Raw genomic sequence first — 72,089 nt, 5'->3', positions numbered from 1 at the left:
ATGTCCATGAATTTCACTCAACTTACCAGGTTTTGACGGTTGTTTTAGATGTTTCCAATATCAGGAGCACGGTCGTAATGTTAGTTAACGCTAACAAAGTTAAAGTAAAAATGTTTACGGCGAGGCTACTTTACGGCCTGCCAACATTTAAAAAACGCCAATGTCACTGTAAATATAGTTTTACACTACAGGTCTGACAGCTTGTTAGCTAGGTCTTGACAGAGATGGCTCAGACTAATTACATCAACAGCCTCAGCAGCTCAGACTGCACCGATTACCTTAACAAACTGGTCCTCAGCACTGGTCAGAAATTACCAGACCCATATAGTATTCCGAGTGAGGAATGGATTGCAGATATGTCCAAATGGCCAGCTATAACATGGCCCGATATATACAGTTATCTGATTGAGAAGCCTAGTGTGTACACTAAGGACAGTTTGCGTGCATACAAATCTTTGGACGCATATAATTATGTTCTTTGTGGTCATGTGCAAAACTTAAAATGTTTTGACACAAGTTCAGGGTTTTGCGCTTTGAGGGCAGGTGTCCTGCCCAGTCAGAGACAGGGACTAAAGGCAAAACCTTATGATGCCTGGGTGTACGTGCACAGGGATCTAGGGTACATCCTGACAGCTAACTGCACATGCATGGCAGGGTAACTGTACGTCCACACCAGGAGCGACCATAGCGTCAAAGACGCTTTGGTCGCTCACAAAGTTTCGCTGCGAATTTTTCTGTTCGCTTTGGTCGCTCAAGTCGCTCATGACGTACAATTCAATTATGCAGACGCATTTAAAGGAGCCGTATGCGTTTAGTAGGCCCTACAGACAGCCATATCAAATAGTGAACTCTCCCATACACCTTGGCCATATTGCCGAGACGGTTTTGCTTGTTCGATAAAGTGCTTCGACAACAAGTAGGACAGTGATTCCCCCCAATATACAAAAAATCCTAAAATGTAGGCTAATTACAACCGAGAACAATAAACCCTGCGTGCTGTAGAAGTTAAAATATGTTTCACTGATCTGGATCTGCAAATCATGATCTGCACTCATTCGTCGAATTCAAAACAAATAGACATTAGCGCACATGGCTAATTTGCATACGCGCACAGGACTGGTTGGCTCCGCAACGCAAGGCAAATAATGGAACATATCTGTCTATCTAGGCCTTTCTGTCTATCTATCTATCAACGCGTGTCTAGTTTTAATGTGATGTATTGTGTGTATGTCCAGTCAGACTTGTTCTGTGTGGTCTTGTAGGCTATGTCCTGTGTGGGACGAACCACCTAAATGGATTCCCGACGATTTGTGTCGTTTGGTATTAATAAAGACTTGACTATCTATCTAGACTGTTTAATTAAAAATTATTTACCTCAGGCTCCGTGAATAGTGGGGAATAGAGGGATAAATGACAAGGGATATATCTCTTGTCTTTTATCCCTCTATTCCCCACTATTCACGGAGCCTGAGGTGTGAGCCTCGTCTTGTCGATTAGTTTGTTTATGTGACGATTTCAAAAACTTTTTTGGTTTTGTTTAAAGCATGCTACACGCGATTGGTTGCTTAGATTGGTGGCATGGAGAGCAAATTATAATGATTCCCGCTTAAATACGAACGCTCTAGATGTAGCCTATAAATACTCCCGCTTATCATCACTTGATATCCAAACTACTATGGCGTTTCGATCTCTGAACTGAAAAAGGGTTGGGTCGTACAACACCGGGTGCCCAGTTACAGCCGCGATTAATACTTCAGCCGACATTTTGTACAGTGAGTGAATAAAGGTAGGTAGGAACCAAAGTGCCTGCCGCTGTTCCCTGGGATCCACGCAAGCGAAGAGCGTCTACATTCCGATTGGCTGTCAGTGTTTGGTCGCTGAAGCGAATAATAGTCATTTGCATAAAGTTAAAAAGTTTTCAACTTCTTTTTGACGCTCTGGTCGCTCAAATTTGGCCGCTGGTAGCGTTGGTCGCTTTGGTCGCTCTTGCCCATAGAAAGTGAATGAATTCCGGCGATTTGGTCGCTCAATTCGCTTCTGGTGTGGACGGACAGTAAGTCTCACACAGAAGATATTGTGAGCTTCTGAATTCACTTACTTTTACTAATAGATCTATCCATCGCACCAGTCTTGCTTCTTGTTGCAGCCATGCTGCAGCCATCATGTGCCAGGTTGAGTTAACAGGGCGCAGACGCACCGAGGAGGAGGTCGCCTGCACTTCCCAACCAAACAAGTGGGAGGACATGTCCCGTAAAAGGGTTGAGCCACAAAAGTTGAAAAACATCAACTTCAGCCGACCAAAGCGACACCTGTGGGGTGTTCCACAAAGCCGGTTTTATCACATAACCGGGTAAGTTAACCCAGGGTTTTCGGTAACCCTAGGTTTTCCGTTCCAAAAGAATCACGGTATGTTAGTTGCTATAGCAACATATGCTCTGAATCAAACCTGGTCGGACCAGGTTTTGCGCAGGTTAAGTTTGAAACATAACCCGGTTTTGGGTATTTCAACCGGCGTTCACCGCAGATTTCATGTGTTCACAATGGCATGCCCTTTTGATGAGATAACTGCTGATATCAGAGCGCAAATTATACGTGCAATCCACCGGGAGCGATTGATAAGACCACGGCTCGACATCTTGGCATATTGGATTACTTTTTGCTGGAGTGGAGAGATATAGATTCTCGCGCAAATCTTTAATATATTTAAATAGCCTTACATAGCCAACACTACCAATCGAGGACCTGGCCTCAGTTCACTCCAGACTATTTGCGTAGCCCTCCGTTTTTTTCAAATGGTAGTTTTATCTAGGCTATAATGCTGGAGATGCTGAGCACATCACAGTCGTTTCAGATGACCCATCCAAGATTTGTATCGGCCTCCTATCATACAAAGAGCAATATTGTCTGAGTAGCCTACTATGCCGAGAGGCATTTACAACATAAAGAATAAAATAGTCCTAACGGACTTGCATCCACTGGAGAATGTTCGATCGTAGCCGGCAGCTTCATTACAAGCACTGATCCATCTTGATCTGTGAAGTTGATGAATTGTCACTTTTAGGTTTTCTACCCAGTTACCAAAAAAAGAAACATTTGGAATAGTATGCGCTGTGGCAAGCACACGGTTTGCATGTGTTACTTCGAAGGCAAAACAATTCTAAAATAGGCCACAAGAAAACACAAAAACCTACATTCAACCAGTGTGGGGTATGGCCCATGACTCTCTGAGGTGGTAGGTACCTCCAGGTAGGCCTACCCCCTCCATGCCAGGGCGCCCTGAATTTATGTTTATTAACAGCTCCTCCACCGGGGTCAAGACAATTTGAGGGCCAGATCCAGTCTGCCGACGGTCGGCCTTTTCACGATTGGCTTAAAAAAATGGCTTATTTAAATTTATACCAATACGATGGTGGGAAAAGCTTACCAGTTTGTATGTTTTTTATACTTCATTTTTATACTTGATCTTCTGACCGCTTGGAAGCAATCGGAGTACATATTGTTTTAGAAGAAAGGGGTTATGTGGTAGGATCTTTAAGAATGCTTAACTGGGATATTTATATATTCATGGCTCAAATATTAAGGATCATGCTTTTGACGTGTAACTAACGCATTTACGCGGTCAGCGATCCGCTGCCAGGCTTTGGTTCTCCGGGTTCCAGAGGTTTTAGCGTTCCCTTTTCTTGTGATAATGTCCTTCTCCTCGTCATAGCTCTCCAGGAGAACCTGGAGTTCCATTTCATTGAAATAAGCGGCCCGTTTCGCCATATCGATCAGGGTTTCCATGATCCATACATCACGTCTTTTTAAGTTTGGCGTGGACGCGCACAACCCTGTGTTAACCAACCCCGAGTTGATTGAACTAATGCATAACCGCTGCTGTGGAACCGCAAACTCTGGGTTGGTCGGCACAGGCTCAATCAACCTAGAGTTCAGCGTTAACTCAGTGTTTGTTAAACCTCCGTTCGTGGAACACCCCTCTGACTGAGCTGCCTGAAGTCCATCATACACCAACACCCCAAAACATACCAGGTAGCCTATGAGAGTGAACGCGCTGATACATGTGAACTATTACGCACAACCGTCCGCAGTGGATTGAATAAAAGGCAATCGCCTTTTTAAAATAAAAGGCGATTGCAGAGGATAAGACAAAAGCCGACATACGTAATGTGTGTGGGCAACAAAGTCACTGTTACCAAAATCAACATCTGTCTTCAAAATAAAGTTCGTGACGTGTGTGATTGGAGCAGCTGCTGACAGTGACAGTTTCACTAAACCCGAGCCACCATCCAATCCTCCCTCGTTCACGTCCTGACGTCTCTTGGACATATAAATGCATAAACCTCTGTATATTCTGTGTTTTTCCTCTCTTCAACTAATTGTTTCAGTTTTTGCCGGTGTCGGTCTGCAACGTGAAATCTGGTGCGCACCTGTGTCTCTCTCGCATACTCGCTCGCTCTCGATCCGCATATAAAAAATAAAAACTAGTGAGGAAGAAATAGGCCTACAAACCCCCCGAATATTGACGAGTATTTCGCACACTGAATTTATGTAATAATGCACAAATAATTTCACATTTTTTTCTGCAGGGATAAATTAAACGCAATATTTACAGATCAAGCATTTTAATAAAATCATAGCCTAAATGTTATTTTATATGTTATTTTTTAAATTGCTCCCTCTTATGTGACAATCCTTACAAATACATTTCCTCCTTCACTCAGCAATTACAACGGAATCTTCAGGCCCTCAAAAACATTTGTCCAGAAGCTGCTATATTCACATCCATCAACACAGCTGCAGACTCGGACACAGACACAGCATCAGAATCAGGATGTGAACTACCTGAGCCCCTGACAGCCATGTTTGACCCATCTGCTAGGGACCTGTCGACAGCTGACCTCCAGGATAAGTGTAAAAAGATCTATGAGAAAATGAGAGGGCAATGCACAACTGACAGACTAGAGCACCTACAGGATGTTACGAAAGAGCAGGCAAAGTGCACAACCTGGGGACTCCATGGAGTGGGCCGCGTAACTGGCAGCAATTTTCACAGAATTATTAAATGCAAAGACAGCTCAGCTGACAGTGTAATGAAACTGATCATGCAATATGATGCCACAGATCTTACTGTACCCGCTGTCATGTGGGGAAAGCAAATGGAGGACACAGCACGTAAAAATTATGAAACAGAAATGAAGAAAATACACATGAACTTTAATGTAAAAGCAGTGGGTCTAACAGTGAGAGCAGATGAGCCGTACCTGGCTGCTTCTCCTGATGGGGTACTCTCCTGTGACTGCTGTGGAACAGGCCTGCTAGAGATAAAGTGTCCATACAAGTACAGGGAGGGACTAGAGGGGTCAGAGACTGATGCATCCTTTTGCCTTGATGGAAACTATGACCTGCGACCCACCCACCCATATTACTCACAGATCCAGTTACAAATGTATGTTTCTCAAATGGACATGTGTGACTTCATGGTGTGGACGAAGACAAGCAGCATCATTTGCCGGCTACGGAGAGATGAGCCCTTTCTACAAGAAACTCTTCCCAAGGCTGAATCTTTCTTCATGGACCACCTCCTCCCAGAACTTGTCTGCCGCTGCAAAGACCCTGACCTGGCAGAAGAGATCAAATGTCTGTACTGCAAAAAACCAAGCTTTGGCAAAATGATCAAGTGCACAGACTGCTGCCAACACTTTCACTATCCATGTGTGAACATTACCAGATACTCCAAAAAATGGAAATGTGGATGCAAATAGATACATCCAACAATGGTAAATACTGGATGCTGGACAACAGCATTTAAGAAAAAACTGATGTAATGAGCAAAGATGGATAGGTACACCTTACAAAATCGAACTGACTTCATTACTGTCAACACAACAACAAACAAACAACACATCTGACTCTTTAAGTGTTCATTTATTTTTTTCTGAATGTACATTTACGTAAAATCACAAACAGCACTGATATATATTGTTCATCGCCAGAAAGAAGTGCAGTTTAAGTTCGGCAGACAATGATAATACTCAAAACTTTGTTGAAAGCTAGAAAAAAAAAAAATCCAGGTATAAATGTTAAATGAGTTCATATAGTATTAATTATGTACACTCATTCATTGTTGAGATGTACATTTAATTTTAATTGCATTGCCTTCAATATATTGCATTTACAACATTCAGTTCATGTTCAATATTTGCCATGTCAGCTTTAAACGCAGTTTCTCCATTATCATAAATAAATGAAATAGTTCTGCGTGCCTGGTTCTCAACCTTTTTGTACTCTGAATGATCCTGTCTGATCAAATTTAGTTATTCATAACTGTTATTAATTTTATAGTCAGAGAGAAAGAGAGTGATGAGTAAGTGAGAGAGACAGTGAGAGCAAGTAGTAAGTGAGCACCATTGCCCTCATTAGCCCTTAAAAGCCTGACACAATCATGGAAAATAATGTACACCTCCTTGACTCTGAACACAGTTATCGCCGGGCCACCACAGCCCCCCTAAGGTTCGTAAGACCAGCACATATGGTCAAAATGTCATCTAGCATATCGACTTGGCTGATGGGTATGACAGTGTTCAGTATCTTGAAGGTTTTAAGCTGACCAATAACTCGTTCCACATGTATGCGGACTCTTGACAACTGACGTGAAGTGTCAACACAAGAACCTGGCAACTGAGATTTCCCCTTCGTGAAACTTGGTATTCTTAATGTTGCTCCTACAATGGCCAAATCCTCTCTAACAAGGAAACCTCTATCTGCAAGGATCTCGTCACCATGCTCAAGTTTACCCAAAAAGCCAGAATCTAAAGTTATTACCTTGTCAGAGGCACGACCTCCCCACCCACTAGACAAAAAAGATATAGCTCCTGCTGGTGTGATTCCTATTAGATATTTCATTGTGTTTTGGTGCTTATAATTTGACCAGGTTTCAGCCCTTGCTTTAAGATTGTGTGTTCTTTCTATAAAGATTTCAGTACAGTCTATAATACATCGACAATTCCTAAATTTGGGTTTAAAACACTTTGGCATGTTTGCTCTCACTGCATCCTTACTAGGCCACATTATGAAAGGTTTCACTATTGAGGACAACATGGGTATCCAGTCTCTTAGTATTTTTGATACAGTTGAGAATGGAAGCCCAAATCTGTAGGCAAGGTCTCTGTTGGTGAGTCCAAGTCTTACTTTCATTAGAACCAAAAGGAGGTGGTTCTCCCAACTTAACCCACCCTTAAGCACAAGTGTGCTTCTTTTTACAATATCCAGCAGCCACATAACCATTTGTAATGATTGTAAACCAGTAAAAAAAAATATTTTAGCGTTTGTGTCTTTTATGGAATCAAACCCAAACTTGGACTGCTTCAGTTGCTCCTTCAGATGTTTATTTTCTTCCTGTGTGGCATACAGTTCTCTTTTCAGAGCTTCATAGTCATCACGGAGCTGGTTGTACTGCAGGTTGAGTTGGTGCATCTCTTTTCTGGACACAAACTTACATTCATCTACAACACAAAAAGGAGATAAATGAACTCATGTGCAACACATCAGCTTTCATACACAGACACACAGACACAGACACAGACACAGACACAGACACAGACACACACACACACACACACACACACACACACACACACACACACACACACACACACACACAGACTATCTGTCTGGTTCTCTGTCACTCTACTCACCTGACCACCAACCAACCAATCAACCAACCAACCAACACAAACACACACTTCATAGTATGACTTGTGCATACCTTCAGAAGAATCTACAGTATCTGCTTCAGGCTGGCTTGTGGGGCAGGTAGCAGGGGCCTTATCTTCATCTCTTATTCTCTTTCTTTCATATCTAGGACAAACAGAGTAGAGTTAAGTTAAAAACCCAAAATAATCAACACATTAAGAGATAATACAATAACATAATAAAGAAAGTCACACAAGAATATCTTATCTTATTTGATAATTAACAAGCTACCAAGAAATTAGAAAATTTCAAATACATGACATGACACTGACCTTGCCACCTTTCCCGAGATGTCTCTGTTGCTGCTGTGTGAAAAAACGGATGGAACAAAATCTGGACTATCACAATCCATGGACGGTGACCCTGAGAAAAAGAATGAGATTAGCTATGCTTATTGTTTATTTTCACCTTTTTTAACCTAATTGCTAATTTACGAGCTCAGTCATAATGAGCACCAATAGCACAAGCATTTAAGTTACGGGTTCAGAGTTAAAGAAAATCGTACACTGTAACATTAGCTGTGTGAACTGTGAAGACACTTTCTTGTATGACTTTCAGCCTGAACCAAGAAACCTACACCAGCCATGCAGCTAATGTTGGTACTTACAGTAACAACAAAAGCTAAACTTATAGGTTACGACCGCGAGCCAACGTTAAACTTTACAAACTCAGTAGAAGACGGACAAATTTGTTGGCCAGTTAGTCAGTAAATCACACTAATATATCCTCATTAAGTATGGTAAAATCACACGCAGTCCTACTCATTATCCAGCTCATGTATGTTGGAAAATACAAACATACCAGAAACGAAGTGGGCGCTGCACAGACTCTCGCCGCCTTTAGGACCTTCGGGACCCCAATCCGCCCTTTTAATGGCCTGGAGCCACAATCTTCTTCTTCTCTTGGCAAAAGGATGAGATCCTCTCGGGATATTAAACAGTTTCCATCCATCCTTTTTTCGATTCGTGCAGTTTACAGCACAACAGCTCCTTGTCATTTTCGTTCTCCGCTGACTCCGCTGGTAAACAAATGACAAATGTCCCGCTTTCTGCCCCCTGGCTGCGCGCGCACATCTGCGATGACGTTGCACAGAAACCCGCGGCGCTGTCACACTAATATTTGTACCGGCTGCCAAATTTGTACCGGGCGCGTCATCCATACGTAATCCATTCCAAACCTGCCTGTCAGCAGATGATCGCGTCGTCCGTTACCGGGCAGGTTTCAAAAAACATTCGCGCTCATGTTGCCAAAGACGAAATAACATAATACAGTTAACGGATCGCTAGATAATGTAATGTTTTGTTGGGTTCCTTAATAAACACACGATGTATCTTGGAACAGACATCAACATGCAGCGCGCCAATCCAACTGCGCATGCTCCGTCTGACGGTCTAATAACTGATGTTGATATCAGTAGGCCTACAGATAACACTTGTTTTTACTTTATATTTGTATTGTATTTAATTGTTTAATCAAATTTAGCAAGTAAACTGAGTGTTTAAAGCAGGTCAAGGACGAAATAGCACAATACAGATAACGGATCGCTAGATGGAGGTTCGCGAATGTTCACGTCATTCGACGCGAGCGATCATCTGTTGCCAGGCAGATTTGGAGTGGATTACGTATGGATGACGCGCCCGGTACAAATTTGGCAGCCGGTACAAATTTAGTGTGACACCGCCGAAGCTTCGGCAGTGTTGTATAGTAGCGAAGTAGAAATACTTCGTTACTGTACTTAAGTAGTTTTTTTGGATATTTGTACTTTACTTTACTACTTATATTTCTCTGTACTTTTACTTTTACTTCGCTACATTTTGCGAAGAAAACGGATACTTTTACTCCGCTACATTTCCCTTGAAACCTTCGTTACTCGTTACAAAATCAACTCATCTTTAGAAAAAAAAAAAAGAATCATGAGAGATATGAGAATAACGTCGGGGACTGTGGTAGAACACAGACTGCGAGCTTGTTTGGCGAATCAGCTGTCCCAGCGCACGTTCGCAAAGCCCCCTTGCTTAGTTACTGTTGCTACGTCGATCAAAACTCATACGACTGTCAACACACAAATGCATGGCTAGGACGAGGGCAAGGGCTATCAAAATTCTACTATTTGTATCAGGCTGGTTTGTACACGCAGTATTACAACACTATCTTATACACTTCAATACGCTGTATATGTGCGTATTGGCGCGAAGTAGAATAAACGGAATAATCACCTCAAGGCAGGGCAATAAACAGTTTGATATGCCCGGCTCGCGGAAGGAAGCCGTCCACGAGCCGGGCATATCAAACCGGGCATATCTGTTTATTGCCCGGCCTCTCTGTGATTATTCCTTACTTATTCTCAAAATTCTGACCCTTTGCTTTTTTATTAACAGCAGTTACTTGTACTTTTACTTTCAGTAGGCCTACTTAAGTACATTTAATATCAGAAAAGTACTTTTGATACTTAAGTACAGTAAAGATCAGCTACTTTAATACTTTTACTTAAGTACTATTCTAAAAGGTGACTTTTACTTTTACTTAAGTAATTTTCCAGTAAGGTATCTGTACTTTTACTTAAGTATGGCTTTTGAGTACTTTATACACCACTGCAAAATTGTACTCCCGGAGCTTAGCCGCAGGGCTGCCGCAGAGTCCCCCCGCCGGAGCTGCTCGTCCGCTGGTCCACAAAATCTTAGCTATGCTCTGATTTGGGAAGTGGGAGGTAATATTCGTATATCGTTCGGTAACTGTAGGCGGGATACTTTCAGAAATGCATATCTCACTCAAAAAATCATGCACAGTCTTTTTTCAAAAGTTTGTATGAGCACCAGAGACCCAAAGCAACACTAAATCCCAGGAAAAGTGTTCTTTTCATAATATGTCCCCTTTAATATTTAACCCCTTAACATGTGTTGTACCCTGGTTGACAGCTTAAAGGAGACATATTATGGTGTTTTACCAACAAGTAAACGTAGTATTTGTGTTACGCCACGTCCCGCTACACCGTCCAACACCCACCTCTAGTGGCTGCAGGTCGTAACTGGTCCCCCTTCCCTCAACCCACCTGTTGGCAATCTCCAATCTACGTTCCCTACTTCAGCCGGGGATCCCCAATCAGCCGGCACCAGTTCGTCGTTCACTACTAGCAAGTTCGTATCGTCAAACCAGCTCTATTGCCAAGTCCTGCTTGAATTCCCTGTCCCTCTGGGAAGCCCTTTTCCCCTCCCCATAGTTCTCCCTCTACCTGCCTGACTACCCGCTACCGGACCTCCGCTCCGCCTGCCTGACTACTCGTCCCTCGCCAAGCCCCCATCTGCACGATTGCCCTCCCGGTACTGTAGCACCCCTGTAAAAGGGTTGAAATTATCATTAAATGAATTAATAGTCAGCCGACGTGTCTCTTCTTCATAACATGAGTTGATCTTTTTATATAACAAATTCACCATGGCAATAACACATTCACAATAATCAATTTCACATTCTTCCATACATTCACAATTATTTAGCAGCATCATGTCAACAACACTACTGTAATAACCCGGTTTCCATTTTATCATCACCTATTCCAAAATAACATTCATCAGAAAATATCCGTAGCCTCAATTGAATCAACTGTACAAAGTACCATTGATTCTATAACTCTGGCATCATACTCATGAACATTAATAAAGGCACTAGCCCATTAAAGAAGGCACTTATGTATAGGTTCAACACCGCAAGTGTTACAATACCAGAACAAAATAATTAAGTGCAGCAGATGTTCTTAAATGAAATGGCATCTGTCAACATCATGTATAGTTCCATTTTAACTGTACTATTATAAATGCATTACTCATCAAACTGTTTTCATCCCTTTAATTCCCTTTTAAATGCAACAGTGCTTCCACTTGACAAATGTATTTAGCTTGTAGCCTACTCTTGACCTTCACATTGTACTTATACACAACCAAAATGGATTAAATGCATGTAAACCAGGCCTACACGCCATGCAGCGACCATGGACCGTATTGTGAAAGATGGCTCCGGCCACCATGTGGTTCTCAAACAATCATCTTTTGAGCTGAATAAACCCTCTAACATGACCATTTCAACATGCTGATGCACTTCAATACATTCCCCATTATGCCCAACACAATCGACCGGGAGCCATCTGTTATCAGTATTTACCTGTAAAAGGGTTGACATTATCATTAAATGAATTAAAGGTTGGGTAGGTGATTTGCGAAACGCCAGCAGATTTTGAAAATACACAACTCAAATGGTCCTACCCCCTCTCCTTCAACGCTGACTCTGACTCCACCCATTCCAAGTACCTCGACGCGCAATCATGCACGAGCGCGAACAGAGATGCGCGAGAGCGAGCCAGGCTAGCGTAGGTTTTCGTTTAACAACATGGCACTACATTCAGCTGTAAGTTGCACCCAGTACCGCGGGAAGTAGGAGTGCTGGGGTTGCTGCAACACCCCCTGTCCGAGGCCCTGTCTTATCACAGAAAACGATCATTTCTAAAAACTCCGGCCAAAGTGGAGATTTCTGAAAACGCCGGTTATGTGTTGTCGTGTCAACGGGGAGAAACGGGATTTTAGGTTCTGAAGCGTCACATTATGCACCAGGAAATGCTTAACGTCATGTGAGCGCCCGCTGTACCGTATTGGTCCGAATATAAACACAAACCCCATTGTAAGGCGACCTATATTTGGAAAAAAGATTTGAAGACCAGATCCGTTTTTTATGAATAAATAAATTGTATTCATTGAAATAATATACGAAAATAAAAAGGCATCGAATAAAACACTGCAATGCCACTAAACAGTAGTGCAAATAGGCCGTACTGATGTGTACACCAAAGACTATTCCTGACACTCCTCTGCCCCGCTGTGTTCGCTCTGGCTGTGGTCGCTCCGAACTGTTTCGGCCCGTGGCAAAGCGAGTCATCCTCGCTGCTGTCCAAGGCATTTTGAGACGCAGCATTTATTTAATGCTCATATGACCTAGTGCTGAAAAAAGGTTATATGAAAAAGTGTGAGGGTAGCGGTGGTGCGCTAAACTTGTTCTGTGAGCAGCTGGATGTGAACGATCGATTTTCAACTGTGCGCGCATGCACTGGTGTAATTGAGCTGCGCTGCTATACATCTTTTTTTTATCAATGTAACGAGTTGCGAGTCTAGTGCAGGCTGAGGTTTTTTTTTTCCCAGCACCCCCTGCTGAGAATACGTTCTCGCTGCTATGGTTGGACCAGATGTTATAAACATTAAACGGTCACATAAATCATTACTATTTTTAGAAAATGTATGTTTGTTTCATATAATTGTATTGGAAGTCCTGGTTTTCACTAGGGTTGCCGCGGTGTGGACATTTTCACACCGAGTAATACACTCGTCTTCACACCGGTATTACCGAGTATAAACGGTATAAACTTTGAAACTAGGTCAACCGCCACACAAGCATCGGTTTTTAGACCCTTCTCGTCCTTCAGTTGCCGCCAACGTTCGAAAGCAGCGCCTAGGATTATTCTTGATTTCAGTTTTTCTCTTTCAGCGTTTTTATTATCAATTACTCTCTGAAAAAGAGTTTTCCTTCTCTTTGCTGGTGGTGGTGGTGGTGGTGGGGATGGTGGCGTCTTGTCTGCCATGGAAATTGTCTTCTACTGCTAGGTCCAAATGTGGATTAACTAGTTCCAGTAGCTACCGCAGGATAACAACAAACAGGAGCTTGCTCTGGGTCACGAGCTCTGGGTCACGAGTACTGCACGAAGGGGTCGCGCGCGGGGCGCGGGGGAGGGGGAGTGCAGTACGACCGTTTGATTGACGTACTTACTGTCCAATGCAACTCGGTGGCAATGGAAATGATTGGCTGGAGTTTTTCGAGCCCTGCCCGTTCCACAGATGATTGACTTGTTTAATTTTCATGTCAGTACTTCTAACTCAGTGGCTGTAAGCGGGTTATGATAAGGATTTCAAGTAATTTTGCAAAAATGGCCAAAAAAGCAAATCACCTATCCAACCTTTAATAATCAGCCGACGCTGTCTCTTCTTCATAACATGAGTTGATCTGAAGAGCAAACACACTGCGCCCCCTACAGACCTGATGCAGACCAGAACATTTGGTCGCCGGCTCACCAAAATACACTGATCACAGGATGATAGATTAATCATGTACTGTTTTAGACCATAAAATCCTGTAAACTGTTAGAAAACAAAGTCACAATGATACACAAAATAGGGAAATAATGAGAATGGCTTATGACCAAAATAAACACATTAAATAAATACCTTTGACTCAAAATAATAGCTTGTAAACCGTTTTTTTGCATCAATCAATATTATTATAAAATCAAAATATATTCAGCCTACTACAGTACCTGACCCCCGCCTGCCTGACTACTCTTCCCTGTTTTCCAACTAGCTATACTTCCCAGACAGATAGCCAAATAATGTACTTTCATAATTACTAGCTTACTTTCTAGATTTCTAGGTAAATTAAGTTTTGTGCAGATGTGTAACGGAAAATTGTATGTTTATAATTTATTTGTCTGCTATTTAAAAGTGTTAACTAGTTTGTTAGATAGGAAAGCACCCAGTTTATGTCAGATAACATTGTATTGATCCACTCAGAAACCAATCAGACTAGTTTAATGAAACATTTCTTTCCCCTTCAGATGATCTAACAAGGATCCAGAGGGAGCTTTAAGCCTAGCGTCAAAAGAAAAACAAATGGCAAGAGTTATTGATTGGGGAAAAAAATGCATTTGTCAAGACAAATATGGAAAAAACAGCCAAGATAAAGGCCTAAGAAATCCTTCTGAGAGTGGGCTAAAGTGTATTAGATTGAGAGCAAATGAACGGTCGAAATACCAAGACGTGGAGTATGCTGATACTCTAGAGAGAATTTAGCAGTTTCTGGACACAGAAACTGAAAAGATAAAATGACACATAACAAGCTATGCGGTGCTTTGAAAGTGAAAAGAAGTCACTAAATCTTGCAAGCAACTGCCGGTCGTTCAAAACTAAAAGTTTGATGCCTTCAGTGTCCTGGAAAAAAAAATTCTCTCAGAAAGATAAGCCTGGGGACATCCAAGTCTTGACTACATCTAAAAGGATTCTTGATCTAGCTCAACAAGACACAGAATTGTGACTGAGGCTTGCAGGAGTCAATGACTTGATTGTCGCAGAAGGAAAGTATCATCTTATCTGCAAGTATCAGGGTACTTAATCAAGACCAGGTGATCCATATTCCATTTGCTTACACAATGTGGCAGATGAGCTTAAAGCAGGACTTGGCAGAGGTGTAATATACTTGTAGAAAGATGGTATATAATGGTCAGCATTTCAAGGCAAAGCTTGAAAAGTTACTTCAGGGAAAAGCAATATTTGTTCAATCATTAAAACCAACTGATTCCATCCTGATATTTTCTATAATGACAGCTGGAACTGCTCTTCTTAACATGAAGAAATTAATGGACGACAAACATGATGACGCTTAACGCCTCGTTTCCACATACGTATATTTTTCGTATCCGTGCTTCCGTAAATTTACGGAAGGGGTCGCTAGTGTTTTAGGTAAGGACATGAATTTATTTACGGACAGCCCAAGGGAGTAACGACAGTAACCCCTGACTGCAGCTCGCAGATCGAGGAGGGGCTTACATTTTCCCTAAATGTGGGTTTGCTTAAACGTTTAAGCAGGAAGCGGGAGAACGTAGTTGCGTCTGAGTCCATAATACTGCGCGCTTTTCTGCCTAGAGGTAAGTTGCCGCTCTCTGTTCGTGTACATTATAAACTAATGTATGGACAGACCAACAAGTTGATCATTAAAATATTCATGCAAGTAACATGCATAGGCCTCATGTTTATGTCATGAGGTCGTTTGAATAATAGCATTTAGGCAGTGTTTTTCAGCTTTTTTAACCCTTTCGTGCATGGCGTCAACATATGAAGACGATTAAATAAACTCCAATATTTTGGGCTTATGGTAATGTTCTCTAAACCACATTGGTAAAATATGTTTCGTGATGTTTCAGATTTAAATTTTGCTTTTCCCCTCCAGATTTGGCTGTTTATCTACATCCTATCACAGCTCGCACACGCACACTGCACCACGACATTGCACCACGTAACACACACATTACAAAACCAACAGTTCTTTTAAGAACTCCTGTCTGTCTGTCTGTCTGTCTGTCTGTCTGTCTGTCTGTCTGTCCGTCCGTGTCCTGATTTTCTCTGGTCAGGTAGGTTCACTGCAATGCTTAAGGTTTATAAAAACAGTAACTAATGCGCTATATTTGTGTGTGTTTCTACCCTCGAGTATGTCTGAGAGAAAAAAAAGAAGGTAATCAATGAATCATTCACTTGAATTAGAGTATGATAAGGCATAATAACAGGATATCAACATGTAATGCATGGCCTTACTCTTTGCATAGTGCATTACATTTTGATATTGGAATTCTGCGTTGACAATGATCAAAATAAATGTAAAGAAATACATTCATTTATCCATTCTTTGTGTCCGTTTGTTACCCACAGCTACTTTGATTGACCTTGTGTTGCCTTCGTACATGTGCGCGCGTGTGTGTGTGTGTGTGTGTATGTGCGTGACAGGTGTCCCACCGCGGTACCCCCCGCTACATGGAGCCCAACATCCTGGGCTGTAGGCCTCTCATGCTCTCCAAGCTCAGGCTGATATACTTCCTCTTCCTGAGGCTATCCCTGAAGACGTCAATGTGGTAAAAAAGATCAAAATGTCAGTGTCAATTTCAGATGGTAAAAGTTTTGTTTTAGCAGGGGTTTAAGTGATGCTGTGCCTTTTAATGTTTATTCTTTTCCCCTCTGATATATAGACACATTAGTATTCTTTTGGATGGTGATACACCAAACATTAATAACATCACCAACAGTGAACTGTTCCACTGTCCCTTCTGTAAATACGTGGGTGCAAAATATAAGGTTGACAACCATGTAAAAGGCCATTCGTCAGTGAAACACAAAGGTGCTTATCTAAAATATTACACAAATGAATTAATTTGTATTTTACTATAAGTATGAATCTTACTTCCTTTATTCCTCCCTTAAAGAGTTCACAATAATCAAGTGTGGATTAAGTTGTCGGACGGCTACACATTTCCATTGTTGCTATTGTGCAGCGACACTTAGAAATCGATTGCAATTGGTAAGGCACCTACAAATACACCAGGAGGAGGTGCAAGCTGCAGCCCCTTCATAGCACTTTGTGGCCTCCGCTCAGCTCCCTGTGGCCCCCACTCAGCTCCCTGTGGCCCCCACTCAGCTCCCTGTGGCCCCCTCTCAGCTCCCTGTGGCCCCCACTCAGCTCCCATTGGCTCCTGCAGAATGTTCCACGGCCACTAAAGCATCAAGTGAGCAAAATAAATTCTGTTGTCCTCATTGCAAGTTAATTTTAAACAGAAGAAACTTCAAAACACACTGCAGGAGAAAACACACCAACCTCCTTGAGACGATAACGAAGGACAGATTTTTGGCCTGTCAGTGTATCGATGGTACACATGGTGTGTTTGCAGTTGAAAAATCTTTTAGTGGTCCTTCAACACCCATACATGTAATCAAGAATATGTGGGGGCCAGCACAGAAGATCATCGGGATGTTGCCTTTCGATTGCCACCACATCCAATCATCGGTGTCACGGTCAAACCGTGACACTCTGTACATTGTATCGGGGCCAATTGTGATTTCAGAGAGGTATGCGTAAATCGTGACACATTATGCTTAGTGTACAAGGTGTTATTTTTTTGGAACATATTAACATCTTCCTGCATTTCCTTCTTCAAAGGAAAACATGCTGCAAATTAGAGATGGTGGTGTCTCGCTCTCCTGCAGAACTTCCCTTAGCCGTAAGTGCCCTGAATATCACACTTTTGAATCAAATCACAAAAAAACAGTTTTACTCACTGTCAACAGACCAACATGAATGTTTTCATAGTGAATGTATGTTGTCATTAAATCCCTAAGGTCTGAAGAAGACAGATTGCAGGACAGAAAACGGCGACGAGTGCAAGGAGGGCTACAGGTGAGAGGTCATGTAATTAAATAGTCTTGTAGTCAACTATTGCTGGACTAAATCGTAATCCCTCCACTTATTTCAATTATCTGTTTTACATCTTGCATTGTTATTGTGCCTATAACAACCGCAATCTGTTTCCTTTCTAGACGCTGGGAAATTGACAGAACTGGAAACAGGGAACAGGGTTGCTTGTTATGGGCCAGAAAAATACCCTGATACTTGCCATTGTTAAACATTTATGGAAGCTTAAGGAATTATTTGGTTAGGCTAAAAACATTTTTTTTTTTTTTTTTTGCAGATCAAACATTTTTTGCCTGGGGTGAAAATAAAAATCAATGATGCAAAGTCTTCTGCCTTTGGTTTATTTGACTCAGCTAATATAATTGAGTGTACAAAATAATGTGTCTATACTCTTATGGAAATGCTATGGTTATATATATATATATATATATATATATATATATATATATATATATATATATATATATATATATATATATATATATATATATATATATATTTAATGCTATGGTTTATATATATTTATTTATTTATTTTCATGGTAAAAAAAAGTCATTTGGCAAGTTAAAAGTAGGAATGTCTAAGTCTATGAAATGCATGAACCTTTTTCATTGTGCTGTGCTGTATTGACGTTCGAGAATGTGCTGCCGGATCTCCGCCACCAGATGGCGCCCTGTTGAATGCTGTGAGACACGCACACACATACACGCACGCACGCACACTCTAACCAACGTGAACCCCTTTCAGACTGAACAATTAGGTGTCCTCTCCTTCCCGTCCCATGTGCCGATTCCCCTACGTGAACCACACCTTCCAGACTAAACGTATAACATCCACATTTCAAAGTTACCAATTAGGTTTTAATATGGGAACCCGGCTCTACCCCGGGCTTATGTGCCCATCCCCCCACGTGAACGACACACTTTCGATACAAAATGTATGATATCTTCTCAAAGATCCCCTATATATATCTTGCTTGTGCATTGCTTTTATTTTACTCTGAACACAATGAGTCGGCGGCCGATCAGATGATTTGAGGCTCTTGATCTTTTTTTTCAAACTGACGAAGAGGAGATTGAAGTTTAACCGGAAATAGAGGAGGATGTCTCAGAAATAGAAGACAATGATCCTGATTTCGATCCAGACCATCATGAGACCGAACAGTCAACAGATGGCGAGGAAGAGGCCCCTGAGGAAGAGGCACCTGGGGAAGACACACCTGAGGTGACATTCAAGTCCAAGGATAGCAACTTCCTCTGGTATTCATCCCCCCCCAGGACAGAGGAGGCAGAACAAGAGTTGAAAATATCATTAGGACGACGCCAGGGCCAACACTGTATGCAACATCTCGTGTGGATGACATCAAGTCCAGCTTCCAACTCTTTTTTACCAGAGTCCATTGTGGAAATCATACTGGCGATGACAAACCTGGAAGGGGGGCGTGTGTTTGCAGACACATGGAAAGCATTGGACCAGGTAGACCTCCAAGCCTACATGGGTCTGTTGATTCTAGCAGGAGAAAATCTGTCCAACCATGAGGCTACAAAAAGTCTGTGGGATGGAGAGTCAGGGAGTCCTATATTCCTGTCAACTATGTCCCTGCAGCAGTTTCATGTCCTCTCAAGAGTTTTCAGATTTGATGAAAGAGCTACACAACCTTTCCGCTGGCAAGACGACAAACTGGCTGCCATCAGGAACGTTTGGGACAGGTGGGTGGAGCGCCTACCACTGATGTACAATCCAGGCTCTGAGATGACAGTGGACGAGCGCCTGCATGTAATGTATATGTGGTGTGGACAGTGATCGACCCAGCCTGGAATCAGGGGAAATGTTTCAGGAGGAGGCTCTTCCTGGCAGAGCTTGGGAAAGCTTTAGTGACGCTAATTCAACGACGCCAGCACCTTCCCCGCACACCAGCCTCTGGCAGTCTGGTGAGGAGTCTGCAAGCCCTCGCCACTGCCCTGGCCGATCTCCCCCCAAAACAGGGGCAGAAACGGAAGCGATGCAAGCTCTGTGCCCCTAGAGACAATAACACACGTCTTACATGTTTCAAATGTGATACCTACGTTTGCAAGGCACACTTCGACCTGATTGCAAAATGCCACTCCTGCGCGCGCACACACACACACACACACACACACACACACACACACAATGTGTTCATGTTGATGTTCTGACCTTCTGTGAATTTGGTCTCTGTTTGGATTTTTCTGTCTTTTTTTTTAAATATAAATGTTCATTTTGGAATAGAATTTTGAATTTCTGTGTCTATTCACTGCAGTTATTAGTGTAAACAAGTAGTCGTGAGACATTGTTTAAAAGGGAGTTAAATAAAAGTTGGTGATGATCAATGGTTTTTGTGTTAAAGGCCCACTATGCAACTTCGGGCATTTCTTCGCTGTTTTCTTGGTTTTGGCACGCACATTTCTCTACACAGCGCCCCCTACAGCTTCGTAGTAAATATTTCACAACACTGTCGTAACAACTCGTTGACGACCCTTCCCCATGCACTTCTACGCGAGCCATGTGCATTTGTTTTCAAAGAAGCCGGCGAATGCGTGGAGCCATGTCCGAAGTAGATGTTCATAAAGTGTAGGCAAAGTTATACATTTTTAAAAGGGTGTATTTGTATTGCAATAAACATAAATCCATCCTTTTTTATAGTTGACGGGGAGAATTTATATCCTAGATTATAATTGTTTATCTTAGGTTGAACAGAACAATCAGTGTAAGAGGTTTGGCCAACGTAATAATCTAAATAAACAAGAACCTGGATTCGGGGATTCAGTCTGTATCTGGGGGACGAGACAGACGAACAGCAAAACACCCATGGAAACAAAGGTGTTTATATGGTTGCAACCAAGCAAGCTAGAAACATACAGGGCTCACAACAAAATGGTTGAGCAAACCCATTTGTACAGAGACTATCAACATCAAGAATACCACGAAGACAAAGGCCACCCAAGGGTACTTTCAATTTCAAAAGCAACACGGCCGAGTCGGCGTCTGATTTGCAGTCTTCTTTTTCTTTCAGTTCACGCTATTCCTGAAAAGCTTGCCCAACGTTTACTCGTGTCTGGCCTCTCTGCCGGTCAGTCTCCCTTTTCTCTTCTTCTGTTTCCCGACATTGGGTTTCTCTGTCTCTTTTTAGTCGGCTGATCTATGATGAATATAACAATCCCTTAGTGACTTGTGTTTATATCGAGCCGGTTCCGTGTTTGGGGGTCTGTGCCGTAAAGCAATTCGTTACTTCGCGAGACCCGAGACTCCCGCGAGAGTGGGCGGCGGGTCCCCGGCAGAAACATATTCCTTTTCTCCGCCAAGATGCGCAAGGGTGAGTCGAAACAACGAACAATCGAACAAAAATGTACATAATAGAACCATCGCAATGACTCTTAGCCTGTTATATTAAGGTAAATCAAGCCAAAAAAGTTGCATAGTTCCCCTTTCACTCGTGTCGGATCTCTTTTCTGGTCCATTCTTCTTTTGTTCCACCGAGGGTCGCCTCTTGGGTCCCTTATCAGTCGATTGATCCATGATGATTGCAACAATTGCCTCGCAACTGGCTGTTTATATCTAGCCTGTGCCATGTTTGGGTGTGTGTCTGTGCCGTAAAGCATTTTCGAAACTACAATCTGACTAAATTTTCGAGGATACTTCCGCTGCGTCACATCCGGATTGTGTCGGTCCGAACAGAGCAAGTTGCATATGCGCTTTTTCACTGGAGAGGCGACATGGGTAAATGACACACCCACCAATCGACCCAGAAATGGATGCAGAACCATCAGCATAACTCTCAACCTGCATACTTAATGTAATTTTGGCTAAAAAAGTTGCATAGTGGGCCTTTTATGTAAGGGCAGTTAAAACAAGCCGGTCAAATTTGACCGGGAACACCAAAGTAAGAGGGGAGAAACGAACACGACACAAAGGTTAACTTGAATGTGACTAAACATTGATGGTTGAAGACAATGTCCATCAAGCATCCTTTTACATTATTTTGTTTCTTCTAACTGTTCTGCATTTCTAACATAATAAATCCTTTAAGTCCTGTTGCAAGATAAATTATAGTGTTTTTATTTTCCTCTGTCTTACAGATCCAGTCTTTTCCTGCCCTGCCTTGCTTTTTATTTAAAGCAAAAAAACTATTTTCTGTACTACATAAACACACAGGCATATCACTCACTCACTCACTCACTCACTCACTCACTCACTCACTCACTCACTCACTCACTCACTCACTCACTCAATCATTGTCTGTCTGTCTGTCTGTCTGTCTGTCTGTCTGTCTGTCTGTCTGTCTGTCTGTCTGTCTGTCTGTGTCTCTAACTCCAGAAGCCACTGTCTCCAAGTAAGTATTGGTACTTTGTTCTCAATCTTATATATATTCTATCCTTAAGCCAACTCACTGACAAAACATGCATGCCCTTTTACTTTTACTGGATTGTGCCTAATCCTCCTACACTGTGTTCTTATTTTTCTAATCAAGCTGTTTATGCTTTTGTTATTTAGTGCTGTTGAAATGGCTAATCAGCAGGACAGAGGCAGGGCAGAGCAGGCTATATTCCTTGCTGATATGCTTCTTGCTCGAGAAAAAGTGAGTGTCAGTGTTTATTGAGATAGTTATCTTGCATTAATATTGTTTATGCCAATGTTTTTGTATAATATTTTTCTTTATACTGCTTTTGATAAATGGCTAAATTACCAATTGTCATCATACAATGATCACTTTCTCTCAAGCAGAAGGCACGCAAAGGGCAAAGAAGCATCTAGTAAAGGTGAAGTTGAAATGGGTGGAGAGGGATTCGGATGGTCGTCCAATTCCCAAAAGGAGCAGAAGTGGAGAAACACGGATGCGAGCCTCAGCTACAGGTATTTTATGTCTTTCAAGATTAATATGGTGGTTAATGGTTAATAGGTTGATTATTCATTGTGAAAACTTGTTTTCTTTGCAATTTAATGTGACGGTTTTTTAGTCGCTATAATAACATTTAATTTTTAACAAATTAAACTCATCTCTACTTTTCTGTCTGTACATTCTTTCAGTTGTTTCTCAGGATGTTCGCGAGGACTCTGCCCCTTTTGAGTCAGCTGGGGAGGATCATGCAGTGTCAGAGTGCCCTCAACAGTTACTTGGTAGGATGACAACTTACTCTAATTAAGCAAGTTAGCAAAAAAAGTTAAATGGATTTTATGCATAAAGAAAAAAAAAAACAGAAAATGAGATGCAGAAACTTCTGGAAATTCTAACAACAGACATTAGGACAAAGGACCATCCGTCGACGTCAGAATCATGGTCATTGCGTCAATCTGCAGCCCACGATGAGTGGCGTAAAGCAAGGCCGTATCAATTGAACAGTTTGCTGTCATGCAATGAGGTTCCCAAAAAAACATGCTGCAACTGCTCATCTCAAGCAGTCATTCGTGTGGCTCTGCATGGATTGTGATGTGACTAAACATCAGTCCCTTGCACTCCACAATCGTGAGTCCTGCGTCAATGGAATGTTAATGCCCATTGAGCCCGGGCTTTGCCTTGTGCATGAAGATGGCAAATATGAACTTGTCAGTCAAGGTAGCACTTCTGTAATATTTAAAAGTTTATACATTTTGTTTTGTCTTTTGTGTCATTATTTCCTTTGATCACAACCTTAATTGGTTCCTTTTCAGCCATCTCACTGATAATTGAGCATATTTTTTTCAGTACGTCTGTTGCCTACTGTCAGACCGGAGTTGTGCTCCTGTGATCCATCAAACTTCGTGGAGTCAGCTGGCAGATCAATCATTGTGGCTACCATGAATGGTATAATCTATTGCTTTACATTTATGTTCATGTAATTATTTTTAAATATTTTCATGTTTAATTGTGTTATAAATAACAATGCATCTAATGTTCTACATTTTTTTAGGTCGGTATGATCTACACTTGCCGAAGTTGGCATGCAGGTCATTTACAGCCCAGGTGACACCTGACCGAAAGGATTTAATAAGAAGTGGGTATTGGCTAGCGTCTGTCAAGAGCGACACATTGTTTGCAGCTGATCTGCTTACAACATTTTGAAGGAATGAAAACCACAGCACCCAATCTATCGAGAAAGGGTTTTTTGCGGATGTTGGACGGGAGGACTTCTCACTTTGGAAGAGTAAGATTGGTTTTGACCAAAGTTGCCTAAAGTAGTGACAATGATATAACTATAGTTGTTTTAATTTACCACTTCCTGCTGTTCTTTCCTTCTATCCTTCCTTCTTTCGTTATCAATTGTAAAATGTACAGACTGGAAAAATACATGGAGACAATCCTCCAAAGAAGCTTTTTGGAGTACACATTCTGTAACTACCAGTGTGAGAAGATGTCAAGTGTGGAGCAATTTACCTGCGCAGCATGTACCCCAAACATGCTGGCGCTGTGTGCAGATGGCAACAGAAAGGTTTACCGATTTCGGCAGTCTAAAGGGTGAGTTGTTTTTTGTTATGGGAAATTAACTTTACTTAAAATAATATTCTTTCTTGTTTTATTAAGGTCTGAACAACCGCATTTTGATGGTGCCTGCATTGCGAAAGATGCCGACGTGCACAGAGTGTCTCCAAAAAAAATTATAAGAATGAGTTATAAATTATTATGTCCCTATTTAAGTATAACAAACTATTATCTTCCCTTTCAAGAAGCCATTGGAGCAGCATGGAGCATCTCTTCAAAGCAATATGTGCTGATGAAATGTAATATGTTGGCATCCAGTTTATTAGCTACATTTTATAATTATTGTAATAGATGGTTGGAATTAATGCAGCTTGTTGCCCTGCCTTTATTATTTTCAGTTTACCTGGATTAGGAAAAGAAGAAGAATCATTTTTCTGAAGCTGCTTCCTCCTCAGTACTAGTAGTTTGAGTAGTAAGAAAGTAGAACTTTTCTGTCTCCAATTGATGCAAAAAATACCAGTTAGGCCTTGACTCAATGGTTCTGATTTATTGTACTAATTTTAGAGTAAGTCAGATCACGGATATTGCCTGCAAGTACTGGCCCTACCTTGAGAGATTGGCAGTCTCCATGCTGGAACTGACCCCTTTATTGCAGATGAGACCATTCCTCTCAGTCATGCATGCCAAAGCCCACTCAACAAAGTGTGAGGTATTGTTGTCATGATACTGGAATTGTAATTATCAGGAATTGTAAGTATGGAACAAGGCTTGTTTATTGTGTGAAGAACAATAGTATGTAAGTTAATTTAATTTTGGAGGTGGTACTAAGTAGGCTTTACAGTGGTGCAATTTGACAACCTTTGTTTAAGAGGAGGGCGAAAAAAACGCAGCCAATACTGGTGTATTGATACTGAAAAAAAACAAAAGATAGAGTTTAAACCATTTTAAATATTCTGTATCGATATGTATTATATTTTAGCGCCTTTGACAATGCGTGTGTTTGTGTTTAAAACTGGACAGATAATCTGGAGTGGCAGAAATCAAGAGGGTGCTGGCACAACTGCAGGAGAAGAGGTTGAAATGGTGAACAGCTACCTTTCTCGTTGTGGCCTCACAACCAAGTACATGACCAAATCTGGTAAGCTTTGCTTGTATTTTTATATATATATTGTGTTTGAAAAAGTTTTTTAAAAAATTGTAAGTGCTAATTTCATTGTAGTCATTAATTATTTTTACAAAAACAAGGCAATGATAAAAAGAATCTTCAAATTTTATAATGGACACTGTTAGAGGTTTTTCTAATAAACCAGTCTTTAATCTTGTGCTGACATAAACTCCTGTAATCCACCAGTTTACATTTTTCTCTTGCTTTGACTTTAATATCAAACCATTTATTTTTCACCTGAGCCACAGCCCATAACATTCATCATTAATAGGAGTTATGTCAAGCTAAGCACAGACAAGTGACATGGCATGCTTTGTTTTGCTAAAAAGCCAGGAATGACATGCTGACCATACATGCCATTGAGTGGAACAAGCGGAAGCAAGATGGTCTACATCTTGCTTTGTCTTGCAGATATGTCAAGGTATGTACCAAATTACCGTATTTTCCGCACTATAAGGCGCACCGGAGTATAAGCCGCAGCAGCTAAATTGAATGATGTTTGCATATATAAGCCGCACTGGAGCCCGCCGCTTAAAAATCCATTAGTTAGGAGGTCCCCTAGTGGCCGTTAGCTATAAAATTCAAAGATTAGCCGCACCGTTATATAAGCCGCAGAATCGCAAAATGGGAAAAAAGGCGCGGCTTATAGTCCGAAAATTACGGTACATGAACAAGATCTGGTTTGCTGACCATATTAACAAACAACAAATTTCCAGAATGGGCTCTTAATCACACGTAACATTTTATGATATTTCAAAGTTGACAGTGAGGGTGTTGTCGAAAAAGTCAATGTGAATTTTTTTTTGTCGTCTTTCTTTGACTTTAGACACTGCAAAAGGCTGAGGCTGCGTCTCAGAAATTAAGTGATTTGTGCAGTGACCTTGACTGCCCTGAGGACATGGTGCACCATTGGGTAGAGGACGTGAGACAGTGGGCGAAGGCTGGTAAAGTTTTTTCTTAACATTTTTCTATGTAGTTTCAGACTTAGACTTCACTACTTAGACTTCACTACTGTATCAAATAAGCATGAAAAAAATAAATAAAAATGCTATGAAAAAGCTTGTGGTAGAATTGAAATTTGCAATCAAATATTGCCAGATGCTGTAAATCCCCTTACCAGAGGGCAGCAGAAAGAACTGTGACTATAGGTGGGTGTTTTCTGATGTTGAGGGCCCTGGTCTGACAGCATCTGTTCTCAAGTGTAGTAGTTTTTCAAATTTTCTGTGGTTGTAGTAATAATCATGAGAGGTTGGGTGCATTCACACTGGTTTAGCTTGAATGAAACAGAGTTCATTTGTAAGGTCTTGGTCTGTCCCTGTTTGAAAGACCAAATAACTGGACTTTGACTTGAACCCTCGAGGGCAATGGTAAGGGGAAAAAAAAAGTGTGTCATAAAAATGACAATACCGAAGTGATTTTCCATGCCATCACTTCAGATGACAATCAAACTAGATTCAGCAGTGTATTTAAATTGCCTCCCTCATGATGTAATGTTTTTGTCTGTCTTCTTGAAAATAAAAAGTGAAATTGTTAATTTTCTCCTTTTTTACTTAAGCCTCCAAAACGCACACCATCAGCGTTCTCTCTTAAGCTAATATTTGCCATATATTGTATTTTTCGTTTTTATTTTATAAGGATTTACCAGAAAGAGCTTAGTGATTCAAATACAACAATATTTACTCGAGAAATTAAATATAAAGAGACGGATCCACATCTTGTGATGGACTGGTCAAATATAAACCATTCATTGTCCAGTGAAAGTAGGCCTCTTGTGTCTGGCACAGGCCTACTTTCTTTTAAAAGTTAATATCTTGGTAAATTAAAAAAAAATACTACACAGAGGCATTACCATATTATATACTATTGGTTCATACAGGGTAATCCTGTCAGCTCTGGGGAAGGGGACACAATGGCTTTAATCCGTCATCAAGAATATGGGGAAATATTTATATGAAACATTAAGTAGTTGAGTTTTTGGAATCTAAACTGGTCCAAATTGAAAAGCATGACTAAGGATAGGGTCAACATCAATATGTTGAACACATTTGCCACTAAATACGCCTATCCCTTAAAATATGTTCTAGTGATTTTATCAGCTTGGCTCTATATAGGCTGTGAGAAACTACACATTGAAGAGCCTTGACATGGAGCAAGATGAAAATGAAACTTTGTCGTAGGATGACAATGAAAACATTGTTGGAAAGGTCCTGATCTGCAGTGTACAGATATGCCACTGTGAATATTCTGGGTGGTTCCTGCTCCTCAGGAATGCCATTTGAAACTTGAACCTGAGGCACTTTTGAAGGCTTACAGAAAAGCAGCGCAATGTGATACAAACATGGGATTAACATTAATGGAAAGCTCTTGACCTCTTCTATCGTGACAACCCAGTCGCCAAATGCATACGTTGACAGTGTACGTTTTCGTGAACACTGGATTAGGTTGCATGTCAACGTCAAATAGCGTGTTATACCTACAATATCCGCGCGTAGCCGTAGCGCTGTGGAGGCGCCTGACGAAAGCACAACCATCAAGTTTATAAAATACATAAATTCCTTGTTATATACAATTATAATTATTTGTACACTTCCCATCGCTGCCAGTACAGCGAATGTGACGGTGATGCAGGGTTGCAAGCTTCACGGGTTGTTTTAACATGTGTTTATACAGTATAGAGTGGTGGAGAGATGACGTATGTTGGCCAACCCGGAAGTGAGCGTCGCCCTGGGTTCCCTTGACAAAAAGCCTACGGGTTTTTTGGATTTTGGATTATTGCAGAAAAATTAGCATCTTTGAAGCACCTCCACAAAAACAGAAAATAAATAAATAAATAAAAATAACCGTGCTCCAAAGAACGAAATGTAAACCAATGCATTCTGAATGGGAGTGTTTCTCCGATTTTTCCATTTTACCACGCCGCTTATGGGATAACAAAAAGTTATTGTGAATTTCTCTCATAACTTTTTGTCATTATTGAAGAGAGGCCTGATTCTCAAATATGCATGTTGGGTGGCTAGGGTGTAGGTCTGGGAAGAACTTCAGGCCAAAATCATGCAAGCGAGCCGCTGGGTGAGGTGCAACGAAATGGAGCACTTGCTGAGTCATTTCCTGTAGGGCTGGAGCCATAGGTTGAAGCGTATGCGCCCTTTGAGACCCCCTTTGATATATAAGAGACCCCAAGGTACAGCTTACTTAAACGTTGTCGACTCAGTCACGTATTGCATCACTTCCTTTAGGGCTTCGGCCTCCTAATTGATCATTGTAGTATAATTGAATGCCCTCTTTCATATATATGATACCTCCACCATTGGGACGTGGCAACAATTCTCCAAATCAATATGGGGAGGGGGGGTGATGCTTGTGGACAGTAGGGGTGTACACTAGACATAAATAGGAAGCAAACTCAGGAGAAGGAATGACCTCTCACAAATATCTTTTTAATAAATTGTTTCAAATAACCCTGCCTCGTTAAATCAATGAGCTTGGTGTTTTGCTTTAAAAAATAGGTTATAGAAGAAGTCTAAACTGCAGAAAATAAAAACATCCAAGCCACCATAGCAACCATGACGGTCAAGTGACTGAATGCAGTCCAGTTGAAAAAAATAGAATACCACCTCAGGAGATTAATGATATTTAAATTATTATGACCATGAAGTCTTTATTTGCATGGGTTTACATTTCGTTCTGTGTAGCATGGAAAAATCTGAGAAACGTAATCGCCACTTTCGTTAAACAGGGGGATAAAAACAAACAAACAGTTTATCCGCGAGGCATAAACCAAAGCCTTGTTGATTGAAGAAGATGTTGCGCAAAAGTTTGCCATCCTTCTTGGATGTCCTACATTGTTGCTCTTTGTTCATTGTGTGTGTGGTTCTTTTTCCTTGAATTTATTAGCAGGCTACACTGTGTCGGGCTGCTATGAGATCATGATGCTTATGTAGCTGGGGTTATCTCAGCCATCGTTAGGCCTCGCTGCCCGCTGCCGCGAGGCACCTCCGCCACTTGGCACCACCGCAAGGCAGCGGGCAGCCAGAAGCCGGCAGTGGGCAGCGCACGGTTCAGTCTACTTCAGATAGATGTGGAAGCTGAAGAACCAGAGACGTCGGAGAACCCGACGCAGTCGTTTGTGATTTATAATATTGTCTGGAGGCGCAAAAAGCTTTTGGCCGTGATAATATGTATTATATGATGTGTAGGCCTATTAGGCTATATGATATTATTTAGATATAGAGCTCAAGGACTGTAACGCAAGTGTTGTAGGCCTACACTTCTTTATTTGGGTAACCGTTCTGCTGTTGGTGTTATGGCACATAAAATGTCGGACTCTCGTCTCTGGTATTTCCACAACGAGACTCGTAGTGGGGGTTATCTCAGCCATGGTTGAGAAGGTATTGGGGGGAAAGGAACTTTGGCTTTCACTCCCTGAAGTACATGAACCAAGACATGGAGGAGAAAGGGATTGTTGCCCGAGATTGTCTCCTGCTTGAGCCCCGCTTCCCGCTGCCCGCTGCCGAGGGACCACCGCCTCGGCGTTGCCCGCTGCCCGCTGCAGGAGGCTGTGGTGCCTATGTGCTGCCCGCTGCCGAGGCGGCGAGGCTCCGGCGGGAGAAAATCGTGGTCAACAATCACGGGCAACAATCCCTTTCTACTCATTGTCATCGTTCAGTCTACTTCAGATTGATGTGGACATGGAAGAACCAGAGACGCCCGAGAACCCAACGCAGTCGTTTGAGATCCATAATATCTTCTGGTGGCGCACACAGCTTTTGGCTGTGACAATATATATGATATGATATAGATATCTATGTATAATATGATATTATTTAGATATAGAGCTCCAGAATATTTACAGGACACGGCCGAAGGCTGTGTGTGCCTCGCCATTGCGATACATCCACTGTAAAAAGCGCATGGCTCCGTGGCCGCTAGCTGCTCAGGGCCACAACCCCACCCTCCTCCTTGACACACCTCTCTCCTCTTCATTTGCATTAAAGCTACAGACACCGAAACAGCGCGCTTGGGGAAAGCTCAATGTGCGACTGGCTCGTAGTGGCTGGAATCCTCTGTGGAAGGTCTGTTTAAGATGTGGCGACAAAAGTGTGGTATATAAAAGGAGGTATATTGTGATTTCACTCATCACAGCTAAGAGCAGCACAATTAACCATATTGTAAAGGTTGTGCATTATTGTATATGTGTGTACTGTTTTATAATTTCACAAAAAAATAATCGAACCAAATTTTTTATCTAGAGTAATATTTCCGAAGTGAAAATGGGCATTCAACGTGCAATATTTTTTACACATTATCAATGAATACAGAACCTGTTATATAACATTTGAGATGGGCTCCTTTTGTCAGAGGTGAGACTAGAAAGGGTATAGCTTTAATTCCATTAAAACCCTGTTTTAACGACCAACCACCAGAGCCTATATCCTCCTCCTCCTGCTCCAGTGATAATGGCTTGAGAGCGGAGGGGCAACATAAGGTCCACGTGCCTGTGGGATCATTTAGAGAAGGAGAATTCCCTTATGGCGTTTAACTTATCAGCTCTGTTCAGTCTGAACTGCTGAGCCAGCAGCCCGTAGCGGGACCCTCCTGCAGCTCGGGGATTCCCCCATCAGCCTGTCATCAGGGGTCACCGCTCACCGCCTCCCTTCGCGGTCATGAGTGGGAATGGGAAATGTATCCTTAGGAAAGACTACAAGGACCACACCGGCCCCATCACCACCACCACCCCAACCCCCACCAACACCACCTCAACATCACAACCACCACCACCACCTTAACATCAACACCATGCTAACAGCATCATGTAACACAAGTTGATATAAAGCAACGTAACACAGCACCAATAACATACTGTAACATAAGACGACACAACCAACCACAACATAACACAACATAGCTAGACATAACGTAGCATGACATATTAGCCCAGCGCAACACAATTCAACACAACACAATATAATGCCGCTTTTCCACCGCACATGTAGCTCGACTCGACTCGACTCGACACGACACGACTCGACACGGTAGCAGTCGCTTTCCACCGCAAATAGTACCTCCTGGACGTGGGCGGGGTCAGCTGCGCGAAAGGGCCGTGACGTATTTTTGCACGCGACGCAAACAACACCTACGCAACCCACACATGGACAGAACCCACATAACAACAATGGAGGACATCGATAACATTACTATTATTAGCTGGCATGTTGAAGAAGTTGAAGAAGTGGAATATGTTGGCTGCGGCGCTGCTATGGCTGTTACCAGCATGGTTGCCATGTCGCTCTCGTGACTTCGTCACACTCTCTGGCCAATCAGTGGCCGGCCGTCTGCCGATGTCACCTTTTAGCATCGGCTCAGCCGCTTGGAACCTAGAGCGAGGCGGTACTAGAAAAAGCAGCCACTTCAGGTACCAGATACCATGTTTTCGCGGTGGAAACGCAAAAAATGCGAGCTGAGTCGAGTCGAGTCGAGCTGGTACCATGCAGTGGAAAAGAGGCATAAGACAATGCAGCACAATATAACATCATAATATAAGATAACACAACTGTCTTAACACAGCTTTACATAAAATAACATTAGACAACATAACACAACACAGAACAACTAAATGCAGTACAATAGACAACTACACAACAGACAGCAGCTCATCTCATCTTTAATTGAAATCGTAAGTGGAATCCATATTTTATGCACATCCATGATCAAAGCTGCAATAGTGTTGATGGTCTTCAGGATGAAGAGAGGAGGGAATCCCTGCTCAGGAGATCCCTGCTGCTTCCTGTCTGCCATTGGAGTCTTTAACTTGGTCTTTGTCAAAAGTTAAATCCATTTCCTTTTACCAAACTCACCAATGTTTTTATTTGTTTCTGTTACGAAGCATAGAAGCGGTGTAGTTGTTATGTTGGTGTGCTAGTGTTTGCATTGGATGTATCACAATGGCTTGGATTCATAATATCATCCGGGGGCGCACACAGCTTTTTTGGCCAATTGTGTGTTTTCACACACACATGTGGCGCTCGCACGGTCGTAGCTCATTGGCTCATTGGCGGGTCAAATTCTCTGGGCGGGCAAAGCAGAGAAAGGGGAGGTAAGCTAGTGCTCATTTTACACCTAACGCCATTTCTAGCTACTGGGGGCATAGGCAGGCTATGGGAACTCATTAATGTTAGAAAACCTCATAAAGTGATATTTTGGTGTCATGGGACCCTTAATCAAGTAGAGCAAACTACAACAACAGCGGAGCAAGTAGTTAAAATGGTAAATACATACTGTATTTGTTTAGGTCAAGGGTGTTGTGTCCTTTCCAATTATTCAAGGTTTTTATACAGATAATGTAGAGAGGTAAGTGAATAGGTAAAGGAAACGCTAGTGATATACTTATACTTGATATACTTATTATTCATGAAGCCATAAAATACACTTATTATTTCAGTTCTGTGGTGAAACAGACAGCAGCCTTTTTTTATGGTGGTTGTTGTCTTAAGGAGGCGCTGTGTGACTGTTTGTGTGACTTTATACACAACAAGGAATACTTTGGTTCACCTCCAACTGCAGGTGGTTGGCTGTGTTTACTTCTCCCCCCTGTGACTGCTGCACCACCTAAGGCAAAATGAGTTTGCTAACGCAAAACTCATATTGTGTGTGTGTCAGTCATAGCTGTGTGTGAGTAGGGAGGGGGGAGGGAGGAAGAGAGGGAGGGAGGGTAGACATTTCAAAAGGAAATCTTACATGACATCTGATGTGATACTACACACAAACATGAGGTTCATCTTACTGAATTGTATAATATATAATGTGCACTGTATTTATGCATGTGTAGGTTTGCACTGTATGTGATATATTTACTGTATGTAGGCCATTGCACGTATAAGGTCTGCTGTCCTATTTGGGTGTCATGGAAAACAAATATATATTGAAAAGGAAAAGGGTAGGTTTATCCTCAATTATCATTGAGTATTTTGCATCATAATTCATAGTCTGTAATAATTCATTGCTGCCGAGATACTTTTTAAGGCTATGCCTGGCTTTACACACTTAAGGAGATGGTTGGATAATCAGGGCTGCGGTGGTATTGTGGATGCACCCAAATCGTACCTATGCATTCAGAGGTCATGTAAAAAGCATTCTGGTGTTGCAAGGCTGGAAGATATTATCTCAGAATTAAGCTGATTTTGTTACCGTCTTAAATAAAGTGTGTGGACGTTTCTCAGGATTGTCTAAATACTTGAGTTATATTAAGTCAAGCCACTAGAGGCCGCTAATGGGAGGACCAGCATAGTGCAGACTTAAATAAGCCTGACCTGTACAATAATTGAGTTGCTATTCGGCCTCTGCTATTAATTATCAAAGAGAGAAGTATTGATTGACTTCAAACAGATGGCTTACGAGGATTTCAAGGAATTCAAGGAAGCCCAAAGGAAACGGAGCAATGATGTACCTGAGTTAAAGGTCCTGTCTGAGCAGGAGATGGAAGAGGACTTTCAGAATAGGGATGGACGGCCGTATGCAGAGGCAATACAGCAGAGCACGGTGTGCTTCCCAGTAAAGACAGCTTATTGTGTTCCTCATCCATTAGTACTCTCGGCTGACAAGCATCACAGTCACAATCCATCTCTTACCCTGCGTCCTAATGTTAGATGACAAAGGAGCAGCACTGCATCTGACTTGGTGTCTGTCAGACAACTCTCCAAACAAAGTTCTGTGGACCATCATCACAGCTGCTGAACTCGTCTTCATCAAATGTATACGTTACGGGTTCAGTGAGCGCTTGGACACAGGGTTTGCTTCTTGAACAGGAAGTCCTTTTATTTCCACTCAAAAACGTTCAACAAAACACAACTTGGTTAAAGGTAAATTATAACTCGATCAATGCGATCTCTGTCGGCGATCGCCCCCTTCTCTCCGCTCCCGATCCTTCCTGGATTCCCCTTTCTCCCCAATACAACACAAAGCAGGCACATAAGTACAAACACTCCCTGATTGGCCTGAGTGCTGACACCTGCTCGCACTCAGGTCCAATCGCCCCAGCCAATCCGATGCGCTCCAAACCTGCCCATACTCCCCCTGCAGGCCAGAAGTCGCACGTCCCCCCACAGTATACAAATTATAAGTTCCAATAAATTCCTTTATTAATAATGTGGATTGCAGTTCCTTGAGTCCCTGCCACCTCTTTGTCAATTTAGAAGATCTTCTCTCCATTTTCCCCTCATGAATATCCACTGTCCAGCTGACCAGGATCCCTGGTGAATCTGAGAGTCCCAACAGAACCACTCACATCCATCCAGTGTGTGTGTCTGAGAGAGAGCGAGAGAGAGAGTAGGAGAGAGAGAGAGAGAGAGAGAGAGAGAGAGAGAGAGAGAGAGAGAGAGAGAGAGAGAGAGAGAGAGAGAGAGAGAGAGAGGGTATATGTGTGTGTGTGTGTGTGTGTGTGTGTGTGTGTGTGTGTGTGTGTGTGTGTGTGTGTGTGTGTGTGTGTGTGTGTGTTTGTGTGTGTGTGTGTGTGTGTGTGTGTGTGTTTGTGTGAGAGAGCGTGGGTTTGTGACAGGGATCCTGTGGACATTTTTGGTTATTCTGAATCCTTTCAATTTAAAATGAAAGGATCAGATCACAGCACAGAGACCCACCCCAGTGATTCTGTAACCTCCTAGGTAACATTACACACAGACATTGGCAGTCTTGGCTAGCATGCAATTACTGACTACTTAACACAATTAAATGTCTTAACCTTCGCAAGCTGTTCAATACAAGGTGATGGAAAACCTTTCAGACAAGACCAGGAAGCCATCCAAGAATCTACTGTTATGGGAAAAGGTTTTTGTTTGTATTCAGCACCGGTGCAATTATCCATTAAAACTATTTCAGATAGAAATGTACAAAGCCTCAACTGTTTTCCAGAAACCTTTTAGACAAGAAGCATTCTATGAGTACATTCGTGTCATCGTACACTGTGTTACTTTTGCACTTAATGTGACTTATACAGTCTTTTAGAAGAGAATAGAATCATCCTACGTTCTGGTGAATAAAAATGGGTTGTTCATCTTCAATGATTGAGGCAGTTTAAGTGCTTTTTAGTGCTATTTATCACAGGTGTGTGTGTGTGTGTGTGTGTGCATGTGTGTGTGTGTGTGTGTGCAAGTGTGTGCGTGCGTGCGTGTGTGAGTGAGTGTGTGTGTGTGTGTGTGTGTGTGTGTGTGTGTGTGTGTGTGTGTGTGTGTGTGTGTGTGTGTGTGTTTCTATTCTATTCCAACATCATACAGCAACTGCTGGATAAAACTGATAGTTAATTAGTTTGTTTTCCAAGAGAGAGTTTTCTACACTTCCCTCCTTAGTTCTCTAGAATTCCCTTACCCCTGATGTTTATTTCTGGTGGCACAGGAAAATACCCATTCACTGTGACTCTTAAGGGTCCTTGACAGAGAAAGATGGCCTTTCTGGGGATCCGTTTTTCTGACCAATTATGCAAATGATATGTGCTAGCCTTTTCGTGTTGGTAATGCCTTCAGCATCAATCGAAAGGCTTCATGAATCACATACTGGCAGACACACACACACACACACACACACACACACACACACACACACACACACACACACACACACACACACACACACACACACACACACACACACACACACACACACACACACACACACACACACACACACACACACACACACAACCACGCAGGTTCCATTCATCACCATTATGTACAATTCCTGTACGTCATCGCAGTAAATGTCGTAATTTTACACCTTAAAGAAAATGGCACTGTCCGTGGTGCTGAGTTGGTAAGATAGTCATACAATACTAACCCTAACCCTATACTCTTAAACTTGATGAATTGTTTGTTCAGCCTTATCATTCAACATCTTATGCGTCTATTCCTTCTTGCTATATAATTGTCGTCTATAGAATTAAGGCTATTGCTACTTTATCTGGTCCCTATTGCACGCACACACACACACACACACACACACACACACACACACACACACACACACACACACACACACACACACACACACACACACACACACACACACACACACAAACATACACACAAACATACACGCGCTCCCGCGCACGCACACTCTCATGCCCACTCTCTCTCTCTCTCTCTCTCTCTCTCTCTCTCTCTCTCTCTCTCTCTCTCTCTCTCTCTCTCTCTCTCTCTGTACAGCCTTCTCCTCTGGATTGCTGCAGCGAACGCGCTGCATCAGTGGAGAGAGAAACCTGCACGAGCGGATAACAGCCTCGGTGTCCCTGAACCACACGAGCCCGGGAAGCATCGCGCCACCCTTATCGGCACCGGGTATCCCCGTACAATGTGAGGCTCTTCGCACGGTGAGTGGTCTTTCATTATTGTAGATAGGTCCTACTGTATCAAACTCAAACGGACTGCATTGGTACATTTTGCTATCGCTGGATTCCATCTTTAGGGTTGGATCAACCTCCCCAACTGGGATAACGAAGTCCTCCGACAGACCTGGCTATTTAACCAAATACCTTGCTCACCATACCGATATTTGTTTCGGGCTTTGGTTATAAATATTGCGACGGACTCACGCGCTTGAGTTAAATAAAAGTTTGCACGCGGGGGAACTTTTCGAGTTCAGTCTCGAGCACGAAGCTGAGCTCGAGCTATGAATTAGCATTAAGAGGTTCTGCTTAAGGAGATGAGGACCGGAGGTAGCCTACTGCGGAGCTCCTCTAACATCTTCTCCACCCTGGAGGAAAAGGACCCTGCCTCATGATGAAGAGAACTTCAGGAACACGACACGTTTCAGAGTGGCTCATTGTAACGCAAACGAGCAGTTCATTAAACTCATCGAGAGAAGAACCAACTTATTTGCCATTTTTGAGGTTGACGATGCCGCAATTAGTAATATGTCATTAAATGTCGTTTCACGTCTGAGTGCTCGTGTAATTACGAATTGTTTCAGGTCGGCGGACTTGTGCGTTCAAACCATCACTCCCCTTTCATGATGGGTTCTGCGGTAAAGCTACAATGAGGAGAACTATCCATGCGGTGAACATCCCCGTGAATGTTCACCGCTGTGGAGAGTCGTTAACGTGATTCATGTTGCCACCGTACTATTTAATGCTGCTACACCAGAGGATTGATCCCCAGGCGTCAGGAAGAACCAGAACCCCATTACTGAATGAGATCTGCGTCAGTAGGCTGAGATTCGAGAGGGATGTAGTTGTGATATATGACATGAAATGATAAATGTGATTGTGTGGGGAAGCGTGAGGTTCAAATATTTCCCTCACAGAATTGCGTACAATGCTTTTCATGAGAACTAGTAAATCCCCGTTTTAAATTCAATTTTTTATTCAATATTTCTGTTGTTTCCCTTTATCTGTTAGTAGGCAATCTTTGTGGATACAACTATTTAGCGTTAACGTGTACTTGTGAGAGAGTTTGTGCGTACAGCTGTGCGTTTATGTTCCTTATATTCTTTGACATTTTGTCGTAGTCGTTTTGCATGTTATCACTTGTGTGACGTCACGTGATGACTGGTTCTGGCCCCCTAGGGAATAATATAACCTGTACCAATCCTCCCCTCATTCACATCATAGCCATATTATGCACTATTATTTTTGTTTTGCAGATTAACATGACAAGACTGGTGATTATTGTTGATATTTATTGATCATTTGTGCATATTTAGTTTTTACCATAGAAATGTATTGCATTTATTTAATAGATAAGATAGGGTATTACGGTATACATTTACTATGTGATGTGTTGTTCATGGCACATAAAAGGTATGAATTTTGAAACTGTCAGAGAGGAGATAAGGTTAGTAAAACTGGTGTTTCTTGGTCTAATGTTAACCAGCTGGCCTTTTTCTCATAGAAATACACCCTGAGTCTGCATTTATTTCACCACAAATGTTTACAGAGACACTCCGTTGTTAAACTCTGTTTGTGATGTGAACCGGGAAAAAACGAATCAGCCGAATCTGACTTTGCGAGTAAAACCTCTCCAAACCATCCCATTCCCCCAAATTAACCGATAACGTCAACCAGCCTTCTCATCGCCTGCCCACTGGAATCCATATTCCTGCAACTCTCAGTATCTGCAGTGCTTACCGCATAGTTCCACGAGGGTTGGATGAGGTGTGGGGACACACGATGCCTTGTCACGGTAGAGAGCAGTAAAGGCCTCGTGTTGTACCAGCACCTCGGACCTGCAGGATATCATATCATTCTGTGTGCGGTGCATGATTGGGTCATCAAGTCACATCACCAAGTCATGTTTGCATGTGATAATACATGATGTTACATTCTTATTTAAATCCCAGTGCAATGTGTGTATGTTTGTGTGTGTGAGCATACATGTGTAATCTCATGTGTTGGTGCTCATCATGGCAAGTTTGTGCAATGTGTGCATTGGTGTAAGTCTGTGCATGCGTGTGCGTGCAAGAGTGTATGGTGTGTGAGCAGTTGTCAGAGTGCGTGTGTGTGTGATTAATGAAGGTGGTCTGATGGCATCAATGGACCATGACAGTGGTAGGCCACGAGAATCCATTTCTTATGCTCCTTCCCCGGGCAAGCTGCTGAATCAGATTTGCTGGAATTTTGCTGATAGATAAAAAAACATGCTATGAGGGCAATGTTATATTAACCTCAAAGTCCAGGATGACAGCGTTTTGTGATGCAATCCTTAGTCAGTCCTTAGTCTGAACAATGGGTCACTTTATATGAATAGTACTGAATGACTTCCTCAACCATGAGTAGAGATAAGTGACATCCCTTACATCATGCATGTTACTCTTTATCGTGAAGTGGTTATCGCAGTGCAGAAGATTTGCTAAATTTCACAGTTATTGGCGTGGATTCTGCTTTTTTTTGGTCACCTTTAAAACAAACAGGTTATGATGTCACAAATGTGCTTTGTTATAATACAAACAACCATATTTAACCTAAGTTTAATATTATCCCAGCAATAAGTCGACAATTTCAGGCTGATACAGTAGGGTTCTGTAAGCAGCTGAAGTCTGTGCAAGCAGCACTACGGTCCAAGCAGCAGCAGCCAAATGCTCATTAATATGAATGGAAGAACCAAAACAACCGTTTATTTATAGTCAGGGGAAATGCAGTGGGAAATAAATTGCCCACAAACAATTTTGGTGAAAAAAAAAACAAATAGAGCAGATGTGTTTCCAAGACAACAGATAATCAAATATATATTCCCCAAACTGTAATGAGAACCTCAATCTCTTCAACTATAAAAAACATTTTATGTTCCTGAATCCCTTTATTGTATGTCATGCATCCCATTCAGCCCATTATACTGTTTAAATTACAGTCCAAAAAAATATAAATTGACGTTGGTCATTTATAGTGTATTTTCTTCTCTGGGTCTTGGTAATCTTCTAAGCAGTTTCAGATCTCAACTTCGATGGCTTTTTTATTAGCCATTATAACCTTCATCACCTTCTTCAGTTTCTGTTTAGCTATAGTGAAACCATATGTTTGGATTAGTTCATGTTCTGCACAGAGAAAAAATGGATTCTATCTTCCTAGTGAATTCAGGGTGGGTGCAGTTACTTTGCAGTCCCTAAACACTTGGTGAGACAGTGTGTTGCTCCTCATCTTTCAATGAAAGGCCCTTTGCGCTTTTAATGTTATCACTTTTAATAATTGAAATCGGGCCAGAACTCAACATAAATTAAGACACGTAAAGTACGACTTCACTCCAGCGTTGTGTTGTCTGGCGGCTTGTGTTCATTGGCCATAAAATCGCATTAGCTACATGTGTCTGACTCGTAACACTGATGACTGTTCGGCTGCTACAGCTCTGACAGGACATTTTTCCCATTGATACAAAAGACTCCTTTCCATTACCAGTTCATCTTATTGTTACGATACATCAGAGTATCCATGACTGGTCTACGGCTATCTGACTCCTCCGGGATTATCTTCAGATGACAGATCTGGTCCCTGCTTTGTGTCTGCATGGATTACACCTGCAGCAGTAACAACACACACCCATCTGCAACTGTCCAGTTGTGGTGTTGGCTCTCACAAACTGCGCCATTTTTGTTTTATTTTGCGGTCTTCGCTGCTGCTTGTTCGACGTGAACTGAGATTCCCTCCCCCTAGCGCTGATTGGTCTTATCAGTTTGTTAATTTTTTGGAGGGCATTTCAATAGTTTCACGTCCAGACTGACCTGCAGAGAGACAGAATGTGAACTTGGGATGGTCTCAAAAGGCTAGCTGTAGCTGATGGCTCTCCTTTGTGAATCCACTCCGTCATCGTCTCACCGTTCCTTATTGTTAGATTGGTTGTTTTCAGGCCAGGTTCCCAGTGTATGTGGAGTCAGGCTGCTGTATATGTTGGCGCTATATGTGTGTGTAGGGTGTGGTCCGGCCTTTTTAGGGGGGATATCTTCTCAAAGAGGTCTGGTGCTGTCCTAAGAGTCCCCTGGGCCAAACTGTATTCTGAGGCCCAAGAAGATTGGGGCACCCACCCCACACATACAACCTCCAGAGAGCAGCCATTCAGACACCTCATATCGTATTGAATACGAAACATCGTGCAGTGGACTATACCATCTGGTCGATTCATCATAATCTGATGTCACTAGTGTATCTAGAAGATGGATTTGGCTTATCAACATCACACTTCGGGTTAAAATAGTTGCTCTTTAATTTGCTGTTAATGGATGTCGAATTTTTGGAATAACAATTTCCTTTATCATAATATGTGCTTATTAACACATTTTAGAAGAAAGGTGCTTATTTTGTAGTGCTCTCTGTGTTGATTCATACGTAAAGTCTTGGGTCGTGGATTAGTAGCATTGTGTATAAACTGTATTTTCTCCCATTGTTTCTGCAGCAGTATATGACCCCTGCGACTGCGCTCGGAGCGTCCCTGTGTCAACAACTACTTACTGTTCACACCCCGCTGCTGATTGGTCAATACAAATTGACTGTTTTCTACACCCTGGAATGATTTGCCACACCAGCTGAGAAAGATCTCATGTTTAGTTTTCCTTACTAAGAAATACATTGAGATTCTGTGGCTGTTAAACTAGTTTTCATTGGGGGAGTTATCTTTGGGAGCACACCATGGATGAGATCCACAGCGGTGACACCTCCCTAGTCCAGGGCGCCAGAGACATCGCAAAGGAGGCCAAGCGCCATGCCTCCAGAACGGTCGGCCGCAGTGTGGGCCGCGCCTCCGACGAGTTCTCGCAGCACAACAACTACGACCGTTTCCAGGACGACGAGGCGATGGACGACAACCGCCGGGCCTATGCCCCAACCCCGCCCGGCCAGAGCGGCCGAGGCGGCGGCAACGAGGAAGACGAGGGGGCATCCAGCGACGCCACGGAGGGACACGATGATGAGGACGAGATCTACGAGGGGGAGTATCAGGGCGTGCCCCCCGCCTACGGGGACGGGATGCCCCGGGACGGGCGCGTGGCTCTGGGCCAGCCCGTACCTGAGAGTGCCAAAGACCGCAAGGAGCTGGAGAACGAGCGGCAGGCGGACGAGGAGGAGATGGCCCAGCAGTACGAACTCATCATGCAGGAGTGCGGCCACGGGAGGTTCCAGTGGCAGCTCTTCTTCGTGCTGGGCCTCGCGCTCATGTCGGACGGCGTGGAGGTGTTCGTGGTCGGTTTCGTGCTGCCCAGCGCCGAGACCGACATGTGCGTGCCCAACTCTGGGGCCGGGTGGCTAGGTATGTGGCCCTGTGACGATGATGATGTTGATGAGGTGAGGTCACACGTCACATCGGCATGGGTTAGGATTATTATTGGTGAAAGAAAACCCACAGTTGCACTCTAATGGAGACGTTTTTAGACAACATTGTGGTGAATTTGAATCTACGAGTATGCAGTTGTCACTATATAACTGGGTATTACATGACATTACACAGGGCAAGAGAGTATCATTTTCAGGAAGGCCTGTAAATCAGGCCCGTTAACATTTCACCATAAACTGTTTGTGTAAAATCCCTGAGATTTACCGTCCCTTTGAAGTGGCACCCAATATTTCCTCCAACCAATCAATCTATTGCAACACTTCTGGGCAAACAACTGCTGTGGTTGCTGCCTCAAACTCAAATACTATTATTAGGACTGTATTTAGTCCATAAACACCATGAAATATGTGTATATGTAATCTCCAGCACATTATTCATTTTGAATACGGCTAATAATCCTACTCAATGGATTTTCTAAAACCATCCATTGCCCGATTTCACACAAAGATGAACTTGTGTTACCATGATAGGGTGGAAGTGTTGTTGTTTAGATCCTGAGTGCAGCGTGTGTATTTTACACACCTCGTTGAGATCGATGGCTTAAGACGGGAAGTGACAGTGAATAGATGTCTCTCCACGGCGAAACGGCCCGATGAATGCAGGGTTCTTGGCACGCAGCCCAGCCATGAGACATCTGAAAGTGTAATCTCATTGTTAAGGGCAGCCAGTGGGTTGTCATGGCACCAGGTATTTGGATACACACGTAGGAGGATCATACAGGGAGATGGATCTCCTGTGTGTGTGTGTGTGTGTGTGTGTGTGTGTGTGTGTGTGTGTGTGTGTGTGTGTGTGTGTGTGTGTGTGTGTGTGTGTGTGTGTGTGTCTGTGTGTGTGTGTGTGTGTGTGTTTGTGTGTGTGTGTGTGTGTGTGTGTGTGTGTGTGTGTGTGTGTATTTGTGTATGCTTGGGACATTGATGCTTTCTGTTTGTGGGAGTATGTGTTCATGTTTGTGTATATTTTTTGGATACACCTGTTGTTTATGTGAGTTTCTGTGTGTGTGGGCGTGTTTGTGTATAGTTTAAGACATACATGCTGTTAATGTGTGTGCATGTGTGTGTGTGTGTGTGTGTGTGTGTGTGTGTGTGTGTGTGTGTGTGTGCGCACGCATCTTTGTGTATATGTTTTGGACACACATACTGTGTGTGTGTGTGTGTGTGTGTGTATGTATGTGTATGTGTGTGTTTTAATGAGATGGTGAACTGGATGTGTTGGTTGGTCTATTGTTCCTGCTCTTTCTACTTGTTATCTTGATTGGAGTATTTGTAGTATGGGGTTGTATTTAAGTATGTCTTACAATGGTTATTACTAATGTCTATATTACCCCCCCCCCCCCCCCAACAAACAAACACGCAATCCCTAACGCACATACACAGCAGGCAAGTCTAAAAACATATACACAAACATGCACACACACACACACACACACACACACACACACACACACACACACACACACACACACACACACACACACACACACACACACACACACACACACACACACACACACACACAACACGCACATGCACACACACCCACAGCATGTATATCTAAAACACATACTGACTCACGGTGTTGTGCATGCAGGGCGAGCGCACGGAGGAGAGTTAATGTCTGCAGCACCGTTCTTTATTACTGCAGCTGGGCCAGGAGGAGACAAGAGGGGGGGACACAGAGAGAGAGAGAAGGAGAACGGGAGGGGATGAGGGGAGAGAGGAGGAGACTGGGAGGGGGGAGAGAGGAGTAGAACGGGAGGGGAGAGAAAGCGGAGGATAACGGGAGGGAAGGGGGCAAGAGAGGCGAAGACGGGAGGGGGGGGGAGAGAGAGAGGAGGAGAACGGGAAGGGGGAGAGAGAGAGAGGAGGAGAACGGGAGGGGAGAGGACATAGAGAGCGGAGGAGAATGAGAAGGGAAGGGGGAGAGAGGAGGAGAGGGAAGGGGTGGAGAGTGAGGAGGAGAACGGAGGGGGTGACACAGAGAGAAAAGGTGGAGAACGGGAAGGGACGAGGGGAGAGAGAGAGGAGGAGAACGGGAGAGGGGGAGAGAGAGGAGGAGAACGGGAGGGGAGAGAAAGCGGAGGAGAATGGGAGGGGAGGGAGACGAGAGAGAGAGGAGAAGACGGGAGGGGGAGAGAGAGAGAGGAGGAGAACGGGAAGGGGGAGAGAGAGAGGGGGAATACGGGAGGGGAGGGGACGCAGAGAGAGGAGAAGAATAAGAAGGGAGGGGGGAGAAGGGAGGAGAGGGAAGGGGGGGAGAGAGAGGAGGATAACGGGAGTGGAGGGGCTGAGAGAGGAGGAGACGGGAGGGGGGAGAGAGTGGAGGAGACGGGAGGGGGGGACATAGAGAGAGAGAGGAGAATGAGAGACAGAGACGCTGATGGTGAGACGGGGAGAGGGAGCCGTTGGAGGAAGTGAGAGAGGGCGAGGGAGAGACAGACTGGCTGAGTTATATAAAGAGGTACAGAGGGGTGAGGTAGAGAGAGAGATGAGGGAGGGGTGTAGAGCGACAGGGGAGAGGATGGAGGGACAGGGTGGGAGGCCATTCTTCCTCCCTACATTACGTTACATCACATTATGGTGAGGGAGAGTCCTGAGAGATTTAAGGCAAGAAAGAGAAAAGGACTAGATGCGTTGGTTCGGACCACACGAACCAACGCACACACTTTTACAAGTGTGTGTCTTGGTTCCTGTGGTCTGTTGTGTGTGTGTGTGTGTGTGTGTGTGTGTGTGTGTGTGTGTGTGTGTGTGTGTGTGTGTGTGTGTGTGTGTGTGTGTGTGTGTGTGTGTGTGTGTGTGACCACACATGCCATTCACAGGTAGACTCAGTCCCCAAAATGACCTGACTAATAGGCTTGGCTGGAGCCTGGAAATTGTTAATTAAAATGTCCACTCAAGGCAACATTCACTTTAACTACCCTGAAGACGGGAGGGCCTGAGCGTTTCTTACCCCCCTTAATGAGGGCTAACAGAGAAATCATGTGTTAGAATAAACTGTGGCCAGGTGCATGGGTAGAATTATGGGTATCTAAAGGTATACACCATGTTATAATATTAATGAATATGTTTTAATTAGTGTGTAATCCCATGGAAATAGGAATCGTTGTGTACACAGTGAAGATGAATAAAAGATAATCACCGTCTAAAACTGATAACCATTTCAGTTTGAACATACTCGTCCGTTTAAATCTTTCTCCGTCCTTCATGCTGTGGGAATTCCTTCATAGATTCTCCAGCTATCAGGGAATTATCTGGATCAACCGTTAGCTTAACTCCACTCTTATTTCACTTTAGCATGATGAGACGTTGTGTGCGGTGGTAATTACACCTCCTAGGCGTCCGGAGGGCGCTGTGTTTACACACAAGCACACAAATAATGAGACTAACTGGGTGTTATCTCAAGGCCTGCGTGGCTCTGATACAACACAGTACGCTAGCTCTAGCGCTTAGACAGCAATCTGCAAGGGAATATGCTTGTATTGAACCAAACGTTTGATGACGTCATTAATAAGAAAAAATATTGAAATGTTGTAATGTCTCCAAAAAAAGGTCCCAAATAAAATAACATTAAATTTTCTTCCCAGATGGGGAATCAGGGAATATGAAAATAATATAATTGAAAAATATGTTTCAGATGATAACTGTAGTATGTTTATTTTTGGCTGATCCTGTTAAAGATCTGACCTCCCGTTTAACCCTTGTTGAAGGCGAAAACAAAGACCAAAACAACTAAATCATCCCACACCACCACCAGCCCCCAGGCACCACCGACCCCCACCACCACACTCTCTGAACAACAACATAACCCACCACCACCACAACAACCACCAGCATGATCCCGCCTCACCGTTTTATTACAGATATAACCCTGTGTGAGAGGGGCAATAAAATGAATGGGCCCGGCCGTACCAGATGCTAATTATGGACCCGGTGAATCACACCAGTTCCCTGCGTCATGTCTGCACAACTCGATAAGGCTCACTAGCATATCTATTTCATCACCTTAAACACAGCAGGACGGGTGTTTGTGTGTGTGTGGAGGGGGATGGAAGACAGAGAGAAAATAAAAAAGGGTCTTTGGCTACCTTCTCCGCCACACTGTTGTGGTGCCCTGTCCTCCAAAACGCATTAGCATTTTTATTAGCACATTATTAGCACACAGTCGGGTGTAGAGCATACTGTTTACTTGGCTGGTCCAACATCACACCCCAACTGCTCTCTGCATTATCCGGAGGAATCACCCTGACACACGGGGAGAAGAAATAACTTCCGGTTCCCTTCGCCTTATTCTTTTCAAGAAAATGTATTTTCATACAGACTACAAGGCAACAGAATGCAACATTTTATGTAGTAAAAATATGTCTATTTGTTAGGTTGTTAGTCACAAGTAAATCAAAGACATTGAATCACTGGGACCTGAAGGAGGCAGCAGCGGCTTCGTTAGCGGCCCACACCTCCTTGAACTTGTTTGTGTTGTGACTGGTTTCAGAACTCAGTTGTTTCCTCGCTGCGGCTCTCTGTGTTTACCGGTAAGCGTTGTCTGTCTTACGCCAATCCATCGTGTTGGTCGCAACTTGGCCATATGTGGCCTCTCAGTACCAGTCAGTTTGTTAAACAAGGCGTTTCTATAAGAATGTTCCGCATTTAGGCCCAATTCAGTGTAAAACCATGTGTTACTTATTAGTGGTGGTGGTAGTTTGATCTCATCTTCCCTCTCCCTCTCCATATCTCTTCTCTAGGTAGTATCGTGTACTTGGGGATGATGCTGGGAGCATTCTTCTGGGGCGGCCTGTCAGATAAGCTTGGCCGCAAGCAGTGCCTGTTAATCGCCATGTCTGTGAATGGTTTCTTCGCCTTCCTGTCCTCCTTCGTCCAGGGCTACAGCATGTTCCTGCTCTGTCGCATGGTCTCAGGCTTTGGGTGAGAAGACTTTTCTATCCTGCTCTATGTACTAGTCTACTCGACTATACTGTACTGTATTCTACTACTCTACACTGAAGTCTACTTTACTGTATTCTACACTGTTGTATTACACACTACTCTGCTGTATTATACACTACTGTAATCTATGCTACTCTACTGTACTAGTCTACTCTACCGTGTTCTACACTGCTATACTGTACGAGTCTAATCTACTGTATTGTACACTACTCTAATGTACTAGCCTACTCTACTGTATTCTACACTAGTCTACTGTGTTCTGCACTACTTTACTGTATTCTACACTACTCTATTGTGTGCTACACCACTATACTGTATTTTACACTATTCTACTGTACTAGTCTACTCTACTGTTTTCTCCACTACTTTAATGTACTAGTCTATTCGACTGTATTCTACATTACTCTAATGAATTCTTCTCTAACTCTAATGAACTCTACTGTATCATACTGAAGTCTACTCTACTGTATTTGACTCTTCTGAAGTCTACTCTTCTGTGTTGTACTCTTCTGTATTTTACTCTACTGAAGTTTACTCTATGGTATTCTAATCTATTGTAGTCGACCCTTCTTTATTCTACACTACTCATCTACTTTTATACTTTACTCTTCTACTCTGCTCTACTCTACTCTTACTACTATACTTCCCCTTCAGTAAACTACTCCACCTCACTATTCCAAGTTTGGTAACCCTTCCTTTTACAGTCCCCTAATTACTAGGTATTTACCCGGTACATGCATGGCAAATCATAGTGTATTACTGGGTAATTACCACTGGTAATAAGAAGGTAAATAGAGGTAGTTACCCAGAAAATACATGATAAATCATAGTGTATTACTGGGTAATTACCACTGGTAATAAGAAGGTAAATACAGAGGAATTATCCGGTAAATTATAGTGTATTACTGTGTAATTACTACTGGTAATAAGAAGGTAAATACAGAGGAATTACAGCTGATGTACCAAGTAAAACCTCCACTATTTCCCATCAACTCAACTAAGTAGCATGTAGTTGTAACCGTTTTAGGTTGGTAATAACTCCGATATTGTGTACTTCCTAGGAAATTAGGCAACCAATTCTAACACCTATTATCCAAGGTTTATGTTGTTAACAGCCCAAGTTTAATGATGTACTATCTAGAAATTGGCATAGTGCTTTCCAATAAAATACTTTTTCTTAGTTATTATTCGTAGCTGCACCCATTTAGAAAGGGTTTATTCGATTTACCACTATGGAATTACTTACCTGGTAACAACCTCTGCAGGAACAGTTTTCCTCTAGTGTTATGGTACATCTTCTTAAATACTGGGTACCGCCGTTTGTTTCCATGGTATTACCAGGTTCCTACCATATAATTTATAATAGATACATTCCATTATCCATGCAGTCAATACAAACTTACCATGTACGTTCTGCGACATTACCAAGTAAAACACACCAATTTACCCAGTAATTAAGCTGAAACTGTACTGTAAAAGGAAGCCTCGTTTATTCCATGGTATTACCAGGTTCTTACCATATAATTTGTAATACGTTATTCCCTTTTCCATGCAGTCAACACAAACTTGTACCATGTACGTTCTGCGACGTTACCAAGTAAAACACGACAATTTACCCAGTAATTAAGCGGAAACTGTACTGTAAAAGGAAGCCTCGTTTGTTTCCATGGTATTACCAGGTTCTTACCATATAATTTGTAATACATTATTCCCTTTTCCATGCAGTCAACACAAACTTGTACCATGTACGTTCTGCGACGTTACCAAGTAAAACACGTCAATTTACCCAGTAATTAAGCTGAAACTGTACTGTAAAAGGAAGCTTCGTTTGTTTCCATGGTATTACCAGGTTCTTACCATATAATTTGTAATACATTATTCCCTTTTCCATGCAGTCAACACAAACTTGTACCATGTACGTTCTGCGACGTTACCAAGTAAAACACGTCAATTTACCCAGTAATTAAGCTGAAACTGTAATGTAAAAGGAAGCCTCGTTTGTTTCCATGGTATTACCAGGTTCTTACCATATAATTTGTAATACATTATTCCCTTTTCCATGCAGTCAACACAAACTTGTACCATGTACGTTCTGCAACGTTACCAAGTAAAACACGACAATTTACCCAGTAATTAAGCTGAAACTGTACTGTAAAAGGAAGCCTTGTTTATTTCCATGGTATTACCAGGTTCTTACCATATAATTTGTAATACATTATTCCCTTTTCCATGCAGTCAACAAAAATTTGTACCATGTACATTCTGCGACGTTACCAAGTAAAACACGACAATTTACCCAGTAAGTAAGCCGAAACTGTACTGTAAAAGGAAGCCTAGTTTGTTTCCATGGTATTACCAGGCTCTTACCATATAAGTTGTAACTGGTTATTCCCTTTTCCATGCAATCAACACAAACCATATATGTTCTGCAACATTGTTCACCAGTAGTTAAGCACTTTAATTGTTGTTATAAAACCCCAAACCACTGTTGATGAAAGGCATATTAAAATTAAACAAAATCAAAGGCTTACCTTTCAAACAATACGTATCTCACAAACAGGCACTGAACACTGACAAAAAAATGAGCCGTCCACATCAACTCAATTTAAATGTTACTGATGGTGTTTTCATAAAACACATGACATTGTTATGGCAAGTGACCACAAGGAAGACTGCTTCAATCTCTACAATTTGAATAAGCGGTGAATGCCATGCAGCAATCTGCCTAATGGAGCATCTTTGTGGTCATTCGCAAACCAATGAGTCCACTCGATGAATGAGAGACTCTTAAGTGTCTTCTCTGTGAGGTATCCCTGCAGTCTCCACATCTGGGATTTGAAGGCTGACCAAGACCTGACCAGGTACCTCCAAATCTCCCCTTCCATACTGTAATAAAAAATCAGAAGACAAGAAAATAAACATTAGGACAGTCAATTAATTAACATTTCTAGAACATGTAGAACTCAAAGATTTATTTATTTATTATTATTTAACCAAGTTTATTAGTTAAAAAAGGATGCTGGTCCTCTGGCCATTGTGTTTGGTCATACTGAAAAGAGAAAAAGGCATAGCCATAAATACAGTTAATAGGACGGGAGGGGACAGGCTGTTACCTCCGGTTAGCACTTTAGCATCGAGCTAGCGGAGCTTCTGTCATTCAACTAACTCGGACATGTTGTTTAAAACCTATAACACCGAATTTATTAAAATATCCGGATTTAATCGGGCTCTCTCCCATAAGTACAGTTAATAGGACGGGAAGAGACAGGCTCTGTTAGCCCCGGTTAGCGCGATGCTAAAGAGCAGCTCTACCGGAGCATGCCACCTCAACAGCTGCAAGTTAGCCTCCGGTTTGATATTCGCCAGATATTCGGTTTACCACCCAATCGGATTCATCAACATAGGTGCAATACATTACGGGCTTAATATGTTGAGGACGGTGCATCGCGAAAATCACAAACACATGTTGCCATTGATGTCTGTGCAACAACGTCATTTACGTTCTGGCTGCTACCTGTTTTAGGGACCGTCAACAAGTTACACGCACCGACTGGTGGCAGAGACGTTACCATGGAATTGTTTCTGGAAATAAATCATATAAAATAATATAGAAATCACTAAAAAATACATTTTGTCACCTGATTGTAGTAGTAGTTGCCAATGGTTGGCTGCTACTTACTGCAGGTAACTTTGCTAATGTATTATATTATTGTTAAACGGGATGCAATTAATAATTGCAAATATAGTTTAGTCGATTTTTGTCGAATATTAAACTATTAACTTTATTATGATTAACTATATTGCAATATATTTGTGTGATTAATTTCCTGAAACAATTCCATGGTAACGTCTCTGCCACCAGTCGGTGAGTGTAATTTGTTGACGGTCCCTAAAACAGGTCGAAGCCAGAACGTAAATGACGTTGTTGCACAGACATTGATGGCGCCAACATGTGTTTGTAATTTTCGCGATACGGTGTCCTAAACCGTCCTCAACATACTAAGCCCGTAATGTATTACACTTATGTTCATGAATCCGATTGGGTGGTAAACCGAATATCAAACCGGAGGCTAACTTGCACCTGTTGAGGTGGCATGCTCCGGTAGAGCTGCTCTTTAGCATCGCGCTAACCGGGGCTAACAGAGCCTGTCTCTTCCCGTCCTATTAACTGTACTTATGGGAGAGAGCCCGATTAAATCCGGATATTTTAATAAATTCGGTGTTATAGGTTTTAAACAACATGTCCGAGTTATTTGAATGACAGAAGCTCCGCTAGCTCGATGCTAAAGGGCTAACCGGAGGTAACAGCCTGTCCCCTCCCGTCCTATTAACTGTATTTATGGCTATGCCTTTTTCTCTTTTCAATATGACCAAACACAATGGCCAGAGGACCAGCATCCTTTCTTAACTGATAAACGAAATAATCTTTGAGTTCTACATGTTCTAGAAATGTTAATTAATTGACTGTCCTAATGTTTATTTTCTTGTCTTCTGATTCTTTATTACAGTATGAAAGGGGAGATTTGGAGGTACCTGGTCAGGTCTTGGTCAGCCTTCAAATCCCAGATGTGGAGACTGCAGGGATACCTCACAGAGAAGACATTAAAGAGTCATCTCTCATTCATCGAGTGGACTCATTGGTTTGCGAATGACCACAAAGATGCTCCATTAGGCAGATTGCTGCATGGCATTCACCACTTATTCAAATTGTAGAGTTTGAAGCAGTCTTCTTTGTGGTCACTTGCCATAACACTGTCATGTGTATTATGAAAACACCATCAGTAACATTTAAATTGAGTTGATGTGGACGGCTCTTTTTTTGTCTGATTTCTTCAGTGTTCAGTGCCTGTTTGTGAGATATGCATGGTTTGAAAGATAAGCCTTTGATTTTGTTTAATTTTAATATGCCTTTCATCAACAGTGGTTTGGGATTTTATAACAACAATTAAAGTGCTTAACTACTGGTGAACGATGTTGCAGAACATATATGGTTTGTGTTGATTGCATGGAGAAGGGAATAACCAGTTACAACTTGTATGGTAAGAGCCTGGTAATACCATGGAAACAAACGAGGCTTCCTTTTGCAGTACAGTTTCAGCTTACTTACTGGGTAAATTGTCGTGTTTTACTTGGTAACGTCGCAGAACGTACATGGTACAAGTTTGTGTTGACTGCATGGAAAAGGGAATAATGTATTACAAATTATATGGTAAGAACCTGGTAATACCATGGAAACAAACGAGGCTTCCTTTTACAGTACAGTTTCAGCTTAATTACTGGGTAAATTGTCGTGTTTTACTTGGTATCGTCACAGAACGTACATGGTACAAGTTTGTTTTGACTGCATGGAAAAGGGAATAACGTATTACAAATTATGTGGTAAGAACCTGGTAATACCATGGAAACAAACGAGGCTTCCTTTTAAAGTACAGTTTCAGGTTACTTACCGGGTAAATTGTCGTGTTTTACTTGGTAACGTCGCAGAACGTACATGGTACAAGTTTGTGTTGACTGCATGGAAAAGGGAATAACGTATTACAAATTATATGGTAAGAACCTGGTAATACCATGGAAACAAACGAGGCTTCCTTTTACAGTACAGTTTCAGGTTACTTACCGGGTAAATTGTCGGGTTTTACTTGGTAACGTCGCAGAACGTACATGGTACAAGTTTGTGTTGACTGCATGGAAAAGGGAATAACGTGTTACGAATTATATGGTAAACCTGGTAATACCATGGAAACAAACGAGGCTTCCTTTTACAGTACAGTTTCAGCTTACTTACCAGGTAAATTGTCGCGTTTTACTTGGTAACGTCGCAGAACGTACATGGTACAAGTGTGTGTTGACTGCATGGACAATGGAATGTATCCATTATAAATTATATGGTAATAACGTGGTAACACCATGGAAACAAACGGCTTTGTACCCAGTATTTAAGAAGATGTACCATGAAACTAGAGGAAAACTGTTCCTGCTGAGCTTGTTACCAGGTAAGTAATTCCATAGTTTCTAAGGTAAATCGAATAAACCCTTTCTAAATGGGTGTAGCTATGAATAATAACTAAGAAAAAGTAATTTACACAGTACTTAGTTGAGTTGATGGGTAATAGTGGAGGTTTAACTTAGTACTTCAGCTGTAATTCTTCTGTCTATACCTCCTTATTACTAGTGGTAATTACACAGTAACACACTATAATTTACCGGATAATTCCTCTGTATTTACCTTCTTATTACCAGTGGTAATTACCCAGTAATACACTATGATTTGCCATGTATTTACTGGGTAACTACCTCTGTATTTACCTTCTTATTACCAGTGGTAATTACCCAGTAATACACTATGATTTACCAGGTTTTTACCGGGTAAATACCTAGTAATTAGGGGACTGTAAAAGGAAGGGTTACCCAAAGTTTTCTACTTCCTTCTTATCTACATCTATTTTACTCTACTCGACACTGCTATGACGCATCCGATGTGAGTAAAACATATCTTAATGCTGATGTTACTTCCTGTCTCCGCCCCCCTCCTTCCTGTCCTCAGCATCGGTGGCGCGGTGCCCATCGTGTTCTCCTACTTTGCCGAGGTACTGGCTCGGGAGAAGAGGGGCGAGCACCTGAGCTGGCTCTGCATGTTCTGGATGATAGGGGGGATCTACGCCTCGGCCATGGCCTGGGCCATCATCCCCCACTACGGTTGGTACCGGCCAGCCTCCTTCATCCAGCCGCATTCATCCAGCCTCATTCATCCATCCTCATAGCCGGGCTATTGCCAGACCAAGCTCAATCGTAGATTGCACGTTGGTCTGGGGAAGCTGCTGTCATTTTCTTCAGCACAAGAGGCGTGATCGACGGGCCTAGTTCAACTGACTCGGTACGCGATTGGCTGCTTGCCGTTGCATCCCTGTCATCATTGTGTTGAACCAGCCAATACCGCACCAAGGGGAAGCCAGCTTGGTGATTGGCTCCCGCAAAAACATATCGGAAGCAGAAAGAAATGCATTGCTCTTCTCCAGACCCTTGTGCAGGGCGAACTCAAATCGCCTGCAGAATGGGCGGAGCTACCCAGTCTACCATCCTCATTCATTCCAGCCTCCCATCAAGCCTCCTTCATTCATCCAGCCTACCATCAAGCCTCCTTCATTCATCCAGCCTACCATCAAGCCTCCTTCATTCATCCAGCCTATTTCATCCAGCCTCATTCATCCAGCCTATTTCATCCAGCGTCCTTCATTCATTCACATTCACATTCACATGTCTCCCAGAAAACCGGTGTACTCAATGACATGCAGAGCCGGCCCTCCTGATACGCAAATTAAGCGGCCGCTTAGGCCCCCCAAGAGCGCTGTATGTTTTTAAAAATATATATATCAGTGCCAGTTTAACGCGTTATTAACGGCGTTAACGCAAACCAATTTTAACAGCGTTAATTATTTTATCGCGCGATGGCACTCTTTTGGCTTGGCAGTTGTTGTAGTTTTTTCACCTGCTGTCTAGCAACAACTAGTCACGTTAGAAAAACAAAAACACCATACCAGGGGGGTATACCACGAACCTCGCTGAACATACCCAGGCTTTCTTGGGAAAACCTGGCTCGAAGGTGCCGCAACTCTCAATCAGAGTTAAATGGTACCACGACGCTCACTTTAGATTAAATTAGTTGAACCAGGTTTTCGGCTTTAGGTTCAATGCGCGTTCACATAAAGGGGGCGTTTCTCGCGTCATTTGACTCACCCTTATGCAAAATAAATCGCACGAGAGCGGTGTATTTCATCCAAGGCGAGCATTGTATTATTATGAACTCCTACGATGAATTCAAAGTTCAAATCACAGCCAAGGGGAACACGGTTGCCGATAATATGGCTAGGGTGGCGTGCTGGCAAAAAATAGCCGACCGTGTTCATTCGTAAGTGAAAAGATTCTGCATGTTGTCTTCAAATATTATGCATCATCCTCCCTTTTACCCCCATATATGTGGGCCCCATGTTTGCTCCTACGAACATGGGGCCAAGTCAAAAATAAATATAAAAATATTATTCAATGTGGTAAGTTGTAAGCATCCATTTGAATAATTTCAGGTGAATTTAGCCTATGATTTGGTTTTCCGACTATGGAGGTGATTTTTCTTAACAATTCTCACAGCTATAATATGAATTGTGTCACTGACATAGCAGTTCTATAAGGGATAATGGAAAACCCGGCACTTGACTATAGGTTAATGTACGTTGAACGTGCGGGGCCACCTTCGAACTTGAAACACAGACACACTGCGCAACACTAGCCGCGTTTACATGGCACATCCGATCCGCATAGATTTCTATGCGGAATAGATCTGTTCATAAAATGTGATCCCCTGCTGTATACATGGCAGTAACAAAAGTGTCCGTTATGTCTCTCGCGCACACCTGACACATCTCTGATCGGCGGCGACATAATGGACGTCTTATCACTATTTGGCATTGTGAATTTGATTTTAATGAAAGCACAGCAGGAGAGAGCTTTTCTCTGCCTGCTCCTTCAATTAAGAAGGAGGACAGCACAGCTACGTCCGATCTTTATATTTACCCCCACCTCCACCGCAAACAAGAGGAATTTGAATGCGAGTCCGCAGCAAAGACTGGTGGGAGAGAGTGGTCTCTCTAAGTTAAGAAGTATTTTAACGTTCAGCCTGCAAAAATACTAGTAGTAGCCTACTCATTTACAGTTATCCCGGACGCGCGCGGACACTACGATACGCGAACACATCATTAATAAACACCCATGTCCCGTCGCTTAGCAACCGGACACGCTTACCGGACTACTTACGAACAAAGACGTGAATTAGGCAATAAATCCACTTTCCTTGACAGCGGTCAAGTTCGGCGTGCATAAAAGTACCAACGGAGCTCAGTGGACCAATTGCGAACTACTGCAGCTGCTCTAAGTTAAACCCCAATCTGTTCGGAATAAGTGTATACATGTCGATTAAAACAGACTACTCCACCTTTTCTATTCGGCATAGAATTCTATGCCGAACAGATAATTGTATTCCGAATGAGGCGTATGATTTTCTATTCCGCGTAGAAATCTATGCGGATCAGATGTGTCCATGTAAACGCGGCTATTAAGTGCACGGCTTCTTTGTGTAGCATTGACTAAATACGGTCCAACAAGGAAGATCAAATAACGAATACCCTCTGGTGAGAATCTGTATCTCTCATAAAGAATATCGTCAGACAATGCCAAGGGATCGGTTCTGTCCCGAAAAACCCTCTGTCTCCGGAGAGACGCCTGTACGATAAGTGCGCCGAGGTCCACGGGAACACCAACAAATGGTGACGCCATTATCGGAGGAGGGGCTAGGAAGCTGCGCACGCCGATTTAAGTAGCCGATCTCCGAGTAGGGTAAGCTGAAAAGCTGCTCGCAACCAGATTTGGTTGCGAGCATAAGTCCCCATGGTGATACAGCAACGCTTAAAGAGATCGACTTTCGTGGTACAGCTAAACCAGGCTTTCAGCTCAACATACCTCCCTAACCCTTTAATCGAAGTTCGTAGTACAGGCCCCTGGAGGGTCTGGGTAGCATGTTGGTTCATTGGGTCAAACAGAGCTGTACTCTGATTGGTCACGCTCTGATAGGTAGAGGTTGTGTGGTGGGACTGACATTTGCTTTTGCGTTTCTTTATTGCGCTGTCAAACTAAAATAGTAATACGGATTTAGGATTTTACAATACTACACCTCCCTCGAATCATCAGACACATGGCGGAGAAGTGGCAACAAAAAATCTCATGATGCATTCTGAGGTACAAGCCCTTGACTTTTAGTGAACTGATCCAAGATGAGCTGCTGATAACGTACAGTAACATACTGCTGGAAATAACCCATGGTGGACATACAGCTGGACAGAACCCATGGTGGACGTACAGCTGGACAGAACCCATGGTGGACGACGTACAGCTGGACAGAACCCATGGTGGACATCCAATGATCCACCACTGGTACACTGAGCACATTTTCCTTCTTCTTGTGTGTGTGTGTGTGTGTGTGTGCGTGTGTAAAATCGGTTCTGCTGCAGTACTTTTCTCCATTGACTGGGACACAGACTGCACATTGAGAGAGTGTGTGTGCCTTTGTGTGCGTCTGTGTGTGTGTGTGTGTGTGTGTGTGTGTGTGTGTGTGTGTGTGTGTGTGTGTGTGTGAATGTTTTGTGTAAGCAAGTGCATGTGGGTGTGTATACCAGGGAAATGTGGTATTTGGGTAGCTTTCTGTTTTACCCTTTTAATTTTTGAGGAATAATATTAAATGATTCCAATTAAAGTGCCTCATTTTGGAAAATCTGTATTTTAATTGGTATGTGGAATCAAGCTGAAGGGTTTGTGTGATGTTGGTTTACCTGAGGGTTTTAATAGACACTGACTGATAGCCAAGCCACACTCTCTGCATCATGGTGCATCTATTTGTTGTGTATGTACGTGTGTGTATGTGTGTGTGTATGTGTGCTAGAGTGTGCGTGAGTGTGTGTGTGTGTGTGTGTGTGTGTGTGTGGTTGAGTGTGTGTGTGTGTGGTAGAGTGTGTGTGTGAAAGAGAGAGAGAGTGTGTGTACAGATTGCTTATTTACTGTATAGTAAATAAGCAATGTGCCTACGTCAAAGCAGGGCAACTTTCGCATTCATGCTGTAACCACTAAGAGAGTAAACAAAGGGAAACTTAGACACACTGCTAACCTCACAAATCTCATATCTATTGCCTCCAAACCAAAAACAACCTTGAAGCCTATCAACAACACCATCAGGATGGCTCTACTTAATGTGAGGTCTCTTAATAACAAATCATTTTTAGTTAATGATTTTATTACCACTTCTAAACTGGATTTTATGTTTTTAACTGAAACATGGCTGGAACAAATTAACAGTGCAACCGTTCTGATAGAGACAGCTCCTCCCAACTATAACTTTTTTGATGCATGTAGATCTGGAAAAAGAGGTGGAGGGGTTGCTGCTATATTTAAAAATGTACTTCAGGGGAAACATGTTATTTGGTGATTTTCCATCGTTCAAATACCTTAGTGCTGTATTGAAATGCTCCCCCAGAGTTCTCCTATTAATTATTTACAGGCCACCCACATATTCTGCAAATTTTTTCGATGACTTCACAGAATTATTGTCTAGCATCTCCACAGAATTTGACTGTCTAGTGACTTCAATTTTCATACTGATGATTTGAATGACAAGTGTGCAAAAAAACTTTTTGCCATTTTGGACACATTTGAACTGTCTCAACATGTGAAAGAGGCTACTCATTGTAAGGGGCACACTCTAGACCTGGTTATCACAAAGGGCCTCAATGTTTCTGATCTCTCTGTGACTGATCCTTCCTTGTCTGACCACTTTTGTGTTTTCTTTAACATATCTTTTATTCCCGACATACAGACAAAATCAAACACTGTCAAAAAACGGTATATCAATGAAGATTCTAATGTACTTTTTAAAAAGGCCATCTCCTTGCTACCACCTCTAAACCCATGTTCTGCTGATGATCTTGTAGAAAACTTTAATTTGAAATTTTGAAAGTCATAGATGTCATTGCACCTTATAAGGTTAAAACGATTTCTGGAAAGCAAAAGGCACCCTGGAGAAAAGCTGCTTATGTAACAGGACAGAAAAAGGAATGCAGGAAGGTTGAACGCATCTGGCGTAAAACAAAACTTCATATTCACCATGATATCTTTAAAGAGAGCTTCCGTGCCTACAATTTAGACTTAAAAAATGCTAGAGAAACATTTTTCTCCAATATCATTAAAACCAACACTAATAATGCAAAAACCCTATTTGCAACTGTTGACAGACTGACCAACCCCCCAACAGAAATTCCACCTGATCTCCATTCCACGCAGAAATGCAATGAGTTTGCAGCTTTTTATATTGATAAAATTGAAGGTATCAGACGCGCCATCAATATCTCCACGTCAAACAAAAATGTTGGACTACCACCCTGTTCAGGCAAAAATGACGTGGCAAGGATGGCATGCTATAATGTTATAGACTCTCAAAATCTTGTGGAAAATGTGACACAACTAAAGCCATCCACCTCTTGCCTTGATACTATACCTACCAACCTCTTTAAGAATGTTTTCGACTGCCTAGCAGTAGACATATTGCAGATAGTTAACAACTCTCTCCAGTCAGGCAATTTCCCAAAAGGCTTTGAAATCTGCAGTTATTAAACCCCTTTTAAAAAAAGCGGAGCCTAGATGCCTCTATTATTAACAACTACAGGCCAATATCAAATCTACCCTTCATAAGTAAAATCATTGAGAAAGTTGTCCTCCAGCAACTAAATCACTTCTTGGCATCAACTGGTTGCTATGACACCTTCCAATCAGGATTTCGACCCCTGCACAGCACTGAGACCGCCCTTATTAAAGTTGTAAACGACATCCGTCTTAACACAGACTCTGGCAAAGCCTCAATACTAATGCTACTTGACCTCAGTGCTGCATTCGACACTGTAGACCATACATTACTTCTGGAAAGGTTAGAAAACTGGGTGGGGCTTTCAGGCACTGTCTTAAATTGGTTCAGGTCCTACCTACAAAATAGGAACTACTTTGTTTCCATTGGCGACTTTGTATCAGAATCAACCAACGTGACATGTGGAGTCCCACAAGGTTCGATCTTAGGACCCTCTTTATTCAACTTCTACATGCTCCCACTAGGGCAAATCATGCAAAATAACAATATTGACCATCATTGCTATGCTGATGATACGCAAATCTATGTATCGCTATCACCAAATGACTATCGGCCCATAGATCTGCGAGCCAGTGCATTGAGCAAGTGAAGGAATGGATGTGCCGAAATTTCCTTCAACTAAATGAGGACAAAACAGAGATAATTGTAGTTGGTTCTAAAACGGAAAGGCTTAAAGTAACCCAACACCTTCACTCTCTGTCCCTGAAAACCTCTATCAAAGCCAGAAATCTAGGGGTTATCATGGATTCAGATTTTATATTTTGACAGTCACATCAAATCAGTTACAAAATCGGCATATTATCACCTTAAAAATGTAGCAAGACTTAGAGGGCTCATGTCCACCGAAGACTTACAAAAACGTGTACATGCCTTTATCACTAGTAAACTTGATTACTGCAATGGTCTCCTTACAGGTCTCCCAAAACAAACTCTGAGGAAGCTTCAGCTTGTTCAGAATGCTGCTGCTAGAGTTCTAACAAAGGCCAAAAAATTTGATCATATTACACCAATTCTGAAATCGTTACATTGGCTTCCTGTAGGTCAGAGAATTGATTTTAAAATCATGTTGCTAACCTATAAATCCCTACATGGTTTAGGCCCTAAATATTTAACTGATATGCTTCCACTACATCAGCCTTCTAGACCACTAAGATCCTCTGAGACCAATCTGTTAATTATCCCCAGAGTACACACACAAAACATGGGAAGCAGGATTTAGTTACTATGCAACGGATTTAAGACTTGCCCCAACTCTGAGCACCTTTAAAACAAGACTGAAGACTTTTATGTTTGCTATAGCTTTCTGCCAAAATCTTAAATACATTGCACTTTCTAAAAAGCTTTTTTAACTTTGCCTTTATTTTCTATTTTAATACTAAAATGCCTTTTTCTATTTTACCCATTTCTTTGCATATGTTTTTCTTTTACTTATCTATTATGTTATTTTATTGTATGACAATGTTTATATGTGAAGCACTTTGAGTCTGCCTTGTGTATGAAAAGTGCTATAAAATAAAGTTGCCTTGCCTTGCCTTGCATTGCCTTGCCTATAGGAAGTCCATAAATCTTGCAGAATGTCTGAGTTCCTGAATTAGTCATCCATCCCTCCAGTCCATTAGACCCATAATCTGTCTAATGAGATCCATACAGGAGAGGACAAAAGCAGTTTATCAAATACACATTCACAAACGCACAAACTCACTCACACACACACTCACTCACACACACACACACACACACACACACACACAAACAGACCCTCCTGCATACACTCACTCACTCTCATACTCATACTCATACACACACTCCCTCTCACACATACTCACTCACTCTCATGCTCACGCTCATACACACACTCACTCACACACACACACAAACTGTCCCATGACTATATTGGGAAGTATCTGAACAAATCAGAATGCATCGTTGGCAGTATTGTTTGAGAGCTAATAGGCTCCGGGTAGCATAGCTGTATGATTACTATCCAGGAGTGTGTTTATACGCATGCACACACACAAATATATATTGTGGCGACCCGGCCAAAGGAATGTCTCTGTCACTCTGGAAAGTACCACACGCCAATGTCCGTTCAAAGCCACAAGCAAGAGGCATTTATTCAAGGAACAACGGAAAAAACACGTGGGTCTGTGCCCAACGCGGGAAAAACTAGAAATAATACTGATGGCTCTGTGAGCCACGAAAGAGTCAATGCTATCGTCCCCGCGAGCGTTGGGGAAAAGGTCCGCTAAATCCACTCCTGGAGGTTCCCTGGTCCACTCCTGCTTACAGCTTCCCTCCCGTATGAGAACCTGTCACAGCCTTTTAAAGGGGTACCTGGTCTTGCCACAGGTGTTCTCCATTGCACCGATTAGGGTGACGCAATACGCCATCCACCACCTCTCCCCGGGGCCGCATGGGTTTGGACCGGGTTGCCACAATATATATATATATATTTATATATATATATGTATGTGTGTGTGTGTGTATGTGTGAGGGGTGGAAATATATATGTGTGTGTGTGTGTGTGTGTGTGTGTGTGTGTGTGTGTGTGTGTGTGTGTGTGTGTGTGTGTGTGTGTGTGTGTGTGTGCATGTGCGTGTCTTTGTGTCTGTGTGTGTATGTTTGAGGGCAGAAATATATATATATACAAATACATACATTATGGAGGTTGTTGCCTGGTGTGAGCTCATGATAACAAGAATAAATTCATTATTTCTTAAAGCAGTTCTCAGCATTTCTTTCCCACAGGAGTTGATATCTGCTCAAAGGCATTTTGTTAGACTTTAGACTGTTGGTAACAGAAAGGGCTTGAAACCTCACAACACAGCGTCACATCACAATAACCCATAACTCCATATTGGAATCAAAGGCTCATCGAAGTTGTTGTTATTGTGTTGATAGTAGTGTTTGACTCTTTGTTTACTAATGCATCATCATCGTTTCAACGGAAGTTATGGAATATTAACGTTGAAGTCTTGAGTCCTCTCAATATGGAAGTATTATTATGATTATATCATCATCAAAATGCTGCGTTGTGATGTACAAGCCCTATTGTTCCTCAGCAGTGTATGAGTGAAGTGGGAATACAGCGGGATTGGGGCGAAGGTTGCTGTTAACAATACTTTTATAACTATGATTTGATCATATGTTGCATTGGGCATAACTGTAGATTAGTATGCTGTTTTATAAACTCACACTGTGTATGTATGTGTGTGTGTGTGTGTGTGTGTGTGTGTGTGTGTGTGTGTGTGTGTGTGTGTGTGTGTGTGTGTGTGTGTGTGTGTGTGTGTGTGTGTGTGTGTGCGTGTGTGTGTCTGTTCCTCTGTCTACATGGCTGGTGGTAGGGTGGAGTTTCAGCATGGGTTCAGCCTACCAGTTCCACAGCTGGAGGGTGTTCGTAGTGGTGTGCGCTCTGCCCTGCGTCTCCGCTGTGGTGGCCCTCACTTTCATGCCCGAGAGCCCACGTTTCTTCCTACAGGTGAGGGGTGGAAACATCTCATTTCAATGCAAAACGTCAATTAAAAGTAAATTCGGTGGCAAACGTTCCGATTTCAATGGAAAACAATAAAAATCAAGTGGCAAACATTCTTAATTCGGTGAATACTTCTTAATTCAGTGGCAAACATCCTTAATTCGCTGGCAAACATTCTAAATTGAGTGGCAAATGTTCTTAAATCAGTGGCATACATTTATAATTCAGTGGCAAACATTCTTATTCAGTGGCAAACATTCTTAATTCAGTGGCAAACATTCTTAATTCAGTAGCAAACATACTAAATTCAGTGGTAAATATTCTAAATTCAGTGGCGAATTTTCTAAATTCAGTGGCGAACATTCTAAATCCAAGGTCAAACCTATAGTTTCTCTAACATTGTGCACCTTGGCTTCTTTATCTGCTTTATTTGCTTCAGATATATTGCTGACATTGAACTCTTATTCTTATTTTTATGTGATCATCTTTCTGCACAATTCTATATGCAAATTTTCTGCAGTAATTATTGTGCTGTTTTTTTTTCTTTTCTTATCTCATTGTATTGATTACACTTCATCGTCCCTCCTCTCATCTCTGATCTTCTCCAGAACGGCAAACACGACGAGGCCTGGATGGTGCTCAAGCACATCCACGACACCAACATGCGCGCCCGCGGAGAGCCCGAGCGAGTGTTCACTGTGAGTGAGTGCAGTGACACCACCGCCTCCACCACCACCGCCTCCACCCCATTAAGGCTTCAGTGTGGTGGCCAGGAGTGACCTCTGTCTCCCCCTACAGGTGAACAGGATCAAGGTCCCTAGGCAGCTGGACGAGCTGGTGGAGATGCAGAGCGAGACGGCCAACCCTGTGGCCAAGGCCTTCATGAAGGTTCGGGCCGAGATCAGAGGAGTAGGTTGCTTTCTTCAGGGTTTACCAGCCAGGCGTATAATCAGAGCTAAAGCAGTCCTGCAATTTAATAGCAGGACTGCTTTGTGTAACATGTATGAAGCCTATCGTTCACCAAGTTTTGAGCTTGTCTGCCATCAGACCTCAGAATAGAACCTGAAGTCTGATTTGTGAGAACAGTCCAAAGCCAATCCAAGTCAACTTAAACAAACGTTCCACTTGGGACATCAATACTGTGAGAGTCCAGCTAGGTGTGATTGATCGAGAGGTAGACCCCAGCCTACCAGATTGCTCCAGTCCACCAGTGAGGTGATTCAACATCAGCCAAATCGCTGCACTGGGTCGACACTCCCACTCGTGATGTCACAAAACGCTGGATAAATATAGTCCATCTACCATTTACAAACGGTTGTCCTGTTCCCTACCAGCTGTGGATGACCTTCATGAGGTGCTTCAGTTACCCGGTGAGGGACAACACAGTGAAGCTGGCCGTGGTGTGGTTCACCCTGTCCTTTGGGTGAGCTTCCACACACACTCTCCTGCTCTTTATTCGACCTGCCCTTCCCTGTGCTCCTCCTGATGTCCCCGCATTCAGTGTTGAATGGCGACCTGACGCTTTTGTTTTTCATAATTGTTCTCCATAATCCCTCCTCTGGGAACAGGTCGCATGTGGGAAGAAGTAATGGCTGTCTTTCTTTAATGTGCCAGCTCCCGTCTGCCTTGGTATCACTCAATAAGTCACAGCAGGCTGTGAGTGTGGCTGTGTGTGTGCATGTGCTAGTGGGCCTGTGTCATTGTGTTTGAGTCTGAGTGTTTCTTTGTGTTCTTGTTTGTGTGTATGTGTGAGGGGTGGAAATATATATATGTGTGTGTGTGTGTGTGTGTGTGTGTGTGTGTGTGTGTGTGTGTGTGTGTGTGCGTGCGTGCGTGTGTGTGCGTGTGTGTGTGTGTGTGCGTGTGCCTGTCTTGAGCGTTTGTGTGTGTGTCTGTCTCAGTATGTCTGTGTCTTTGTGTGGTTTGTGTTTAGATACATCCTTTATTGGGTCATAAGCCTGTAATGCTAGTGGTGATGGATGACAGATAATTGAAGTGTGTGATGCAACAGGCCAATGGTGGCGTCTGCCACCTGTCAACAAGTCATCTCATTGTAATGTCCTCATTGGTCCAGATCAGCCCTAGGGGGCGGGTCTTGTGTAAAGTGTTGTACAGCGTGTGTAGGGATCCTTACATGCTTTTCTATTGAGAACACGTAACACGCTTAATGCAAATGTATATTAATGTATATGCTCATGTCATCTACATATACACACACACACAAACATACGCAAGCACTCACTCACTCACACACACGCTATCTCTCTCATACTCACTCACTCAGTCACTCACACAAACACACACACATCACATTCCAAACCCCATAGTTAAAGGCCAGAGCATTAGTTTGTGACCCGTTCCATATGCAGAGTCCCGTCCTATCTTCAAACAACACAGAGCTGGCAGCCGACTGGGGCACTTGAATGAATTATTTTCCGTGATGCTCTTGACCATTAATGACTAATGTAACGTCCCAGTAAGGAACTGGTAGTAAAATCTCTTTCCTCTGGTGTCTGGTGTGAGCAGGTATTATGGACTGTCGGTGTGGTTCCCTGACGTCATCAAACACCTCCAGGCGGATGAGTATGCCTCCAGGGTGAAGATCCACAACGGAGAACGTACCGAGGACTTTACCTTCAACTTCACCCTGGAGAACCAGATCCACAGGAACGGAGTGTTTCAAAATGACAGGTAGACTTATTTTGTGATTCCTGCCTTTCTGTTTGAGGGTGCTATATGAATAAACTTGCCTCCTTGTGTAGCAGGAATTTGTATTAGGTTTATATGGTGATATTAAAGCTGGGGTAGGTAATTTGTCTTAGTAGCATTTTTTGTCATATTTGTTGAAATTCTCTGCTGAAGGTAATCAATAAATTATATGCTCTGACAAGAAAAATAAATTGTTGAGTATCTGTTATAAGCCCATCCAATCATTTCATACAGCCCAATTAATTGATTGGATACCTACCTGTCTTACCTGCCCACTGTGCCCGTGCACTTATTGCACCTGACCGGAGTGTCCACAAGTCTAGGCCAACCCACTGCTAAAGCTAATAGCTCTGCCTGTTTTGGGGGAAAGGCTTTTGAGGGAGCGTCGCTTTGAATGACAACGTTCATTGAGCGCGACAAGACAGATAACACTTATTTTACAAATTACATTTATTAGCGTTCCTAACTTTATATTTGTATTGTATTGTATTGTATTTATCTATTTCCCTACACAGTAATAGCTAAATGTTATGGGGATTACGTGAATAATAATAATAATAAACATTTACCAGTTAGTAAATGCCTGCTCACCTATCTACCCATCTATCTATCTATTATCTATCTATCTATTACCTATGATCTATTCTCTAAATTAAATTAAGGAAATTAAATTAACACAAGTTAGCCAGACTATGATACACTTTAAACACTCAGTTTACTAGCTAAATTTGATTAAACAATTAAATGCAATACAAATATAAAGTAAAAACAAGTGTTATCTAGCGATCCGTTATCTGTATTATGTTATATCATCGTTGGCAACATGAGCGCAAATGTTTTTTGAAACCTGCTTTAAACACTCAGTTTACTAGCTAAATTCGATTAAACAATTAAATGCAATACAAATATAAAGTAAAAACAAGTGTTATCTAGCGATCTGTTATCTATATTATATTATTTAGTCTTTGGCAACATGCGCGATTGTTTTTTGAAACCTGCCTGGCAACGGGCAACCCCTTACGTAATCTGTTGTCCGTTGCCTGGCAACGGACAACTGATTACTGATTACGGTACAAATTTGGCACCCGGTACGAATTTGGTGTTACACCTCCCCTAGCTTTAAGCCTCAGTGCCTACCCTAGCTTTAAGCCTCAGTGCCTACCACAGCTATAAGCCTAAGTCCCTACCCTAGCTTAAGCCTCAGTGCCTACCCTAGCTTTAAGCCTCAGTGCCTACCCCAGCTATAAGCCTCAGTCAATAACAAAATATCACAAATTGACATAGTTTTGCGCCCGATTGCGACTGGTTGGTCAAAGTGAAATGTTGGGCCAAATGTTTTAATTCTGGCATGGCTTTAGACACACACGTGTCTGTAAAATGGATTTCTAGTTTCTAGTCTAGCTTGTTCATTCTGTGTCATCACCATTCTTTAAAATGGATGAGAAGCTTTGAATTTTTAGAGTGTTGAAAACCCCTCAAATGACAAGGATGGCCACATCAGTGGTGTGATGCAATCTAGATGTACGGTCATAATGGGGTACGGCAGCACCTGGGACATCATACGTGATGTTTGATGTCTTTGATCACGCTGTGTGTTCGCTCCACAGGTTCATCGCCATGAGGTTCAAGGCGGTGACCTTCATCGACTCTACCTTCGACAACTGTTACTTTGAAGACGTCTCCTCCGTCGGCACCTCCTTCAAGAACTGCACCTTTATAGAATCCTTCTTTTATAACACTGGTTAGTCCACGTGGAAAGACCGTCCGTTTGTCTGCCCCTCCGCCTACCTGTCTTTTTGTCTGTGTCTGTCGGAGCATCTGTTTCTGTGTTTGTTCTGTCTGTCTGTCTGTCTCTCCGGTCAGTAACACGCTCAACCCAATGGTTTCGAGGCGGACAGGGATTTTGTAGTGTACTAAACTTTGTATTGTACCAGACGTAGGGCAGAACACTCTCAGGAATGTTACCAGAGAGATTTGAATGGCCTCCGTCCAGCACCGTCCAGTGCTGAGCAGCTGAGCACAAGGAGATGATAACAGCCTGTCTGGCTGCTGATTGGTTCTCCTCTATGGAGCAGCGGGCAGAGACAGTAGAAGATACTGATGAGGGCAAGAAGTGGATGTACAGTAGAGATGGAGGCCATACTTTGTGAGATGATTGTTATTTATGTCACTGAATTAATCCATCGTAACCACTGTGGATCAAGGAAGGGTAAATGTTTCAGATGTTGTGGGGTCCTGCCTTTTAGAATAACAACCTGTTAATCAAACTGTGTCACTGTTAGATTGAAGTCACACGTTTATTTTGTTTGGTATAGAGCTGATATCCTCTCATTGTGTTCATTGTGAATATATTCCTGAATATGAACAAGTGTTTAGTGTGAGTGTGAACTCAATTCTGTGAAATCCCTCTTTCTTTCCTCCCTCCCTCTGGTGAAATGGCAGACATCGATGACTCCAAGCTCACCAACTCCCGTGTGATCACCAGCTCCTTCCACCACAACAAGACGGGCTGCCAGATGACGTTTGACGATGACTACAGCGCCTACTGGGTCTACTTTGTAAACTTCCTGGGAACTCTGGCCGTGTTGCCTGGCAACATCGTCTCTGCGCTGCTCATGGACAAGATTGGACGCCTCAGCATGCTGGGTAGGAGACTCTGTTTGATATCTGCTCCGGTATGATGCTCAGATCTATGCTTGTGGTTACTGGCCAGAGACACAATCGACTATAGATCTAGGAGCGCATGTAAACAGTTGCCTCTAATCTGGTTTGAAAGAGTTCAGATTGACTGTAGATCTAGAAGGCCATGTAAACCGCTGCAACTAATCTGGTTTGAAAGCCCCCTCCCCTTATTTCGCACACCGAATATATATTAATGCATAATTCATGTACTAAATATATCAATATAATATGCTGTGATATGAAGCTAGAATATAATGTGTAAATATGATATATACTATAATATTATAATTATAATATATTACATAACGTACTGAGCGGAACTGAGTCTGTTTTTCAGGTCCTGAACTGAAGAAAATATAGATATTACTATTAAATAAATAAAACATTCTTTATCTCTTGTTTCTATAATCTGGCACAGGAAACAGTTTGCCTTTTTGATGAATATTATGTATCTCACATGATCCGTCTCTTTGGATTAGTGGCAGCTCAGTAAATGTAATGCAGAGCTGCTGACCATGTTTCGACCACAGGGGGATCCATGGTGCTGTCAGGTATCAGCTGTTTCTTCCTGTGGTTCGGCACCAGCGAGTCCATGATGATCTTCATGCTGTGTCTCTACAACGGACTCAGCATCTCAGCGTGGAACTCTCTGGACGTCGTCACGGCGGAGATCTACCCCACTGACAGGAGGTGGGTGCTGTGTGTTTTTGTGTAGTAAGTGTAGTTGTGGGTCATAAGGACCAGTTCTCCACCCGTGTTTCATCGACCTGCCTCAATGTGTCGAACATGGGGCGCTATCAAGAACCACTACTTTGTACATTGTAAACAACGAGGTGATAGGAATGTGGTGGTCATGTTGAGTGAACACGATGAGGCCAGCATACAGTACGCCCCACAGAACTGAATCTCTGGCATTGTTACGTGGATTATCAAACTGTAGGTTGGACTTTTTTATTATAGATGAAAGGTATTTATATGATGTCGTGCGCTATGTGTTTCTCCCAGGGGAACTGGCTTCGGGTTCTGTAACGCCATGTGCAAGCTGGCGGCGGTGCTGGGGAACCTGATCTTCGGCTCCCTGGTGGGCGTTAGCAAGGCGGTGCCCATCCTGCTGGCCTCGGCCGTGCTGGTGACCGGGGGCCTGGTGGGCCTCAGGCTCCCCGACACACGCGCCAATGTCCTCATGTGAAGGGGGGCGGTTGATCTTGAAATGGATTTAGGGATTTATTTTATTTGTTGGTTTTCCTTATTTAATTGTTTTTATTGGTAATTGCATTTATTTTTTTGTTTTTATTTATTTATCTTTTATTAATGTTTGTATTTAATCTTGCTTAAGTCCATTATATGAAAGTGCCAAAATGCTCAAAATCTGTTGTTAAATCAGTAGCAGATATTAACCAGAAAATATGGAACAATGAAATATAGTCACCGTTATTTGCGGTCGCAAATACACAGGGGCTCATCGTTGTGTTTATATTATGGAGTTGTATAAATATATACAGTAAGTGATCCTTATTACATCTTATTTCTGGACAGTATGGATCAACATGTTCGACGGTCCTCTGAATTCTCCCTTTAGGTCTGGGTGAAGGTTTATTTGGTGCTTAGAACTAGGGATCTTCACAGCTCGGCAGGGCTGACCCTATGGGGGTCAACCCTATGGGGGTCAAGCCTAACCCTATGGGGGTCAACAATGATCTTATGGGAGTCAACCCTGCCCATAGGCTGAGGGCCATAGCCTCACCCATAGGGCCCTGGATAAAGAATGTTAAGGAGTTTTTTCTTCAATGAGTCTAATTAAATTATTTTTTAAATCAAAGACCTTATTATACAATGACATAGGTCATATAATTCCTAGGCAAATTAACAATTTGAATTTGTACGTTGTTTAGGTTTCTTTGTTGAGTGTTGAGTTTCTGTCCGCCTGCTCGACTGCATAATGAGACATTGACTAAAGACATCCTCTCATTTAATACAGTCCCAACAGACTCTGCTGCAGATGCAAAGTAAAACAACGTTTACACTTTCTCTATTCCCCTGCTGAGGAACTTTTACACCTCACAACCCTTTCTGTCTGAATGTTCTGTTCCTTCGTGTGTGTGTTTGTGTGGTATGGCAATTTGCTCAGTGTTAAGGACTTCGCTTTTAACTAGTCTGGATCTCTATCCACATTGGACAGCCTCCGTTTGACCTCTGAGCCCCCTGAGAAAATCACCCTCTGTCTGGCTCCTCGCTCTCAATCTCTCTCTCTCTCTCTCTCTCTCTCTCTCTCTCTCTCTCTCTCTCTCTCTCTCTCTCTCTCTCTCTCTCTCTCTCTCTCTCTATCTATCTATCTATCTATCTATCTATCTATCTATCTATCTATCTATCTATCTATCTATCTATCTATCTATCTATCTATATCTCTCTCCCTCTATGTCTGGGTGAGGGGATCTTAATGTCTCCCTCCATGCTCTTTTTAGCTTCTCTTGTTGTTTCTGCTGCTCGGCTCCCTTGGAACTAAAAGGCCTTTCTTGAAGAATCTCGCTTCAAGCGTGTCTCTCGCTCTTCAAAACCTAGCAGACTCTCTTTTTGTGTGCATGTGTGTGTGCGTGTATGTATGACTTTGAGTGTGTGTCTACCAGTGAAGGTTAGTTTCTGTGTGTGTTTGTTTGTGTCAGACCTTGTGGATGCATGACTACGCTTCTTGAAGCAGCAGGTGTCTGTGGTGTTGTAGCTGACTCATCGCCTTCTACTTCAGAAACTCATGCGCCCAAAAACATTATATTGTGTATGTTTTATTTTCACTCTCAAACATGCCACGTATTTTAAGGGATGGAATGTGTCCAAGCAGTGACACTTTCCTCTCATTTTGCCCCAAAGTGAAAGTAGCCCAACCTTGAGTGAAATCAAAAGCCATGCTTCCAACATTGTTGGTTATTAATATCCATGCTTGATGTTATAACGTTTTCATTCTAATAAGCAAATATGGCATGGTTTTGGGGGGGGGGAATTGATTCTAAGTGGATTGAGTTGCACATTTGTGCAACATTTGTGCAACTCAGTAAATGCCTTTAAATCTGTGCTACAACTTTAAATCGTACGTTTCATGTTTTCATTTCATATTTTTCCTGAACTTAAAAGACGAGCCGAACCTATTAGGATTCTTGTTTCCCGTTTCTGGTTGTAGTTTGTGTGTACATTTTTCGTGTCTGCTTGTCCTTGAACTTCTCAGCCACTGTGCCATCAAGGCAACACTTAATGTGCCAAGCCCAATTGATATATTGATCCCTGTGGAAGAAAAAACAACCTGCATGTTTGTTCCTCAAGGCATTCTGTGGTTCTGCTGTTGTGTCCTCTGTTCTTTGGTTCCCTAATAACTATTCTTGTGTTGTTCTATTTTTGTGTTTCGGTTTACTGTGGACCGTGGGTTAATTCTACTCTTGTTTTGAGTTCTGAATAAGTGTGGACATGGCATGCTCTTTGTGAGTGGAGGGCTTTATGTGCTCAAAGAGCCAATCAGACTGGGGTATTTTAAACCTCAGAGCTTCATTGTCGATAGATTATTGATCACAACTTCCTGACGTCAATGATGAGCATGTCTTACCTTGTGGTGTCATGTTCACCCATTTAGAAAACCAAATAAAACATGTCAAGATCCTTAAGGGTCTTAAGGATGTTTATTTCCACAAGGGGACTCTCCCAATGTGAAGATCTGAAACCCTCTGAGTCAAGACCAGCCTCCCTATGCAGATCAACAGCAGATGGCACCATATATATTCTAGATGTCAGTGTCCCAGAGGACACATTTATTCACATTACATCTACATAAATCCCAATTTGGATATTTTTCTCCCTCTGTTAAATGGAGCGAGTCAACAAAGTACAGCATAAACATTACTTGTCACCTGAGATCCA

General features: G+C 42.5%; 2 protein-coding genes and 1 long non-coding RNA gene across 3 annotated transcripts; 2 read left to right on the top strand and 1 right to left on the bottom strand.

Annotated features, from left to right (window-relative positions):
• Positions 1–5,906: 5,906 nt before the first annotated feature.
• Positions 5,907–8,856, bottom strand: LOC115542932 (uncharacterized). The gene is made up of 4 exons (XM_030355443.1): positions 8,554–8,856; positions 8,025–8,115; positions 7,766–7,857; positions 5,907–7,502 (listed from the first exon to the last, which is right to left on the bottom strand). Exons 1-4 carry the CDS (start codon positions 8,747–8,749, stop codon positions 6,481–6,483), a joined length of 1,401 nt encoding a protein of 466 aa, XP_030211303.1. The 5' UTR covers positions 8,750–8,856; the 3' UTR covers positions 5,907–6,480.
• Positions 8,857–15,342: 6,486 nt separating this feature from the next.
• Positions 15,343–18,063, top strand: LOC115542210 (uncharacterized). The gene is made up of 6 exons (XR_003976490.1): positions 15,343–16,476; positions 16,574–16,722; positions 16,808–17,107; positions 17,539–17,599; positions 17,718–17,775; positions 17,916–18,063. It is a non-coding gene; the product is annotated as an uncharacterized LOC115542210 (long non-coding RNA).
• An 18,522-nt stretch (positions 18,064–36,585) lies between these two features.
• On the top strand, positions 36,586–71,836 carry LOC115542910 (synaptic vesicle glycoprotein 2C). The gene is made up of 13 exons (XM_030355401.1): positions 36,586–36,720; positions 41,228–42,076; positions 46,896–47,076; positions 53,642–53,793; positions 62,674–62,807; positions 63,410–63,499; positions 63,600–63,710; positions 64,136–64,224; positions 65,328–65,492; positions 67,118–67,251; positions 67,953–68,156; positions 68,723–68,882; positions 69,198–71,836. Exons 2-13 carry the CDS (start codon positions 41,461–41,463, stop codon positions 69,379–69,381), a joined length of 2,220 nt encoding a protein of 739 aa, XP_030211261.1. The 5' UTR covers positions 36,586–36,720; positions 41,228–41,460; the 3' UTR covers positions 69,382–71,836.
• The last annotated feature ends 253 nt before the right edge of the window (positions 71,837–72,089 follow it).

Source organism: Gadus morhua, chromosome 4, assembly GCF_902167405.1.
Source record: "Gadus morhua chromosome 4, gadMor3.0, whole genome shotgun sequence".
Classification (NCBI taxonomy): domain Eukaryota; kingdom Metazoa; phylum Chordata; class Actinopteri; order Gadiformes; family Gadidae; genus Gadus; species Gadus morhua.
This window is presented reverse-complemented; position numbering and strand designations above follow the sequence as displayed.

Bases quoted from the DNA above. Each gene is read 5' to 3' on its own strand.
- LOC115542910 (XM_030355401.1), top strand. From the start codon at position 41,461: ATGGATGAGATCCACAGCGGTGACACCTCCCTAGTCCAGGGCGCCAGA. The intron at 65,493-67,117 runs GTAGACTTATTT...TTCGCTCCACAG, and splicing joins GGAGTGTTTCAAAATGACAG to GTTCATCGCCATGAGGTTCA. The intron at 67,252-67,952 runs GTTAGTCCACGT...GTGAAATGGCAG, and splicing joins ATCCTTCTTTTATAACACTG to ACATCGATGACTCCAAGCTC.
- LOC115542932 (XM_030355443.1), bottom strand. From the start codon at position 8,749: ATGACAAGGAGCTGTTGTGCTGTAAACTGCACGAATCGAAAAAAGGAT. The intron at 7,858-8,024 runs GTCAGTGTCATG...TGTTTGTCCTAG, and splicing joins ATCTCGGGAAAGGTGGCAAG to ATATGAAAGAAAGAGAATAA. The intron at 7,503-7,765 runs GTATGCACAAGT...TTTGTGTTGTAG, and splicing joins TACTGTAGATTCTTCTGAAG to ATGAATGTAAGTTTGTGTCC.